The 72,089-nt window shown below is 37.2% G+C and overlaps 1 pseudogene; it reads left to right on the top strand.

Annotated features, from left to right (window-relative positions):
- Positions 1-48,103: 48,103 nt before the first annotated feature.
- Positions 48,104-48,419, top strand: LOC101338399 (large ribosomal subunit protein P2 pseudogene; annotated as a pseudogene).
- The last annotated feature ends 23,670 nt before the right edge of the window (positions 48,420-72,089 follow it).

Raw genomic sequence — 72,089 nt, 5'->3', positions numbered from 1 at the left:
TTCTTTATTTTCTACCACTTAAAAATGTAAAACACAATCATTTTAGCTCACAAGTCTTACAAAAATAAGTGACAAGTTGGACTTTGATCACAGGCTGTAGTTTACCAACTCCTGTAATAGAACATGTGTTACCTGATTTTGTGATCAATTTTTACCTCCTTATAATTTCAACTTCATAAGTCATATTTTTGTATCTTTCCAAACATTTTGGGATAACTTTCAGAAATATTTGGGTGGTACTCAAGCATTGTGAATAAGAGTATGTGCTCAGAGTCAGGCTGAGTTCAGAGGCTGACTCTGCCGTTAATTAGCTGTGTGATCTAGGGCAAGTTAGTTAACATCTCTATATATCTTCAGCTTATTTTTTTATTTATTTGTTTGTTTGTTTATATTTATTTTTGGCTGCATTGGGTCTTCATTGCTGCATGCAGGCTTTCTCTAGTTGTGGTGAGCAGGGGCTACTCTTTGTTGTGGTGCATGGGCTCCTCATTGTGGTGGCTTCTCTTGTTGCGGAGCACAGGATCTATGTGCCTGGGCTCCAGTAGTTTTCGTATGTGGGCTCAGTAGTTGTGTGCCACCAGAGAAGTCTCCTGTTTTCAGTTCTTTCATTGGTTAAAAGTGGATAATAATAGCACCCATCTTATAGGATCATTGTGAAGTTTAGATGTAATAATATTGTAAAGGCCCTGGAATATTGACTAAGCACAGATAATTATAAGTTGCTAGTACTGATACTAAACAGTCTACATTTCTTTACTTACCAACTTTTTCCCCAGTATTCTTATTTCTTCACTAACTCTAGTTCATTCTTCCCAGAAGCATCTGTTTCATAGTATATGAACAGGTAGCAGGCCACAGAAAGTGCTTCATGATTAAGTCAGATTGGGAACTTCTAGACTAAATAATGTTAAATCATACCCCTCTCTGTGCTTTTGGGTTTTGGGGAAACATGTCAGATTTTTTCAGAGTTACCTAAACATTGTTTATTTTAACTCAACAAGAGGGGTATCTCAAAAGATAGTTTGGAAAATACTGTCTCAATGGTTCATGGGCAAATCTCTTCACTTCATGTGTTACAGTTCTCACTGGCACACCTCTCCTTGGCATGTCTTCTTGTTTCCTGTTTCCTGAAACTTGCATCTCTTTCCCTGGGCTCTGTTAGAGCATATCCTCTTGGTTCTTCTCATGTCCAACATTGTTCCTCAACTTCTTTTGCTGAGTTTTCTACCTCTGCCCACTCTTCAAGGTCTTATCCTGCCCATCTTCTCCTCAATAGTTTCATTCACTCTCAGAATTTTAACCTGTACTTAAGACTCACACATATGTATCTCTAGCCCATAACTTTCTCCTGATCCTAAACCACGTATCTAGCTGCCTGTTGAAAGATACTCATGCACTCAAAGTTGAACTCACTATCTTTCTTTTTTTCTTTTTTTTTTTTTTTTTTGCGGCACACGGGCCTCTCACTGTTGTGGCCCCTCCCATTGCAGAGCACAGGCTCTGGACGTGCAGGCCCAGGGGCCATGGCTCATGGGCCTAGCCACTCCGTGACATGTGGGATCTTCCTAGACTGGGGCACAAACCCGTATCCCCTGCATCGGCAGGTGGACTGTCAACCACTGAGCTGCCAGGGAAGCCCTGAACTCACTATCTTTGATGAAGGACCTGATAGTGTATCTCTATTAATAGCATTACAACCATGAAGCAGAACTCTGATAGTAATCTCTTGACTGTTCCTTCCAACTCAACCTCCACATCTCATCAAATGTCATTCCTGCCCATTCTGTCTTTTTAACTGCTTTCTTTGCTTTTCCCTCTTCTTCCTCTCTTTGTACCTCCTGCCTTTTCACCTGTTTCTCACCTCTGGTTTCATAGCCCTAATATCTATCTTTTATTATATTGGTCAGTTGATCTTTATGAATGCAAATCTGATCTTGTTGCCTCTCAATAGCTACAGATTGGTTATTTGCCAAGCTACTCAGCATGGTACAAAAGGTCCTTATTTATTTCACTGCCAACCTATCACTACAAGTTGATAACTCAACACAACCCTCCACATACCCTATATGGTTTCTATAATGCACAATCATTCTGTCTCATTTTTTAGAATGACCACCTAACCTGTCCCCAAAACAGGTTCTCAGTTTGTGTTCTCTCAGAAAAGAATTCTTGTTGTAAGAAAACATTATAAAAGTTTTTGAAATGGAAAAAAATGAAAAGACCACTAAATACCTTGTCTAGCACACCCACCCAGGTTATCTCCACCTTTCATTGTCTTTGAGCTTTAATTTGTAGGAAACTGTTAACCATGCAAGCGATTCTTGTCCACACACATATAGATTGTGTGCAGTGGAATACAGTTGATTTTTGTCCTGTAGATATTGATCAGTTCTGCCAGTTTTGCATCTATGTGTAAATTTATATTACAGCATTCCTATCATCTACATATAGTAATTTAAATTCTCTTTTGAATAAGGTTGTCATATTTAACAAACCAAAATAACAAGATGCCTAGTTATATTGAAATTTCAAATAAACAATTATTTTTGGCATAAGTATAGTCCCATACAATATTTGGCATATATTTATGCTAACATATTATAAGCTGTTTATATGAAATTCAAATTTTACTGAGCATCCTGATTTTACCTGGGAATTCTACATTTGATTCAGTTGTGACTTCTCACCAGTTCCCTCATTTCCATCATTAATTTATAAATTAAATAGAATCTTTGTTATGTTTTCACTTTACAGTTGCATGAGAATCTTTGTTTTACTTAAAACAAAATTATCCCACAACAGTGTGCAAGTGGTTTATTTGAAAAGTAGGGAAATAGGGAAGTGACAGGAAAGGAAAGTCAGCTAATAAATGTACATTATAAATCCAGTTCACTACTGTGGGTAAGGTCTTTACTCTGCTTGGGGAAACCCCAATCAGGATGGTACAATTTCCTCAGAATGATCTCACCCATGGGTATTGGAGCTGTGGTATTTATCCACCAGCTCCTGTATGTGACACGTCATCCCAGACCCTTGTCTATGATTGAGGACAAGCACGAGGGAGTGGTTAACTGCCAGCATGTCCCACCTGCCATGAGTATGGCCAAAGTTCCAGCTCTAATGCCATTTGAGCCAGTAGGCACTGATGTTGTAAAGACAAAAATATTTATGTAGTCAGGCTATCAGCAGCTTCAGCTATGTTGGCCCCATGCCTCGAGATAATCACAAATGCCACTTTCTCTAAGACATCTTTGCTTAGTTCCCAAGAGTGATTAACAGTCCTTGCCTTAGTGAACTACTTATGCTTCGTAAAGATTTCTCTAATAGAAGCTTTGATAGATATTGCACTTATTTTTCTCAACATATATGTCTCCTCCAAATAGATTATAAACTTCTAGAGTATAGAGATTAAGTCTTATTGGTATTTATAACCCTCAATTCCTGGTAGATAATTAGAAAGTTTTATTGAATGAATGATTAAGTATGTGAGTGAATGAATTTGCAGCAATTTGGGGTAAGAGGAAATTGGAGAAGGCTTCAAGAAAGAATTATATCTAAGCAGTGTCTTGAAGGATAATAAAGAGTCTACCAAGGTAAAGAAGTCACTTCAGTCAAGGAAGTCATTATAAGCAAATGAATGAAGAGAGAGGATTTATATTCACAAAGATGTTTGTTCTTTTCAGTAACAACCATTTATATTTTCCTATATATGTTGGGTGCTTTTCTGTTCTTGTTCCTAAAGCATTTTAAAAGTCCAACCTTCAGGAAGGTCTTTTAAAAGAATGACAAAGCTATACTGTGAAAATCTTTACCACAGCTTCTGGCAGAGTAAATATAGCCCAAAAGCACCAATAAGTGTTTCATCTGAAGTAATTCAGTATTGAAAGGTACTAACACTGCTGTCATTTCCCTCCAAAGAGGTCATCATTGCATTGCATCTTCTATGCAATTAAAATTTTCACACCACCCTCAAGCTTGGTGTATATACAAACTAAATAATTAAAGTCACTCTCTTTTGAGTTCCTTACCCACCAGGAGAGTCTCAAAAATCTCTCTCTTTTATCCTGGTATAACATTAGCGTTCCCAACATATAAAATGGCAGGTTTTGTCAACTTAATAATGAAAGCATGAATACCTCTGTCACTCATTCCTGGGGTTCACCAATTTTTTTACTTTAAAAGCTGGGAGATAAAAAATAGAAAGAGCTGTGCAGGCTGGCCAACGGAGAAATACATGAATCTGTGAGCAATCTGAATAAGCATGACTAAGGTGACTGATAAGGTGATTAAGATCACTGAAAACAAACACTTTGGCATCAATCAGGAAATGTTAATTGGGGAATTTAAGATTTATGAAATATCTCTAATTACACAGAGTAAAGGAAAGCCAATGCCTACTCTATGAAGTGATGGAAAATGTGAGAGACATTCCGGGCTTTACCAGGAAGCATACTAGGTCCTTTGTTAATCAGATTTGACTATTGGGAGAAGACAGGAAGCCAAGTGTCTGTATGGCTGAAGCTTATGAACAAAAACACAATCAACAAATGGTCTTTGATGGGTTAATTGTTAATTTAATAAACTTAATATAGGAATCTGGCAAACTCAGTCCTGACTGGGGGAAGCGTTCATGTCTAATGGAGAGGAATTGTGTGTTTGTATATGAGCATTCATGTGTTCGTTGACTGTGGTCAAGTTCCAATGCAAAAACACATTGTGAATCTGGTAGATTCATTTATTTTGCAGCTGGTCTCCAACCAGTAGACATTGTTCAGCCCACAAATCTAAGAGATGGGAATTACAAGTGTTCATGGTAGGATATTTTAGGGGTTTGGCAAGATGTTTTTATTAGAGTAAACTTGACCTGGTATATCTGATCCATTTTCTCCCCTTGTTATTCTCTGTGAACTTCAGTTTGCTTATCTATAAAATGGAAATTTTAATAGATTATAATACTTTAGAGGATTATTTGAGTAGTAAATCAATCCCTGTATGAAAATCCCTTAGCAAAGTGTCTGGATAATTATAAGTGCTCAACACTGTATTTTTGTTTTCTTTCTGCTTCTCTAAATCCCAGAAAATTGAGACAGATGAAAAATAATTTTGATTTGGTCAAAAAGGTGAATTTTGTAACCTATGGTTGTCTGAAGTTTTCTGTAAGAGCATACTATAATAGGTCTCTAACCTTTAACAGCAGGATTAATTTTATACTTGATCTATATAGAGAGGTTGGAAACACCAAATGCATTGCCTTCTCTAACCAGAATTAGATTAGGAACTGGAGCTGAGATTGCTGGAAAAAGTGGTGTCTTGGAAGGTCAAGGATCCCTAGATTACTAGTCTCTTTATATAAAAGATGAACACATACGAGTAAAATGGTACTGGAGTGTAACCAATTGAGAAAAAAATATTTCCTTGCTTCACTTGTCTCACTTAGCAGAAAAAGCTGGACTTAAATGTAAGTATATTTCAATGATTTTTACCTATGTTTTGATAAACAGACTCAAAATAAAATACTCTCAAAATGATATTTCAAGAAAATCTACTCAGAGATTCTTGTTGAAATAGAATTGTGAGTTTTGAGATAAAAAAAATTCGGCTCCAAATTGTGGAGGATACCTTGTCAAGGATCTGAAAGATGGTTCGTAAGTGACCTAGATCAAAGAAATGATCAACATCACTGGCACTGGGACAACAGCATCAGCATTTCAGAAGACACTACTCAACCCACATTCTTTCTATTTCTGGACCTTTCTTCATTCCCACAGAGTTCCGCTAAGGTGAGCTTCTTTATTTTCGGTCATCCACTGACTAAACAAATCAATTTCCTGGATGAGATGGTGTGCTTTACAGATAGCGATGTTGTTCTGGGAAAGTTGACGTGCTTACCAGTATCTTAAAAATAAAATGTACTACCAAAAGTGCCTAAATCTTTTTCTTAGCACTCTTTTGCCTAATAGTATCTTTATCTCACTTCTGTAGTCAAAATTATTCATTAAATTTGATTGACTTTGTAATTCTGTTTACAGTTAAATTGTGCTTTCATTTCATTCTGTAGTTAGTTAAGAGATATTGGAAAAGGAATTTATACCTGGTTCCTTGTGCATATATGCTTAAAGAACATTATAAGAAAATAGTATAAATCTGAATGAAAGAATCTAGCAGATGTTTTTCCTTTAATAGGGGTTCACGCATTACTAAAGTTTGAGATATTCTTGAGCTGTACAGGAGACCAAAGCTTTGTTGTGGAGACATGGGTTCAGACCTTAGCTCTACCATTTACTCGCTCAATGATCTTAGTTGAATTCTCTTTCTGAGTCACAGTTTCCTCATCAATAAAACATGAATGATAATAATAATACCTGCTTCAAAGGATTTCTGTGGAAAATAAAATTTACCCTATATAAAATGATTGGTTCATAGTAAGCACAGAATAAAAATAAACCCCATTCTTATTCCTTCCTTTTATTGTTTTATTCTCAACAGGCAAGATAATAACAAGTAAAACTTATTCAAGGAATAAAGGGTTTCCAAAAGAAAAGGAGTCTTTTCTTCTTAAAAGAAATTTCTAACAGAGCTTCTATTTAATTGGCATTTTACCAGTTGATAACTGATTGAATCACACCAGTAACCAAAATAATAGAAATAAACTGACCATTCAAATATAAGTTTAATTAATAGTAATAAGATGAAAAGTAGCTATCATTTTTGAGCACTTACTATGAGTAGGCACATTATTAAGAATTGTAAGATCTTATCTATAATCCTCACAAAGTAAATATTATTACTTTCAAATTAGAGAAGGAGATAAAGATTAGTAAATGGTCTATTATTCCTTCAAAAATTATTTGATCAGAAATTATCCAGTCTCAGCTACAATATGAAAAGAGCTTGAAATTTATCATTCCCTTCCTTATAACAAGGAAAAGCTGAACAAACTGAAAGTTTTATGAATTTCCTTGGAGTCATTAGAGAACAGAAGTCAAAGAGCAAATCTCCATCCCCAAATCTGGAGGCAGGCAAACATCACAAAGAATCACAGAGGAAATCGATACCTGGAGCAGAAGTCCCTGGAACCATAAACTGGTAGGAATACTCTAATGGTCATTTTAATGACTTGCTCTAGTCTAAGTATGAACTAACTTGAAGAGAAGAAACTTCTGGAGACCACAATTTTAGTGGAGCCCCATATTTTCATAGGTTTTACCACCAAGAAACCCACCAGATTGTCATTGTTAAGAGCCAAGAAATATCCCCAAAAGGCTCTGGCAGAGAGAAGGAAAACATAAGCATTGAGAAATACTACTACAGAGAATCGTCATAACAAAGGTCTACTCTCCAGGGAAAAAGACTACCAGAACCTTATCCCACTAAGGGGAAGGGCATTTACTCCTGACCAATCCCCTCTAGGCTTCTTGTCTCAAAGTGGGGAAGGGGAGCTAAGAAACACTTGTGAAGGTCACAACTCAGGGATACAGACTCACTAAAACATTAATATTTAATCATAATATTATAGAATACTTCTCCTCTCCCACTCCTTAGCACCACACAAATGCCTCTAATATCATAACAGTGAATTACAGCCAAAAAAAAGTTGCAAGATGCAAACTCTATCTGAGGAGGAGCTCTATGGGAAGCCAAAAGTTAAGAGGACAGATGAAAAACAAAAACACTAGAGGAATTTGAAACCTCTGGCACCTACAGCTGCACCAAACATTAAACATAGTCCAAATTTTAGACAGATTAACAAGACCTCACATGAAAAGCTATTTACCTCAATTCTTATTGTTCAATAAAATATGTCTGGCTTTCAACAAAAAATTACAAGGCATACTAAAAGACAAGAAATATTACAACCTGAAGAAACAAAGCAAGAATAAATACCAGACAAAAATGACACAGATTTTGAAATCATGAGATAGAAAATCTTAAATAACTGTAATTGTTAAAATAAGGATTCTAATGGAAAAAGTAGACAACATGACAGAATTGGTGGGTAATGTAAACAGAGAGATAGAGGCTCTAAAAAATAATCAAAAGAAAATGATAGAAATAAAGAACACTGTAACAGAAATGAAGAATGCCTTTCATGGGCCCTCAATAGACTGGATATGACCAAGAAAAGAATCAGTGAACTTAATGTAGGTTAGTGGAAACTTCCTAAACTGAAATGCAAAAGTAACAATGAATGGGAAAACTTTTTTAAAGGATTGTGGGACAATTTAAAACTTTGAAATACCAGAAATGAAACACTTTAAAATATCAGAAGGAAATACCACACTGTGAAAAATAGGAGAGAAAAGAAATATTTGAATTAATAAGCACCAGGGATATTCCAAAATTAATGACAGACACCAAACCACATGTCCAGAAGGGTTTGAGAACATTGTACAGAATAAATACCAAAAAATCTACACCTAGGCATATCATATTCAAATTGAAAAAAGAAAAAATCAAAGACAAAGAAAAAAATATCTTGAAAAGATCCAGAGATGGGGGAAAGACCACAACAATAGAGGAATGAGGACGAGAATTTCAGTGGACTTATCATGCAAGTAACAAGAGAGTTGAGTAAAATATTTTAAGTGCTGAAAGAATAAAATCACCATTCTAGAATTTTATATTCAGTGAAATTATCCTTCAAAAATGAAGAATAAATAATGGATAAATAATTAATTTCTCAAACAAACAAAAACTGAAGGAATTCACTACCAGCAAATGGACCCTGCAAGTTGTGTAAAAATAAGTTCTTCATGGAGAAGGAAAATTATATAGGTTGGAACACAGATCTACACAAAAAAGGTCAGAAAAGAATAAATGAGGATAAATTAATTTTTAAAAAATTTCTTATACTTAAGTGACCTAAAAGATAACTGTTTAAAGTAATAATAGTAACAATGTACTGGGTAATTTAGCATATGGATACGTGAAATGAGTGACAACTATGTATTAAGGAACTGGAGGGAGGAATTGAGAATTCCCTGCAGGCACCTGCACTACTTGTGAAATAGCGGAATGAAAGTGGATTTAGATAAATTGTAAAAGTATATTTCAAACTCCAGGGCAACCACTAAAATAGTTTTTTGAAAGAACTATAATTGACATGTGAAGAGAGGAGATAAAATAGAATCATAAAACCCTCAACTAAAACTAGAAAAGACAGAAAAAGTGTAGGGGAGAAACAAAAATCAAATGCAGCATTTAAGAAACAAACATTTAAGAAACAGTCACAAACATGCTAACTGTCAGTGCAACTACATCAATATTCATTTTATTTTATTTACTTATTTTTTTAATTTTATTTTTACTTTTTGGTTGCATTAGGTCTTTGTAGCTGTGCTCAGGTTTCTCTAGTTGCAGAGAGTGAGGGTTACTCTTCATTGCAGTGTGCAGCCTTCTAATTGGCTTCTGTTCTTGTGGAACACAGGCTTTAGGCATGTGGGCTTCAGTAGTTGTGGCATGGGCTCTAGGGTGCACAGCCTCAGTAGTTGTAGCCTACGAGCTCCAGAGTGCAGGCTCAGTAGTTGTGGCGCAAGGGCTTAGTTGCTCTGTGGCATGTGGGATCTTCCCAGACCAGGGATCAAACCCTTGTCCCCTGCATAGGCAAATTCTTAACCACTGCACCACCAGGGAAGTCCCCTCAATAATCATTTTAAATATGGATGCTCCAAGTGCACCAATTAAAAGAAATTGTCAGAGTAGATAAACATGATTCAGTCACCTCAGGTAGATACAACCTTCTTATTCCAAATGAGTGCATTGAAAGGAAATATCAGTTTTAATGGGTTGGATTTTCATTGTAAAAATATACTTTAGGTAGAGACATTACTTTCATAAACTTGGAGTACATTTACTTATAACATGTGAGACTAGAGGTGGAAGCATTTAAGGCAGATGAAATAGAATATGCCAAGACTGGATGTTAAAGGTGAGCTTGACTTGTTGGAAAATCTAAAGGAGTCCAGCAGGTGAGAGGATTGAGTTTCTGGGGAGGTGGAGTTGAGAGAGGGAACTGGAGAACTAAGCAAAATCACAGATATCACAGATAAGGCCTGACCTTGTGAGAAACCAAATGACCTTCATACCAAGGTCAGTAAGAAGCCACTGCCAGGTTAGAAGGAAGACAGGAAGTTGATCTGCCTCTTAACAAAGTCGATTCTTTTGTAGGTTGGATGAAATGGGCAACAGAAGTAAGGACATTCACTCAGGACAAGGCATGATGATGGCTGGAACTGGGGTGGAGATATCAAAATATTTGACCTTGTGACTGATGTGATGTGGGGGTGAATCAAGACAAATGGAGCATAAAAGACCCTGGGTGAGTATGTGTCCCATTTACTGGTACAGAAGTAAGTTTAAGTTTCATCTAGTGTTAGGAATTACAAGAAATAAACAAGAAAGAATGGGAGAAGGAACACAAGAGTTGTCTTATAATTCATCAAGGTAGGAGTAATGACACAAGTACTATTTATTTTTAAAATACTATGTATATGTGTAAATCACTTTATATTCATTAAAATAATACATAAATTATATAGTTGGTAAACAAATAGAAAATAAATACCTAGATATACCTACAGCATCCAGAGTCTCAAAATAATAGCTTCACCTTAAGTGCAAAAGAATAAAGCAATTTTACTAACCCAAAATCTTCATGCATATATGGTAATTTTGCTTTATTATTAACTACTCTTTTTAAAAGTAGTAGTTTTATAATTACAATATGAACAACTGATAAACACTTTAACGTAGGTGAAATGGTAACTAGTCATTTATATATCTTTCAACCCACTTCACTTTACAAAAATGTATACTGTCAAATTTTAACTATGACATGCAGCTTTAACAACCCACATGGATTTTAATCAGATTTGTTATGAAATGACAGCTACAGAATATGTAGTATGAGAGAAATGCTAGTATTCTAAGATTAGAGAGAATTGATTTAATCAGGAAATAATTGAATTTCAGGGAAAGGGTTGTATTAATCACTGAAATTAGAAAATGTTTTAAACCATGTCCCAGATACGTGGAACAAGGAAACCTTCTAAAAATTAAAATTAATTAATAAGATTAAACCAAACAAGATGGATTTTCTGGTGTTCAAATCTATTTCAAATGACAAAATAAGGCAGGTGAGAAGACAACGGCAATTTTGTCTCATTGGTTAGCCAAAGTTAATTAACAAGTCAACTCACTTATTCTGAACCATGTGAGATGCCTAAAGGAATGTGACACAGGACTTACAGAAACTCTGTTATCACCACAAAAGTGACTGGGATTAATTAAAATGTGATTAATATGCCAAAGTTTATTGTATAATATTTTCAAATATCATAAGCCCTCTTATTCTAGAATAGATGCAGCCCATCAAAATTGACTCTCAAATGCATTCTACTGCCCCACTTCCTTCCAAAATCAGAGCTATGTTCTTTTAGGAGAAAAAAAAGGAGAAGGAAAAGAAAAGATGAGAAGAAAGAGAAAAAAGATAAGACAAAGAAGAAGAGGAGGATAAGAAAGAGAAATAAAGAAATGAGGAGGAAGAAGAGAAAGAGGAGAAGTAAAAGAAAAAGGGAAAGAGTAACAGGAGGAGAAGAAATAATGGAAAGGAGGGGAGGAAAAAAAGAAGGAAGGAGACATGAGGAAGGAAACAAGAGGAGGAAGTAATGACTCAGAGACTGAGGAACTCTACTGCAAGTAGGTGGTGTTACTGGACACTGAAGCTTCATGTGCTGGTATCTCCAGGTTCTCCATCAATTCAGAGCAATTTCTGGATGCCATTCCCTTCCTTTCACAACATAATCTTCTTCTGACATCCCTCACCATTTAAAACCTTCTTTCTTAACACGGAAAACGTGCCTCTCCACCACCATGTCCCAGCTCTGTGCTCCTTTCTCTTTTTTTCCAGATTTACTTCTACTAGAATAAGGCCTTAATATGCCTCCAGCTAATGGACATGGTTAGCCTCATGGCTAACACATGAGGAGACTACACATCTCCATCTGTTTGTGTAGGTGAGTGAGATTTGTTCTGTATTTTCAAAACATTATTGGTAGAATTTACTTAGAGGGAACAAAGTATAGACATATCTGATTCTAGAGAATTGGGAACTTTTAAAAACGATCTTCTAGAATGTTTTCAAAATGTGATTTTTATGCTAAACTGGGCTCATTTTTTTTTTTTAATCTGAAAAGAAACTTGATCCTTCTCAGTCTTCTCTCTACTGCTGAGATGGACAGTGAACTAATCATCCTCCACTGCTCAGGAATCTAAGCCAGTACAGACATCAGCACATGCTTATTGACTACTTTTTGTGTCAAATGCTGTGGTGAGCATTGTAATAAAGATAAGGCAGCTTCTAGCCTCAAGACTGTAATCCAGCGTGGTAAGTCCTGGAATAATCCCCCCCCCCCCCCCCCAAGATATGGAAGTGCTTCCACAAAGAAGAAAACATTTGAGAGGAGTCTTGGGGGTTATATTGAACTTAGCCAAGGAGAAAGAAAGGTCAGGTTATTGTAGCAGACACGCCTAACGATATGAAGGTATAAAAGAGCATACACATTTCTAGAAGTCCACATAAAAGTCCACATTGCTGGCTGCTTAAAAAAATTAGATTTGGATACACTGAAGCATGATGTAAATATGGAGCTGGGTAGTGATTGTACCTGGCCAAAAAGCAGAGTCTTTGGTTTGGTGGAAAGGCCCACACTAGCCACTTTGCTTGCCTGTACTAAGACACTTCTCTCATTTATAATACCCAGGTAGCCCGTAGTCATTTGACTTTCTCAATCCTGACTTAACATGGTGAGTCTAAACTCTTCAGTATGGGCTTCTTGCCCTCTCCCCTCATTGACCATGCTCTCTTGTATTAGGCTTGGAGCCCCAGCTGACACCACTTACCAACAGAGTGCCAGGTATCCTACTCTGAGTGCATTCCCCCTACAGTCACTCAGACACTTCTCTCTCCTTCCCATACCTTCATCCACTGGGGATGCTGCCTGCTCTTCTCCAATATCTCATATATACACTTTTTAAGACTCACATCAAAGATTTATTTCTTCCATGAGGACACTCAGATTAATTTTTATATCGGCTTTATCTGAATTACTTTACAAAAGAAGGTTGCTGAGGGAGTTTATGACATTTTACTAAAATTATAGGGTTAGTGAGAAACGAAGCCAGGATTTGAATCCATGAAGTCTGATTACAAAAGTCAAACTCTGTCAATCCTATGACAAACTAGAACATGTAAACAGTCACATCCATACTTTTTTTTTTTTTTTTTTTTGTGGCACGTGGGCCTCTCACTGTTGTAGCCTCTCCCATTGTGGAGCACAGGCTCCGGACGCACAGGCTCAGCGGTCATGGCTCACGGGCCTAGCTGCTCCATGACATGTGGGATCTTCCCGGACCAAGGCACGAACCCACGTCCCCTGTATCGGCAGGCAGACTCTCAACCACTGCACCACCAGGGAAGCCCAACATCCATACTTTTTAAAATTTATTTTATTGAAGTATAATTGATTTCCAATGTTGTGTTAATTTCTGGTGTACAGCAAAGTGATTCAGTTATACATATACATACATTCTTTTTCATATTCTTTTCCATTATGGTTTATCACAGGATAGAATACAGTTCTCTGCTATACAGTAGGACCTTATTGTTTAGCCATCCTATATATAATAGTTTGCATCTGCTAATCCCAAACTCCCAGTCCATCCCTCCTGGCACATCCACATTTTAAATGCAGTCTGAATTCTTCTCTGTTTTTGTTTGTTTTCCTTGTTTGCGTTTGCATTTAAATATTTATATATATTTATATATTCCTCCTTAAATTGACTTTAAATTCCTTAAATTTCAAGAACTGAATATACTACTTTGTATATATTACTTAGATTTGGATTTAAACAATTAACATTGTTTTAGTGTCTACTCTGATCTAAGCATCCAGTGAATTTTTTGTGTGTTTATTGATCAATATGTAAGACCCTGAGATAACATGTATTACTATATTTACTTTTCAGATTTGGTCACTGACATCTAAATCACTAGAGAGTAGAAGACTGAATTTGATTGCAGGGGTTCTGGCATCAAGCTCCAACTCTTTCCTCTACAAAACCTACTGCTTGGCATCATACTAGATAAAGAGAGGACATTTGTTAGATAAATGAATAGTTAAAAGAATTCAGTGACAATGTCATAAAAGTCACTCAAGTAGAGATATGTATTTTAATAATACAAACTTCTTCCAAATCAGTCAATTACATGGATATCATCCTGAGGAGAATGCAAAACTGCAGAATATTTTGAGAAGGAAATTAAATGATGGCTTTTGAAAGATCGAATAGTGGAGGTGTGCAGGGCAGCATGATATGGGAATAGGTTAGGGAAAAAATGCATAGTTAGGAGACAGTTGTAACTCAGATATGATGTGTTAAAGAATCCCTTTGCTACTGGGTCAGGATTTAAAAGGGTTTGCTCCTTCCCACATAGCACTAATGCTCTAAATTGGAATTGAGGGGCTGGCTATTTGCACATTCAGCTCTCCCTCCTCATTTTCTTCCACCCCTACTCATGTATTCCCCTGTGGAATTTGCCTACATTTTTTTCTATCCCCCATTTGATATGGTGGGATGCAGGGATGGAATTGAAATAGACTATATCTTGTTAATCTTTGAAAACTTCAAGACCACGTTCTCCACACTGTTTCCAAATAAGGTTCAGATTTATTAGAATTAACCAAGTAAAACAGGTGTCCTTTGTAGAACTTCTCAAAGCTTTACTTTCTTAATATGTCTTATGAATTCCCAGGAGAAGGATACAGTTTACAGCTTTTCCCAAACTTTTAGAAACACAGATTCTGCTCCCTCCTCTCACCTCCAAGGAGTATTTATTTCTAGGGATCAATTTCTCTGAGTACAACTGAGATAAGATTGTTCAAAGATTTAACATTTTTTAATTGTGATAGTGTCACAATTGAAGAAGTTGCCCCTAAATGTTCATTAAATGAAAGAGTGCCTCTGTAAAGGTCAATCACACTTTACATTTTAATTATGTTGTTTTACAATTTCCCTGGCATTTTAGTACTGCTACTTAGTTTGTGATATTTTTCTCTGTTTACCCACTTGTATTTACAGTGCTTGATCTTGCACTCTTAGCGTTAATATTATGCATCATAAATCCTCCTCATTTAACAGTTTAATTGCCTCTACGTTCGTTGACCCCTATCAATATGGAACAAAGAAGACATTTATTTTCTCATATTGGCTGGTGTGACTCTGAGTTTTGACACACAAAAGGTCAGTGGCTTACATGACTAAGGTTTATTTCTTGCTTATGTTACCTGCACTAACTGCCCGGTGCAGGTTGTCTATGACTTATTCCATGTTATCTTCATTCTGGGACCGAGGCTAAGAAGCAATATGGAAGATGTCAGTCTTCAGATAAAAAAGAAAAGAGAACATGGTGAAATTTTATGGTGCTCTTAAAGCTTATGTCCTGATGTGGCAGACAGCTCTTCCCTCACACTTCTTTGGGCTAAGTAAGCCAATGGCTAAATCCCATATCAGTGGAAGAGGCAAGTATACTCCTTTCACAGGATGGGAGCAGCAAACATTTTTAACATAATAATGTCCATCCACTACACTGGTTTTTTCCTTGTCAGTCTAGTTCAGATCTTATAAACAGGTAGCAGATTAATTTGTCAGATCATTCTGGCTTAGACATTTAACAAGTACATAAAAAATGCAATTATTACAATTTTATCTTTTTCATTTCATGTTCTAGTAGACAAATTCAATCTTCAGATTCACTCATCTATGAATTGCCTATTAAATAAAATTCTGGACAACTTGCTCATTCTTCTGGAATGTGAATAGCCCAACATCTCTTTCTCTAGCTAAGGATATAATGAATTTAGAGAATCATACATATTGCTATTAAGTAGTGATACCTACCACATTCTGAATCCATTCCCTGATTGCCAAACTCCATTGATGTTGATTCAAGATACAAAAAAAATTTAAATAAAATAAGACAATACAAAATATTGTCTTTGTAAAAGTAAGTTAATCACAAGTCTTAAAGTGAACAGTTTACAATTTATGCCTGTGTACTGTGCAACACAATAAGGATTATGTGTTCCATAAAAAGTCAGATAAACTGTGTTGTAAGTTTTATTTTATCACAGCAGTAAACTCTGTTCATATATTCACTTGCTGCTCAGGAATCATGAATCATCTGCTCACAACCTAGAATAATAACAAGATGTTGATACACAGAACATAGTTAATAAAGTTGTTCAATTTTACCTTGAACAAACCACAATCCCACTGACAATCATAAACCTTCACCATCTTGTTCAATTAAATAAAAGTTACAGCATTTTCTCTGCAAACACAGACTGTATCTTGCATGGTAAATGGTTTAATATACAAAGTCAATAGGAAAATATATAGAAGCAAATAAATACACTCAAAACTCAAGTTGGTGATTTTCATACAGATCTTATTTGGTCTGATCAAAGTAGAACATGTATCTGTTACATATTAGATATTATCTAGGGCCACTGTGTTGCCCAATTCCAGAGATACCATTTGCCTTGCATTTTTTAATGACCGCCACATCTGGGTGGTACATAGAGTACAATGCAAATTGGTAGTACAACAGTGTACCCTGATCTATGGTTTCGCTTCCAGAAATGAAACAATTCATAGTTTTAAACTCATCATTCTGAGTAACATGTTGAAATCTTGAGCCTTCCCACTCTGTCCTGCCCGGGACATAAATCAACGCTGTGTCCAGCACATCCCTCCTTTTAGTCACTTCATAGCTATCTCAGTCATCAGATCGACTGTCCATGTACCAGTGCTTGTTTCCAAGTAACCCTTATTTTACTGAATAATGGCCCCAAAGCTTACGTGTAGTCATGCTGGCAAAGAGAATCCATATGCCAAAGAGAATCCAAAAAGTGCTGCCTTTAAGTGAAAAGGTGTAAGTTCTCAACTTAATAAGGAAAGAAAAAATCATATAGTGAGGTTGCCAAGATCTACAGTAAGAACGAATCTTCTGACTGTGAAGTTGTGAAGAAGGAAAAGAAATCCATGCTAGTCTTGCTGTCAACTTCAAACTAGGTTTGGTAATTGCCTAGTTAAGATGGGAAAGGTATGAAATTTGTACAATATTTTGAGAGAGAGAAAGAAACCACATTCACATAACTTTTATTATGGTACATTGTTATAATTGTTCTATTTTATTATTAGTTATTGTTGTTAATCTCTTACTGTGCCTAAAGTAGATTAAACTTTATAATAAATATATATGTATAGGAAAAATAGTATATGTAGAGTTCAGGACTATCAGCAGTTTCAGGCATCCACTGGAGGTCTTGGAAAACATTCTCCACAGATAAGGGGGGACCACTATATTGAATCCTATTCTCTCATTTAATAGATTTGGAAACTCAGACCCAGGAATAGGAAGTTCTCTGCCCTGACAGATTCTTAAGCCTGGCTTTGACACAGAAAGAGTAGGTCCCATGAGTAACTGGTGTTGACAAGTCCTTCATGCCGTTGCTCCTGGAATTTTACATTGATATCTCACACTTATGTTCAAATCTTAATCCACCTAGAATCCAATTGCTTTAAACTGTCCCCCATCATTTATTTATGCAACATTCTCAAGATAAAGAAGAGAGCAGTTTTTGGTAGGGCAAGAAGTGAGATATCCCAAGTTTTGGTAGAATGTACGAGAGGTAATGTGTGAGAACATGAAGGGAGGTGGTAGTGGGAAGAGTTTGAACAGGAATCTGATGATACCAAACACAAATTAAATTCATGCAATATAGGCTAAAATCAAGGCCACTCCTAATCTCACTTCCTACACTTCTTATTGGAGTATTAAAATCTATTCCTATAAGTATTTGGCTTCTTCTTATGGATTGTGAAACCTGAAATACCTGTTCTGAGCCAAATTTGTCTGTTCTGATAATTATTTAGCTATTTAGTAGTATTGTATAGACACAAATAATGGTAGCACCAATTTGACAAAGAATGTGGATATCCAGAATCATGACAAATTTAATGCAAAATAAGACTGGAAAATATGAGTTAGAGAAAAAAGAACTGGATCAGAAAGACAAAATATAAACAGATATTATGAACTAGACACTTTAATATTTACATTTTTTTCTCTTGTTGTTGTTGTTCTCAACAACAACAAAAACTCCCCAATTTTTAGCTATGCATATTGTACACAAATAAAGAACACATTTCTCAATTTCTTTTGCAACTAGGTGCCGTCATGTGACTAAATTCTGCCAATGAAATGTAAGTGGAAGCGTTGTGTTACAGCTTCTTAAAAGTGTCCTCAATAGATAGCTAGTGTGTGTTCTTTGGATCTTTTTTTCATTACCCTTTTTTCCACCTGCCGGCTGGAATGCAGGTGTGTTGGTTAGAGCCTGACAATGTGTTATCACATGGTAACTATGTCAGAGCAGTGAATTGAAACTGACATGAATCTAACATCTTTGTGGAGCCATATAACATCCCTAGATCTTCCATTTCAAACCATTTTTCCATATGATAAAAATAAATTTTCATCTCATCTGAGTTACATAATTTGAGGTTTCTGTTGTCTGAAACTAAACTTATTCCCAAATTATATTCCTTCAATTTAAAAATGCAAAACTTGAGAATGAAACAAGAAAGGAAAATGTCCATTCAATCGCAAAATCAGTGGTAGAGACAGTATTTATAATAAGGCCATTTATAACTGCAAGATCTGTATTATTTCTCTAGAATATAAAATCTTCTGGTTAGCACTAGGGATGGTTAGAAATAGAAGATAACCCGCAGGCAAAGAACAAAGGACAGATTAACTAGAGTCCTTGAGGTCTGAAGCAATCATTCAAGTCTTACTCAATACCAACAAATCACAGAAAAATTTCTGCTGTGGATAATCAATAAATAAAGGAGTCAAAATTGTTTCCTGGATTTTATCCTTGGTTGACTAAGTAAATGGTGGTGGTATTTGTGTAAATGGAACAAGATAGATAATAAACTCATTAATCTAGTTTCAGTGCATGAGCCCTCTCAGTTCCTTCAGTCTTTTTCCATGAGATCTCAAACTAACCCAACAGAATATAATTTACTTTTATTATAAAATCTGAATATATTATTAATAAGCCACTCATATTATTTTTATCAAATGTTGACTTGTATCAAAGTACAAATGTATTATCTTTCTAAATGTACTGTAATCTTCTAAAATATTTTCATATCTTTACATCCCACAAAATATAAAATGAACACCAAATAACAGTTGAATAGTGAACACAGAATGGGTGAAAATATTTGCAAACTATCTATCTGATAAGGGCTTCATATCCAAATATTTAAGAACTCATACAACTCAATAACAAAAAAAAAAAAAAACAAATAATCTGATTAAAAAGTGGCAAGAAGACCTGGATAGACCTTTATCCAAAGAAGACATATGAATGGCCAACCGGTATAGGAAAGGGTACTCAACATTAGTAACTAATCATCAAGGAAATTCAAATCAAAACCAAAATAAGATGTCATCTTACAAATGGTCAAATGGCTATTATTTAAAAAAACAACAAAACAAACAAACAAAAAATTACAAGTGTTTGAAAGGATGTTGAGAAAAGGTAACCTTTGTGCATTATTGGTGGGAATGTAAATTGGCACAGCTCCTAGAAAAACAGCATAGAGGTTCCTCAAAAATGAAAAATAGAACTACCATATGATCTAGCAATAGCACTTGTAGGTATATAACCAAAGGAGATAAAATCAGGATCTCAAAAAGATATCTGCACCCCCATGTTCATAGCAGCATTATTCACAATACCCAAGACATGGAAACAACCTAAGTATCAACTGATGAATGAATGGATATAGAAAATGTGACATATATACAAAAAAAAAAAAATACAATCCTACCATCTACAGCAATATGAATGGCCCTTGAAGGCATTATGCTAAGTGAAATAAGTCAGACAAAAAAAAAAAAAAAGACAAATACTGCATGATCTCACTTATATGTGAAATCTAAAAAATGCTAACTAATAGAAATAGAGAATGAGATGTAGGTTGCCATGGGCTAGGAGCTGGGAGAAATGGGAAATGTTGGCCAAAGGGTGCAAACTTCCAATGATAAGATGAATAAGCTCTTGAGAGCTAACCTACAAATGATGACTATAGTTAACAATGCTATATTACATACTTGAAAGTTGCTAAGAGAGTAGATATTAAATGCTCTCACCATAAAATGGGGGATGGGGGTAAAAAATGCTTAAATGTACTCAGTACTTCTGTCATTTCCAATCCATTGTTAATTTAGAGCTAGAGTGGAATTTTTAAAGAAAAAATACCACAATGTTTCTCCCCATGTTAATCCCCTTCTTTAGCTTCCGTTTACATTTAAAATATAATCCAAACTCCTTTAGTGGCCAGTGATGCACTGCATAATCTGAATCTTGCTTCTTCACTATTTTCTCTTTTCTGCTTGTTCACTATATTCCAGCCACTTTGATCTCCCTTGCATTCCTTAAAGATAACAAGACTTTTCTTGCCTTTAGACCATTGCACTTTCTGTCTCCTCTGCTGGAAATGTTCTTCACTTCTTTCTGGTACCTTCTCTGTTGACAAGGCACCTCCCCAATGAGAGCTTACCTAACCACTACATATAAATTAGCCTTTCTCTATTCCCCATCCAGTTACTACCTATGGCATAACTTGTTTTCTTTTTAACATTTTCCACAATATGTGTCTATTCAACTTGTTTATTGTCTTCTTCCTTCCACTAAAAATGCTCCGTGATGGCAGGAAAATTGCTTTTTACACCATCATGTCCCTGGAACTTACAAAATAGTGGCACATAGATGTGCTCAAAAAATATTTGATAAATAAAAAATAAAGGCATGGAAATTTCCACTTTATCCTAAAAACAAGTAAAAAGCTGCACAGACTGAAAAATCAACAATCTGTATGGATCCTGGGATCTATGAAAGACACAGAGCAAACTGCTGTCCCTGTAATTGAAGACACAGACAAGTATCAATAAACATAGGGAGTCACAATTTACAAAGCAGAGACTTATGAGCAGAAACTGCTGGGGTACATGTGTTAGAGTAGGAAAACCTGAACTATGATTGACAAGTTCCTGAAGGACAATTATGGACAAGTCCAAGAGTTTTAAATTCCATGGGGACTCAGTCACCAAGAGGCCCCCACAATATTGTGAGATTTACCTCCAGGAGCTTGACCAGAATTCCATAATAAATATCAGAGAAAACAATCATCTTGTACTTCTAGTAGGGACAGGGGAAAAGGAACCATCTTGAAATACCACAAAGGACTCCATTCTTCTTAACAAGATCTGCCCTAAAGAGAAAATGGTTAACCAGAGCCTAACCTTACGGGGTATTATCAAAGCCTAACTGACCTAGGGGAAGAGAAATACTCAATTCCAGTCAGCTGTAGTCTTCTACATGGCAGAAGGAAAATACACAACTTCAGCCCTCTCTAGACTTCCAAGTGGGATGAAGAAAATATGCAACTCCAGCCCATCCTAGCCATTCTATCTCACCTAAAGGAGAAGAGAAAACTAAGAGACACTTGTGAAGTTTACAGTCCAGAGGCATTGACTTGATAAAAACTGAGATCAAATCATAGGACAGCAAAATGCTTTCCCTCCTCACACACCTCACCACCACATTACCAAAAGCCTATTTACAGCAGTCCTTTTATCTAGTATATTGCCCAGCTATAAAGAAAAAAAAAATATATATATATATATAAGGCATACTAAAAGGCAAAAAACACAATTTAAAGAGACATAGCAAGCGTCAGAGCTTAACATGGCAGGGATATTGGAATTATAAGACCAGAAATTTATTATTTATTTATTTATTTATTTATTTATTTATTTATTTTTGCGGTATGTGGGTCTCTCACTGCTGTGGCCTCTCCTGTTGTGGAGCACAGGCTCCAGACGCGCAGGCTCAGCGCCATGGCTCATGGGACCAGCCACTCTGCGGCATGTGGGATCTTCCCGGACTGGGGCACGAACCCATGTCCCCAGCAGCAGCAGGCAGACTCTCAACCACTGTGCCACCAGGGAAGCCCAAGACCAGAAATTTAAAACAATTATGATTAATGTGCTAAGAGCTCTAATGGATAAAGTAGACAGCATGTTAAAACAGACAGTCAATGTAAGCAGAGAGATGGAAATCTTAAGAAAGAAAGGAAAAAAAAATTCTGGAGATCAAAAACACTGTAATAGAAATGAAGAATGCCTTGATGGGCTTATTAGTAGACTGGACATGACTGAGGAAAGAATCTCTGAGCTTGAGGATATATAAGTATAAATTTCAAAACCAGAAAAGTAAAGAAAACAAAGACTGATAAAGCAGAACAGAATATCTAAGGACCACAGGACAACGACAAGGGATGTAACACATGTGTAATGAAAATACCAGAAGGAAAAGACAGAGAGAAAGGAACAGAAAAAAATTTATAAGACAATAATGACTGAGAATTTCATTCATTAGTGGGGAGTCACACAAAATTATCAAGTTAATATCAGACATGAAGCCACAGGCCAGGAAGCTTGGAGAATTCCAAGCAGAATAGATGCAAAAAAACTACACCTAGGCATATAATTTTCAAATTGCAGAAAACAAAGGTAAAGAAAAAATCCCAAAAGAAGCCAGAGAGGAAAAAAACCTTACCCACAGGGGATCAAAGATAAGAATTACTTCTGACTTATGCTCAGAAATCATGCAAACAACTAGAGAGTGAAGCGAAACATTTAAATATTGAGAGAGAAAAAAACCCACCAACTTAGAATGCTGTACCCTGTGAAATTATCTCTCAAAAATGAAGGAGAAATAAAGACTTTATCAGACAAACAAAAATTAATAAAATATGTTGCCAGTAGACCTGCCTTACAAGAAATGCTAAAAGAAGTTCTTTAGAAAGCAAATAAATCAGAAATTGAATGTTCTCTCTCATCACTCCTTTTCAACATCATACTGAAAGTTCTAGCCAATGTAATATAAGAAAAGAAAAGGAAATAAAGGGTATATGGATAGAGAAGAAAGAAAGAAGACTGTCTTTACTCACAGATGACACAAACATCTATATAGAAAATCCATAAGAACTGACCAAAAAACTGCTGAAATTAATAAGCAGTTATAGCAATTTTCCAGGATATGGGGTTAATATACAAGTCAATCACTTTACTATGACCAGCAATGAACAAGTGGAATTTAAATTTTAAAAAATATATCATTCGCTCTTTGTTTCCTGGTGCGTGAGGAGAGGGGTTTAAGAACGCTGCTTAAAGGAACTCCAGAGACGGGCGCGAGCCGCGGCTAAAAGCGCGAACCCCAGAGACGGGCGCGAGCCGCGGCTGAAAGCGCGGACCCCAGAGACGGGCGCGAGCCGCGGCTGAAAGCGCGGACCCCAGAGACGGGCGCGAGCCGCGGCTGAAAGCGCGGACCCCAGAGACGGGCGCGAGCCGCGGCTGAGGGCGCGGACCCCAGAGACGGGCGCGAGCCGCGGCTGAGGGCGCTGACTCCAGAGACGGGCGCGAGCCGCGGCTGGAGGCGCGGACCCCAAGGCGGGCGGGAGACGTTGGGGCTGCTGCTGCCGCCACCAAGGGGCCTGTGTGCGAGCGCAGGTCGCTCTCCACTCCCCTCTTCCGCGGAGCCTGTGCAGCCCGCCACTGCCGGGTTCCCGGGATCCGGGGACGACTTCCCCGGGAGAGCGCACGGCGGGCCTCGGGCTGATGCAGAGTCACGCTGGACTTTGCCGCCGCAGGCCCGCCCCGCATTCCGTGCCCCTCCCTCCCCGCCGCCGGCCTCCGTACGCCAGAACCCCCGAATCAGCGGCTCCTTTAACCCCGTCCTGTCTGAGCAAAAAACAGACGCCCTCCAGCGACCTACACGCAGAGGCAGGGCCAAATCCAAAGCTGAGCCCCTGTGAGCTGTGAGAACAAAGAAGAGAAAGGGAAATCTCTCCCAGCAGCCTCAGAAGCAGCGGATTAAAGCTCCACAATCAACTTGATGTACCCTGCATCTGTGGAATACATGAATAGACAGCCAATCATCCCAAATTAAGGAGGTGGACTTTGGGAGCAAGATCTATGATTTTTCTCCCTATTCCTCTTTTTGTGAATGTGTATGTGTATGCTTCTGTGTGAGATCTTGTCTGTATAGTCTTGCTTCCACCATTTGTCCTAGGTTCTATCCGTCCATGGTTTTTTCTTAAAAATTTTTTTTTCTTAATAATCAATTTTAATTTTAAGAACGTTATTATACTTTACCTTCGTCCTTTCTTTCTTTCTTTCTTTCCTTCCTTCCTTCCCTCCTTTAGACAACGAATCATCCCAAATTGAGGAGGTGGTCTCTGACAGCAAGATTTATGATTTTTCCCCCTTTACCTCTTTTTGTGAGGGTGTATGTGTACGCTTCTGTGTAAGACTTTGTCTGTATAGCTTTGCTTCCAACATTTGTCCTAAGGTTCTATCCGTCCCTTTTTTTTTTTTTTTTTCTAATTAAGAATTTTTTAATTCAATAACTTTATTATACTATATTTTATTTTTACTGTATCTTCTTTCTGTTTTCCCTTCTTTCCCTCCTTCCTTCCTTCCTCCCTCCCTCCTTTCGTTCCTTCTTGCCTTCTTTCCTTCCTTGCTTCTTTCTTTCTTCCTTCCTTCCTTCCTTCCTTCCCTCCTTCCTTCCCTCCTTTAGACAACGAATCATCCCAAATTGAGGAGGTGGTCTCTGACAGCAAGATTTATGATTTTTCCCCCTTTACCTCTTTTTGTGAGGGTGTATGTGTACGCTTCTGTGTAAGACTTTGTCTGTACAGCTTTGCTTCCAACATTTGTCCTAAGGTTCTATCCGTCCTTTTTTTTTTTCTAATTAAGAATTTTTTAATTCAATAACTTTATTATACTTTATTTTATTTTTACTGTATCTTCTTTCTTTTTGTTTTTCCTTCTTTCCCTCCTTCCTTCCTCCCTCCCTCCCTCCCTCCTTTCGTTCCTTCTTGCCTTCTTTCCTTCTTTGCTTCTTTCTTTCTTTCTTCCTTCCTTCCTTCCTTCCTTCCCTCCTTCCTTCCCTCCTTTCCTTCTTTCTTTCCTCATACGTCTACTAATTCCCTCTACTTTTTCTCCCTTTTATTCTGAGCCGTGTGGATGAAAGGCTCTTGGTGCTCCAGCCAGGAGGCAGGGCTCTGCCTCTGAGGTAGGAGAGCCAACTTCAAGACACTGGTTCACAAGAGACCTCCCAGCTCCAGATAATATCAAACGGCGAAAATCTCCCGGGGACCTCCATCTTAACACCAGCACCCAGCTTCACTCAGCGACCAGCAAGCCGCAGTGCTGGACAGCCTGTGCCAAACAACTGGCAAAACAGGAGCACGGCCCCACCCATTAGCGGAGAGGCTGCCTAAAATCATAGTAAGGCCACGGACACCCCAAAGCACACCACCAGACGTGGACCTGCCCACTAGAGAGACAAGATCCAGCCACTTCCACCACAACACGGGCACTGGTCCCCTCCACCGGGAAGCCTACACAACCCACTGAACCAACCTTGGCCACTGGAGACAGACATCAAAAACAGGAGGAACTACGAACCTGCAGCCTGCAAAAGGGAGACCCCAAACACAGTAAGATAAGCAAAATGAGAAAACAGAAAAACACACAGCAGATAAAGGAGCAAGATAAAAATGCACCAGACCTAACAAATGAAGAGGAAATAGGCAGTCTACCTGAAAAAGAATTCAGAATAATGATAGTAAGGTTGATCCGAAATCTTGGAGATAGAATGGACAATAGAATGGACAAAATGCAAGAATCAGTTAACAAGGACCTAGAAGAACTAAAGATGAAACAAGCAACGATGAACAACACAATAAATGAAATTAAAAATACTCTAGATGGGATCAATAGCAGAATAACTGAGGCAGAAGAACGGATAAGTGACCTGGAAGATAAAATAGTGGAAATAACTACTGCAGAGCAGAATAAAGAAAAAAGAATGAAAAGAACTGAGGACAGTCTCAGAGACCTCTGGGACAACATTAAACGCACCAACATTCGAATTATAGGGGTTCCAGAAGAAGAAGAGAAAAAGAAAGGGACTGAGAAAATATTTGAAGAGATTATAGTTGAAAACTTCCCTAATATGGGAAAGGAAATAGTTAATCAAGTCCAGGAAGCACAGAGAGTCCCATACAGGATAAATACAAGGAGAAATATGCCAAGACACATATTAATCAAACTGTCAAAAATTAAATACAAAGAAAGCATATTAAAAGCAGCAAGGGAAAAACAACAAATAACACATAAGGGAATCCCCATAAGGTTAACAGCTGATCTTTCAGCAGAAACCCTACAAGCCAGAAGGGAGTGGCAGGACATACTGAAAGTGATGAAGGAGAAAAACCTGCAACCAAGACTACTCTACCCAGCAAGGATCTCATTCAGATTTGATGGAGAAATTAAAACCTTTACAGACAAGCAAAAGCTGAGAGAGTTCAGCACCACCAAACCAGCTTTACAACAAATGCTAAAGGATCTTCTCTAGGCAAGAAACACAAGAGAAGGAAAAGACCTATAATAACGAACCCAAAACAATATAGAAAATGGGAATAGGAACATACATATCGATAATTACCTTAAATGTAAATGGACTAAATGCTCCCACCAAAAGACACAGATTAGCTGAATGGATACAAAAACAAGACCCTTACATATGCTGTCTACAAGAGACCCACTTCAGACCTAGAGACACATACAGACTAAAAGTAAGGGGATGGAAAAAGATATTCCATGCAAATGGAAACCAAAAGAAAGCTGGAGTAGCAATTCTCATATCAGACAAAATAGACTTTAAAATAAGGACTATTAAAAGAGACAAAGAAGGACACTACATAATGATCAAGGGATCGATCCAAGAAGAAGATATAACAATTGTAAATATTTATGCACCCAACATAGGAGCACCTCAATACATAAGGCAAATACTAACAGCCATAAAAGGGGAAATTGACAGTAACACATTCATAGTAGGGGACTTAAACACCCCACTTTCACCCATGGACAGATCATCCAAAATGAAAATAAATAAGGAAACACAAGCTTTAAATGATACATTAAACAAGATGGACTTAATTGATATTTATAGGACACTCCATCCAAAAAAAACAGAATACACATTTTTCTCAAGTGCTCATGGAACATTCTCCAGGATAGATCATATCTTGGGTCACAAATCAAGCCTTGGCAAATTTAAGAAAATTGAAATGGTATCAAGTATCTTTTCTGACCACAACGCCATGAGACTAGATATCAATTACAGGAAAAGATCTGTAAAAAATACAAACACATGGAGGCTAAACAATACACTACTTAATAATGAAGTGATCACTGAAGAAATCAAAGAGGAAATCAAAAAATACCTAGAAATAAATGACAATGGAGACACAACGGCCCAAAACCTGTGGGATGCAGCAAAAGCAGTTCTAAGGGGGAAGTTTACAGCAATACAAGCCCACCTTAAGAAGCAGGAAACATCTCGAATAAACAACCTAACCTTGCACCTCAAGCAATTAGAGAAAGAAGAACAAAAAACCCAAAGCTAGCAGAAGGAAAGAAATCATAAAAATCAGATCAGAAATAAATGAAAAAGAAATGAAGGAAACAATAGCAAAGATCAATGAAACTAAAAGCTGGTTCTTTGAGAAGATAAACAAAATAGATAAACCACTAGCCAGACTTATCAAGAAAAAAAGGGAGAAGACTCAAATCAATAGAATTAGAAATGAAAAAGGAGAGATAACAACTGACACTGCAGAAATAAAAGAGATCATGAGAGATTACTACAAGCAACTCTATGCCAATAAAATGGACAATCTGGAAGAAATGGACAAATTCTTAGAAATGCACAACCTGCCAAGACTGAATCAGGAAGAAATAGAAAATATGAACAGACCAATCACAAGCACTGAAATTGAAACTGTGATTAAAAATCTTCCAACAAAGAAAAGCCCAGGACCAGATGGCTTCACAGGCGAATTCTATCAAACATTTAGAGAAGAGCTAACACCTATCCTTCACAAACTCTTCCAAAATATAGCAGAGGGAGGAACACTCCCAAACTCATTCTACGAGGCCACCATCACCTTGATACCAAAACCAGGCAAGGATGTCACAAAGAAAGAAAACTACAGACCAATATCACTGATGAACATAGATGTAAAAATCCTCAACAAAATACTAGCAAACAGAATCCAATAGCACATTAAAAGGATCATACACCATGATCAAGTGGGGTTTGTTCCAGGAATGCAAGGATTCTTCAATATACGCAAATCTATCAATGTGATAAACCATATTAACAAACTGAAGGAGAAAAACCATATGATCATCTCAATAGATGCAGAGAAAGCTTTTGACAAAATTCAACACTCATTTATGATAAAAACCCTGCAGAAAGTAGGCATAGAGGGAACTTTCCTCAACATAATAAAGGCCATATACGACAAGCCCACAGCAAACATCATCCTCAATGGTGAAAAACTGAAAGCATTTCCACTAAGATCAGGAACAAGACAAGGGTGCCCACTCTCACCACTCTTATTCAACATAGTTTTGGAAGTTTTAGCCACAGCAATCAGAGAAGAGAAGGAAATAAAAGGAATCCAAATCGGAAAAGAAGAAGTAAAGCTGTCACTGTTTGCAGATGACATGATCCTATACATAGAGAATCCTAAAGATGCTACCAGAAAACTACTAGAGCTAATCAATGAATTTGGTAAAGTAGCAGGATACAAAATTAATGCACAGAAATCTCTGGCATTCCTATATACTAATGATGAAAAATCTGAAAGTGAAATCAAGAAAACACTCCCATTTACCATTGCAACAAAAAGAATAAAATATCTAGGAATAAACCTACCTAAGGAGACAAAAGACCTGTATGCAGAAAACTATAAGACACTGATGAAAGAAATTAAAGATGATACAAATAGATGGAGACATATACCATGTTCTTGGATTGGAAGAATCAACATTGTGAAAATGACTCTACTACCCAAAGCAATCTATAGATTCAATGCAATCCCTATCAAACTACCACTGGCATTTTTCACAGAACTAGAACAAAAAATTTCGCAATTTGTATGGAAACACAAAAGACCCCGAATAGCCAAAGCAATCTTGAGAACAAAAAAAGGAACTGGAGGAATCAGGCTCCCTGACTTCAGACTATACTACAAAGCTACAGTTATCAAGACAGTATGGTACTGGCACAAAAACAGAAAGATAGATCAATGGAACAGGATAGAAAGCCCAGAGATAAACCCATGCACATATGGACACCTTATCTTTGATAAAGGTGGCAGGAATGTACAGTGGAAAAAGGACAGCCTCTTCAATAAATGGTGCTGGGAAAACTGGACAGGTACATGTAAAAGAATGAAATTAGAACACTCCCTAACACCATACACAAAAATAAGCTCAAAATGGATTAAAGACCTAAATATAAGGCCAGAAACTATCAAACTATTAGAGGAAAACATAGGCAGAACACTCTATGACATAAATCACAGCAAGATTCTTTCTGACCCACCTCCTAAAGAAATGGAAATAAAAACAAAAATAAACAAATGGGACCTAATGAAACTTCAAAGCTTTTGCACAGCAAAGGAAACCATAAACAAGACCAAAAGACAGCCCTCAGAATGGGAGAAAATATTTGCAAACGAAGCAACTGACAAAGGATTAATCTCCAAAATTTACAAGCAGCTCATGCAGCTCAACAACAAAAAAACAAACAACCCAATCCAAAAATGGGCAGAAGACCTAAATAGACATTTCTCCAAAGAAGATATACAGACTGCCAACAAACACATGAAAGAATGCTCAACATCATTAATCATTAGAGAAATGCAAATCAAAACTACAATGAGATATCATCTCACACCAGTCAGAATGGCCATCATCAATAAATCTAGAAACAATAAATGCTGGAGAGGGTGTGGAGAAAAGGGAACCCTCTTGCACTGCTGGTGGGAATGTGAATTGGTTCAGCCACTATGGAGAACAGTATGGAGGTTCCTTAAAAAACTACAAATAGAACTACCATATGACCCAGCAATCCCACTACTGGGCATATACCCTGAGAAAACCGAAATTCAAAAAGAGTCATGTACCAAAATGTTCATCGCAGCTCTATTTACAATAGCCCGGAGATGGAAACAACCTAAGTGCCCATCATCGGATGAATGGATAAAGAAGATGTGGCACATATATACAATGGAATATTACTCAGCCATAAAAAGAAACGAAATTGAGCTATTTGTAATGAGGTGGATAGACCTAGAGTCTGTCATACACAGTGAAGTAAGTCAGAAAGAAAAAGACAAATACAGTATGCTAACACATATATATGGAATTTAAGAAAAAAAAATGTCATGAAGAACCTAGGGGTAAGGCAGGAATAAAGACGCAGACCTCCTAGAGAACGGACTTGAGGTTATGGGGAGGGGGAAGGGTGAGCTGTGACGGGGCGAGAGAGAGTCATGGACATATACACACTAACAAACGTAGTAAGGTAGATAGCTAGTGGGAAGCAGCCGCATGGCACAGGGATATTGGCTCGGTGCTCTGTGACAGCCTGGAGGGGTGGGATAGGGAGGGTGGGAGGGAGGGAGACGCAAGAGGGAAGAGATATGGGAACATATGTATATGTATAACTGATTCACTTTGTTATAAAGCAGAAACTAACACACCATTGTAAAGTAATTATACCCCAATAAAGATGTTAAAAAAAAAAAATAAAAATAAAGGCTATAGCTTCTCACCAAAAAAAAAAAAAAAAAAAAAATATATCATTCACCCAAAAAATGAAATACCTAGGTAAAAACCTAACAAAACATATACAAAAGCTATGTGAAGTAAACTAAAAAAACACTGATAATTGAAATCAAAAATGAACTAAATAACTAGGGAGATATTCCATATTCATGGATAGGAACACAATATTTCAAGATGTCAGTTCTCTTCAGCTTGATCTATAGATTCAATACAGTCCCAACCAAAATCACAGCTAATTATTTTACAGATATCAACAAACTGATTCTGAAGTTTATATGGAAAGTCAAAGACCCAGAATAGCCAACACAATATTAAAGGAGTAAAACAAAGCTGAAGGACTGATGCTACCCAACTTCAAAACTTAGTATAAAGCTATAATAATCAACACAATGTGGTATTGATAGCAGAATAGATAAATGGGGCAGTGGAACAGGATAGAGAGACCAGGAATAGACTCACATAAATATAGTCAACTAATCTTTGACAAAGGGGCAAGGGCAATGCAATGGAGCAAAGATTTCTTTTCAGCAAATGGTGCTAGAACAATTGAATATCCACATGCAAAAAAAAAAAAATCTAGACACAGACTTTATATCCATCCCAAAGATTAACTCAAAATAGATTACAGACCTCAATGTAAAATGCAAAGCTATCAAAATCCTAGAAGATAACACAGGAGAAGACCTAGATGACCTTGGGTATGTCAATGACTTTTCAGATTGGACACCAAAGGTATGATCCATGAAAGAAATAATTGATAAGCTAGAGTTAATTAAAATTAAAAGCTTCTGCTCTGCAAAATACAATGTCAAGAGAATGAGAAGATAAGTCACAGGCTGGGAGAAAATATTTGCAAAAGACATATCTGATAAAGGAATGTTATCTAAAATATAAAAAAGGACTCAACACTCAATAATAAGAAAACAAACAACTTAATTAAAAAATAGGCCAAAGACCTGAACAGATACCTCACCTTAGACAATATACAGATGGTAAATAAGCATATGAAAAGATGCTCCACAACATATGTCATCAGGGAAATGCAAATTAAAACAACAGTGACATACTACTACACACCTATTAGAATGATCAAAATCCAGAACATTGACAACACCAACTGATGGTGAGGTGGAGCAATAGGAACTCTCATTCACTGCTGGTGGGAATGCTAAATGGTACAGCCACTTTGGAAAACAGTCTGGTAGTTTTATAAAACCTAACACACTCTTACCTTATGATCTAGCAATCGCACTCCTTGATATTTACCCAAAGGATTTGAAAATAAGTACACACAAAAACCTGAACAAGGATGCTTATACCCGTTTTATTCATAATTGTCAACACTTGAATGCAACCAAAATGTCTTTCTGTAAGTGAATGGATAAACTGTGGTACATCCAAGCAAAGGACTATTATTCAGTGTTAGAAAAAAATGAGCTATAAAGCCGTAAAAAGACACGGAGCAACCTTAAATGCCTATTGCTAAGTTAAAGAAACCAATCTGAGAAGGCTACACACTGTATAATTCCAACTATATAATATTCTGGAAAAGACAAAACTATAGAGACAATAAAAAGATAAGTGATTGCTTTGGTTGGGCAGGGGAGGGGGCGGGGGGCAATAAAGTTGAATAGATGAACCACAGAGAAACTTTTGGGTAGTAAAATAATAGAATGTGTAACCTCAAGCATGAACTCTAATGTAAACTATGGACTTTGGGTGATGATGATATGTCCATGTAGGTTCATCAATTGTAACAAATGTACTATTCTGGTGGTGGATGTTGATAATGGGGGAGGTTATGCATGTGTGGAATCAAGGAAATCTCTCTACTGTCCTAATTTTACTGTGAATCTAAAATGGCTCTAAAAACATAAAGTCTAAAAAAATAAAGTGATGAAATAGTTGTGAAGTGTGAGGAGTAATAAAGTTTCAAAACCATTCCTCAGTTTCTGGCTTGTTCCTTGACAGGTGATGGTGTCAATTACTGAGAAAGGGAGCACTAAAATAAGACCAGCTTTAGGTGCAAGATTATGAGTTTTGAACATGTTGACTTAGAGATGCCTTTGAGACTTTCATGGAGATATAAAATGGGTAATTGGATTTATTGATCTGGAATGCAGAGAACAGAACTGGACCGGAGATAGGAATGTATCCAACTGTCACCAACTGGCATGCAATCAGGAATTGAAGACACGGACTGTAGGCCCAAAGATAAGCTTGCACATGTTCTGGCAGTGCTTTCTTGTGACTCTCAAGCTATTTCACCTGCATGTCTTCTCTTTAAACTTCATTGTCTGCACAACTTCTATTTCCCCAAGGTATCTGGCACCGTGCATTGCCTTATGCCTACTGTCAGTTTCAATGAAATCTTGCCAGATAGATATCCTTGAAAGAATACTTTTTTATGCAGCTTTATTCAGTAAACCTCACCAATAGAAAAATAATCCTTCTTTTCCCGTTATCATTTGGTATTTTTGTTTCCCTTATCTCAATTTAATTTCTTATGGTGAAGTCCACATATAAGGAACTGGCCTCCTTAACTTGGGTCACCTTTCTGATTGTTTTTGTTTTGTTTTGTTTTAAGCTATGCTGCCTATAGCTTTGGGTGCTAGATGGGTATACAAAGCAATATGAAGTCAGCCCTCGGGACTCAAATGCCTGGTATATTCAGTCAGAGAAAACCATTTCAGGGAAGGAATTAGTTCAACTAACCGCTTGACTGCTCTGACAAAACTGGCCAGTTGTCTGACCTTCTTTAGAAGCTGCGAAGGAATTTTCTTCCCTCTATGACTCTGGCAGAGATGCTGTTTCTGATTTCTCCACATCAAAGGGGAGCAGCAAACTCCTGGTGCTCAAGTGACTCAACATTTTGTTTCATTAAACAGAGGCAAGGAAAACCAGTAGGTATCCATTCGTGGATTGTGTGGAAAGAATCTTGTTTCAAGATTAAGTGAAAATTCAATTGTTGAACCTTGAGAGTATCTTTTGATTTTTCATAAAGTATACTTTGAAGTTAGTCTTCTGGTCATATATTGAAAAATTCAGTAAATATGTTTCATCTGTTGATGAATCATTACCCTTTTCTGAAAGTCTGCTATTCTAGCTGTTGCTTTCTGCTGGTGCTTTCCAAACTGTGGACCCTAGGATTTTCAAGCAGACTTTCAGATTGCCACAGGGGAGAAAATGATGCTAATGAGGCAAGACTTAGACTTGCATAGCACTTTACTTTTTTTCACTTTTCATTATTTCTGTTGATTCTTAAAATAATCCTGTGGTGAGGACAAGGGTTAATATCTCCATTTTTTTTTAATGAAGAAATAAAGATTCAGAGATGTTAAGCAACTTTCCTACCACTACAGCTAATTAAGGATGGAGTCAGGCCTTTAATGCAAGTCTTATTTCCTTGTCTCTAAAGCCAGTGCTCGTTTTGCTGTACTACACCATTCCCACTCAAAAATAAACTCTTAAGATCAAAAGTCACATATATACACCATGCCATCTACTTGCAGGGTCTGTGTGTGCATTTGTGAATGTATTGAAAAGACTTATGAAATATTTAAAATGTGTTTCCCAATGATTGAAAACACATACCCACCAGACTATACAAATTATTAAATCCACCTAATACCTTTATTTTCATGCACTTTACAAACTGGAACATGCTTACATAATTAGACCAGGAGATATTATCAAATGCATTCCAAAAATGCATATTAGACAAAATTCAAGTAATGTGTCCAAGGTCATTTAGCTAGCTTGTGGTAGAGCTTGAATTTATCCAGGCTTGTCATTGTCTTCAGGGATGCACAGTTTCAGGTGTTTTATGCAAATAAGGGAAAGAAGTGCAGATTTTCAGAGCAGGATTAATTAACAGAGGACATTTAAGAACAGTGAGTATGTGTGTGTACCAGAGTCTGCTCTGTAAGTCACTCTGGGTGAGACTGGCTTGTCAGGAATTCTTTTCAGCTCTTGGGTAAGTAAACCTCCTTGTGTGAAATCTAAGGATCACCCACCTTACACAAAATCTCCCTTAGAGCAAATTGGGCTTTAGGAAAGCCTTAGGGCATTTGTTCAGAAGGACACCAGGAAGACAGTGGAAAGTCTTTTTAAAAAGAGATGAGTCAAAACCAGCAGAAGAGGGAGACATGGTAACTTTGAAATAAAACATTTTAGAAATAATAGGAAAAAGTAGGTCAGAACCTGCCAGAGCCAGAGCCTGTCTGTCAGCAGTCTTCATTTTCTTCTGTGTCCCTCTACAAATCCTGATGGCCTCGGGCCACAGCTAAGGATTAGCTGGAACCTTCAAGTCAAATGCAACCACATTTCTGACTGAGGCAAGAGTCTGCCGAAGTGATACCCAAGGACCTTGGGCCCATCCAACAGCTGTATATTTGTACTTTTGATGTCCCATCTTGTTCAGTCCTCTGTAGTTTGCAATTCCATGTACATAATTCTAGACTAAGGGGTCAGTGAACTACCACCAGCCACCACCTGTTTTTATACCACAAGTGAGTTCAGAGTGATTTTGATATTTTTAAATGCCTAAAACAAAACATAAACAAAAGAAGGATAAATAAAATTCAAATTTCAGTGCCTATAAAATTTTATTGGAACACAGCTTTGCCCATTCACTTACAGTTTTCTATACCTGCTTTTTTGCCACCATGACAGAGTTGAGTAGGGCTGACAGAGATATTTAATGCCCCCAAACCTAAAATATCAATATTTACCATCCAGCCTATTATGAAGTCTGCCAGCTTCTGCTTTAGACTTACTGCTTCCTATGAACCTCTCACTTTGTAAGTCCCCTACCTGGCCTACCTGCTCTGAACTTGCTGGAACCTCTTGCCTCATTTGTCAGGCTTTTTTTAAAGACGTCTTTGCCTTGACACCTCATCTTGTGTCCACAACAAGTGAAACCCTGCGTCACAGCACAATACTATTAAAAATAAATCTGTAAGTCCTATTCAATTAGCATTCGATTTGTTAAATTAAAAAAAAATATCACTTTCTGCCTCATGGCTTTTCTTAGCTTAATGAACACATTGGCAGCTAATGAAGACATGAGTGGTACTATTACATGGTATGGGGTTTGTGTTTGCCACGTTTGTGACAATTGTTTACCACCAAGCTCAGGGAGATGGAGCATTCCTTTGGAGGGTAGTCCAGCAGTAGAGCAGCCAGTTATGAGAGCTAAAATACAAGGAAAAGAGAAACACCTTTCAAATCTGTCTTCTTGATGTTATGAAAAGACAATTTTCTATGGAGAACCAAAGGATAAAATAATAAAGATAATTATTTTGGGCAACTTACTGTGTTCCAGCTAATATGCTTAAAATTTCATTGCCATTGTCACACGTAATCACTGAAATTTCTCCATGAAGTAGGTATCATGCTTATTTTACAGGTGTGAAAGCAAGGCAAGGTAGGGCCACACAGATAGCAAATGGCAAAGCTCGGACTAGGACTCATGTCTCCCTGACATCAGAGCTGTGGCAGTAACCACTACATTGCATTGCCTCCTCAACTCCATTTAAGGATCTGGTTAAGTAGAAATATGTTCTGAAAATCCTAATAAAACAGGGCTAAGTTTGTATGTGTTATGGGGGATGGTGTGGTAAAAAGGAACAATGGGTAGAGTAGGAGCTTGTGTTCTAGGCTCTATAAAAGGAAAATGTTACTGATATTATCCACTACACGGTGAAATTCAGTACAAAATTAGCTGGTAGGGGGTCTCATTCAAAGGTGGATTATCCTCCAAGTGTCTGAAGGAGCTTAGGCCTATCAGCTGCTCTGCAAAGGCAGTAAAGTTCCAGTGCATTCAGTCACAGCCCATGGGATAGGTACAATGGGAAGGCATGTCAGGGTCCTAGTGATCATGTAGTCCAGTCCATTCCTTTTACAGATTTGGAGATTGAAGCCCAAAATGGGAAGTTGAATGTCCTGGTGTCATACAGCTGTTAGTGGCAAGTGCCAGATTGAGTGGCAATCTCCATTACACTATGAACCATGACAAGGTGGCAGGAGAGTGGACTTTGTTTTGTTGTTGTTGTGGTGGTGGGTGTTTTTTTTTTTTTTTTTTTTTTTTTTTGCGGTCCATGGGCTTCTCACTGTTGTGGTCTCTCCCGTTGAGGAGCACAGGCTCCGGACACGCAGGCTCAGCGGCCATGGCTCACGGGCCCAGCCGCTCCGCGGCATGTGGGATCTTCCCGGACCTGGGCACGAACCCGCGTCCTCTGCATCGGCAGACGGACTCTCAATCACTGTGCCACCAGGGAAGCCCCAGGAGAGTGGACTTTAGATGCAGACTGACCAGTGTGAGCAAGCCCTGTGGAGCTGGCCCAACAGCTGGTGGTCAGCAGATCGCCTCCTTTTGACACCCTCCACATATCCAGGAGTGCAGCGATCTAGTCCCTTCTAATTGATACCTTAACTCGAGTTCATTCATCATCTTCCACTAAAGATTACCACTGGCAAAGGGCTTTATACTCTACAAAGCACCTTCACTACAGCAGTTGTTATCTAACAAAGGAGGAAATCTGAGGGGAGAGAAATGGATGGCCTGGATCTGGGTCACCCGACATGGCAATGCCCTTCCTCTACCTGGAAATGACTCCCAACAAAGAAAAGGAATGCTATCGTGGGTTCTCTGGTTCCTGCAGAGAAGCATGCTCCTTTCTTCCTGGGGTTTTTTTTTTTTTTTTTTTTGGCTGTGATGGATCTTTGTTGCTGCCCGCAGGCTTTCTCTAGTTGTGGCAAGTGGGAGCTAGTCTTCGTTGCAGTGCACGGACTTCTCATTGCGGTGGCTTCTCTTGTTGTGGAGCACCGGCTCTAGGCACAGAGGCTTCAGAAGTTGTAGCACGTGGGCTCAGCAGTTTTGGCACACAGGCCCTAGAGCACGGGCTCAGCAGTTGTGGTGCAAGGGCTTAGTTGCTCCGCAGCATGTGGGATCTTCCCGGACCAGGGCTCGAACCTGCGTCCCCTGAATTGGCAGGCGGATTCCTAACCACTGCACCACCAGGGAAGCCCTTCCTGGGGGATTTTGCCATAAATAAAGTTTTTGTGCCACAGTGCCAGAGTTGAGTAGATGTGATGGATAAGTATAATATCCAGCAACCTAAAATATTTATTATCCAGATCATTACAGACAAAATCTTTCATGAGCTTAAAACCTATTCATGGGTCAGATATTACCTCTAAGTTTTTATGAGCAAAACTTCTCCCAGTTTCCCAAATCAAGTTGAAATGGGTTCTGTTGTACTTTCATTAGCAAAGTTCTTTAGAACATAAAGTTCTTACTATATTTATCCATTTAACAAACATGATTGCACTCCTAAAATGTCCAAAAACTATTACCTGGATTGTGAGAAATCCTCACAAGAACCCTGTGAGATGAGCATTGCTATCTCCATGCTGCACATAAGTCAACTGAGGCTCTTTAATGATGAGATAACTTACCAAGGGTCACAGTAAGTAAGCGGCAAAGAATTTAAATAGTTTGCCCAACATTTTGCTGCTTCTTTCTCTTCTGATGTATCATCAAACCTTCATGGCAATCCAGTGAAATTATTGGTCAGGAAGAATGATTCCCATTTTACCAAAGAGGGAACTAAAGCACAGACAGCCAAAACCTCTTGCTCAAGTCACATACTAAACTTGATGAGTCAGGATTTGGATTTGGGTTTTCTGATTAAATTCTGGAGCTCCTTCTGGTGTTTTATCAAATGCCCCAAAAACACCTCCATATATACTAATTTTAACAAATAGTATTTCTTTAGGAAATGATTGCTATAGATACAGAGATATGTTTCTGAAATCCTGTTATCTTTTGCATCTAAATTATGTACATATTGTTTATGATTGGGGTGGAGATAAACGGGAAGATTTCTGCCATGGGCAGCATAACAACTATCCCAATTGGAGTTCTTCAAATTTGAGGTTTCTCTGGAGATTTAATCTTCATTCTGGGCTCATAAAAAGCATTCTGGCTGTTCATGTAATAATTTCAATACCTTTGTAATGATATTTCTCTTTCATTTCCCTGCAAATGGGGATACATTGCTCAATCAGACCATTTTCATTTACCTTGTGATTCGTGTGTGGGAAAATCGTACCCAATTTGAAAGCAGCACAGTATTTCCTTGGGACTTCTCACTGAGAGGATTAGATAGTGCATCACACTTGATGGCAAATGAAACACAGAGGGATTCACTGATGCACCAAATCCCACTCTGGGAGGTCTGTTTCAGTGGAAGACCGAAAACAAGCCATTATTTTGTCACTTGGAACAAAAGCCCTGATTAAAAATTAAAATCCATTCCGTACTGATAAATACACCACTGCCTAATTACTCACAAGATTTATATTTGTGGTCTTAATTCCCTCAAAATGATTATTTTTTTAACTTCCTATAAATCAGAACACAATGAGCTTGACAGTGTCAAGCTTCAATAAACATTTGTTTACCCCTTTTATTAGATAGATCAGTTCCTGACCGATAATGTTTTAAAATACTTAAATACTTCATGAGAAGAGAAAGATGTCCCTTCCATTAAATGGTTTTCAATGTAGGAAGAAGTGTATATTTAGCGTATTTAGAGACACCTAATTATGGCTAATTTAAAATTTCTTTTCTGCCAACTGGATCTTCACATTTGCCATCACCCAAATTTCCTCAACATTCACATACAAACACACACAACCATAATACAAAGCAACAAAAATACTAAAATAAATAAAACAAAGAAAAATAAAATAATAGCTTCTGGTAACTTCAAGGATTTTTTGAAGGCTGGGATAGAAGGGGAATTGGGAGCCATGATTAAAGGGAGCTCATAAAAATAAATGGAGGAAAGAGAGAAGTCAGCAAAACTGGTGTGGTAGGCAGCTCCAAGGACACATCCCTCCACAGAAATATTTTAAAATCAAGCAAAAACTGCCAGAAGCAAGCTTGTCATAACTCTAGAAAACATTCAAAGGTTTACAACAACTAAGTGAATACTGAATCAAGAAAAAGGCAATTTGAAACTGGTATTTTTTATTTACACTTGCTCCACCTGCCACCCCTCCATAGCCCCTGGCTCAGTGGTCATCCTGAAGATATCAGTCCACATGCCCAGAGAAGGATTTGGGGCCCTGATTCTGGAAAGGGAAGAACAAACCTTGTTTGCAAAGAATTGTCTGCTTTAACCTGCTTTGGGGTTAAATGAAAATTTGATGCAAAAGATTTCAAAAGCACTACAAATGATAGAAGGGGGAAACAGTTTTTAACTTATTCTATGGGGCCAGAATTATCCTGATACTAAAGCCAGACAAAGACACTACAAGAAAAGAGAATTAAAAACCAATTTTATTAATGAATATAGATGCAAAAATCCTGAAGAAATTACCAGCAAACTGAATCCAGCAACATGTTTACAAAGTTACACACCATGACTAAGTGGGCTTTATCCCAGGAATATGTGTATAACATTAAAAAAAAAATCAATAAATGTAATATCCCACATTAATAAAACAAAGGGAAAAGACACATAATAATCTCAATTGACACAGAAAAACTTTTAACAAAATCTAATAACACACTTTCATGATAAAAATACTCAGAAAACTAGGAATAGGAAGGAATTTTCTAAACATAATAAAGGGCATTTAAGAAAAAACTACAGTTAACATCATACTCAGTCATGAAAAATTGAAAGCATTTCCCCCAAGATGAGTAAAAAAATAAGATTGTCTGCTGACACAATTACTATTTAATGTTGTGTAGAAAATTCAAGCCAGAGTAATTAGGTAAGAAAAAGAAATAAAATACATCCAAATTGAAAGGAATAAGTAAAACTATTTCTATTAGCAAATGACATCTTATATTAGGAAAATTCCAAAGAATCTAAAAAACAAAAACAAAAAACCATTAGAGTTAATAAAAGAATTCAGCAAAGTTGGTGCATACTAGGTCAACACACCAAAATTGGTTTGGTACATTAGCAATGAACAACCCAAAATGAAACTAAGAAAACTATTCCATTTACATTAGCATCAAAGAGAATAAAATATGAATATATTTAACCAAGGAGGTTCAAAGGCTTTTACATTGAAAAGTCCTAAACGTTACTGAAAGAAATTAAAGAATATATAAATAAATGGAAAGGTATCCCAGATTCATGAATTAGAAGACTTAATATTGTTACATTGGCAATACTGCTCAAGATGATCTACAGATTCAAGGCAATCCCTATAAAAATTCCAATGTTCTTTTATGCAGAACTGGAAAATCTTATCCTCAAATTCATATGGAATTACAAGGGGACATAAATAAATAAAAACAATATTGAAAAAGAAGAACAAAGTTGGAGGACTCACACTTCTCTACTTCGAAACTTATTAGAAAGCTACTGTAATCAAAATAGTGTGGTACTGGAAAAAGAATAGACATATAGACCAATAGAGTAGAAGTGAGATTTCAGAAATAAACTTATTTATCTATGGCCAATTGGTTTTCAACAAGGGTGGGCCAAGAACATTCAATGAGGAGGTAATAATTTCTTCAACAGATGCGACTGGGACAGCTGGAAATTCACATGCAAAATAATGAAGTTGAAACAGTACCTCAAGCCATGTACAAAAATCAACTCAAGATGGATCAAAGATCTAAATACAAAAGTTAAAACTATCAAACTTTTAGAAGAAAACCTAGGGGTAAATTTTCATGACCTAGGACTTGGCAATGGCATCTTAGATAAGACACCAAAAGCACAAGCAGCAAAAGAAGTAAGAAATAAATTAGCCTTCATCAAAATTAAAAACTTTTGTTTTTAATGAAAGTTATCAAGAAAATGAAAAGACAACCTACAGAATGAGAGAAAATATTTGTGAATCATATACCTAGAAGAGTCTAGTATCCAGAATACATAAAGAACTCTTATAACTCAACAACCAAAAACAAACTACCCAATTCTTTAAACGGACAAAGAACTTGAATAGACATGTCTCCAAACAACATATACAAATGGCCAACAAGTACATGAAAAGATGTTCAACATCATTAGCCATTAGGAAAAAGCAAATCAAAACCACAAAGCGATGATACTTCTTATGCCCACTAGCATGGCTATTTTTAAAAAGAGAAAGGAAAAAAATGTGTTGTTTAGAATGTGGAGAAATTGGAACCCTCATACATTGCTGGTGGGAATGGAAAATGGATCAGCCACTATGGATAACAATTTGTTTGACTCCTTAAAAAGGTAAACATAGACTGAGCAATTCCACTCCTAAAGAATTGAAAACAGATACACAAATGCATGTACATATATATTCATAGCAGCACTTCTTAATAGTAGCCAAAAAATTGGAATAACACAAATTTCCATCAACAGATGAATGGATAAGCATGTTATATACATACAATGGAACATAACTCAAATAAAAAAAAAGCAATACATTATTGATACATACTATAATATGATGAATCTCAAGAAATATTTTGCTAAGAGAAAGAAGCCAGAAACATAAAAGTTCACATATTATATGATTCCATTTATATGAAACATTCAGGATAGGTAAATTCATACAGACAAAAACCAAACTAATGGTTTTGTTCTGAGGAGGTTCGGGGGAGAGGAGAGCATTGGGAAGTAACTGCTTAATGAATAGGGGGTTCCTTTTTGGGATGATGAAAATGTTTCGGAATTAGATAGCACAATATTATGAATGTAAAATGCCAGTGAATTGTTCATTTTAAAATGGTGAATTTTATAGTATTTGAATTTTACCTCAATTGTTAAAGAATAAAAAGTATTAAAAATAAATAGAGGCGATGATACAAGGTTTAGAGGTGATAATGGGAAGTGTAGCAGGAAAGAAGAAAGGGAGGTGAAGTCTGGGATAGAATGTGGTACATATTTGAAAGGGAGAAAAGAACATGAAACATGTGAGAAAAGAGAATCCTGGCTTCCTTCCATTCTGCCCCCTACAAACTATTTCATATACTGCTGTCAGATTTACCTTTTTAAAACAAGTATCTGAGCATCCTGATACCATCCCCACAAGTTTCCAGTTTAGAAGCTTTCATTGCACCTACCCCCCAACTCTTATTGCCTCCATGGCAGCTTCTCCAGTCCATCTTGGTCTACATTTTCTTCTCTGACTCTTGAAGCTTGCCCTCCCCACTCCACTCCCCAAGCAGCACGTGCTCCCACATTTTTTCCACTTCCTGAGCCCCACAGGATTTCTCACAACTCTGTGTCATTACTCATGCTGTTAACCCTTTTGGATAAATCTTACCTCCCCTCAGGACTTAGCTCAGCTGCCATTTTTTATGACTTTGTTCCCAGAATATCTAAGCTGAAAGCAGCTTATGGTAGTAGAAAGAACACAGACTTTGAAAACAGCCAAATCTAGGCTCCAAAAGTTGATATATATCAATCACATAATTTTGGGCCCTTTATTTAACTTCTGTGAGCCTCAATATCTTAGTCCATTCAGGCCACTATAACAAAAATACCACAGAGTGGGTGGCTTCAACAACAAACATTTATTTCTCACAGTTCTGAAGTTTGGAAAGTCAAAGATCAAGGGGCTGGCAGATTCAGTGTCTGATGGAAACCCAATTCCTGGTTCACAGATGTCTGTCTTCTCGCTTTGTCCTCACATGCTGGAAGGAGCAAGAGAGTTTTCTGTGGTCTCTTAGATGGTAAGGTCACTAAATCCCACTATGAGGACTTAATCCTCAACAACTAATTAGCCTGAAAAGTCTCCACCTCCAAATACCATCACTTTTGGGGGTTAGGATTCCAGCATATGAATTTTTGAGGGGGCACAAACATTCAGTCCATAACACCCAGTTTCCTCATCTATGAAATGGAATTAATATCACATTGGATTTTTGTGAAGATAAAATTAAAAATCTAGGCAGAGGTCTCTTTACCTGGAAGATATTAAATACATACTTTTCTACTCACCTTCCCAATGGTCCATGAAAAGTACCTGCTATTGTAATGGACAAATAATACTCCCTTGAATGTGTATGGTGTCTTAATATTTCAAAGCACATTACTTATAATCTCTCATTTGATCTGGAGAAGAATTATTGGTATCCATTAGGATAATGTGAGTTTAAGAGGACAAAATTTAGAGTCCAAGTGACTTTAACGATAAATAAATGTATAATGTTTATTTACTGAAGTTCCAGAAATGGAGTAAAGTCCACACAGGGCCTGATCAGTGACCCAATAATCTGGGTTCTTTCCAAACTCTCATCTTCTCTCCTTACTATTGACTCTATCATGTGGCTGACTCTCCTCAGAGTCACAAGATGCCCACCAGTGACAAATGGAAATACAGCAGGAAGATTTTCTTTATTGAACATAATACTCTCTCTTGAACATAATACCCTCTATTGAACATAATACCTTCCACCTGCCTGGACCAAATTAAGAGGTGTTCACATTAGACCAATAACACCTGCCAGAAGGACACCACACACTGATAGGTTACACCCATCATCTGAAGCAGAATGGGCTTGGGGGAGCCAGTCTTAGTATCCACCATGGAAAGTATGCAGTTTCTGCTCCAGAAAGAAAATGACATGCCCTAAATCACACAGATCATTAGTGTCCAACCTAGGATGGAAGCTTATCCCTGACTTCTATTCTCACCACATAGAAGCTTAGATACCATATGGGTTATTTTGTTTTAGGTTTCCAAGTTACAGATAGCTTCAACTCAAAATGTCCTAAAAAGGAGAGTGTTTATTGTATCACACATAAAGGAGTGCAGAAAGAAATAAGCTATTCGAGCCATGAAAATACATGGAAGAACCTTAAATGCATATTGCCAAATGAAAGAAGCCAATCTAAAAAGGCTACATCCTGTATGATTCCAACTATATGACATTCTGGAGAAAGAAAAATTATGGAGACAGTGAAAAGGTCAGTGTTGCCAGGGTTTAGGGAGGAGAGTGGAATGAATAGGTGGAACACAAAGAATTTTTAGGGCAGTGAAAATACTTTGTATGACACTGTAATGGTGGATATAGATCATAATACATTTGTTAAAACCCATAGAATGTACAACATCAAGAGTAAACCCTAATATAAAGTTTAGACTTTAGGTGATAGTAATGTGTCAACATAGGGTCATGGGCTGTAATAAATGTACCACTCTAGTGTGGAGTGTTGATAGTGGAGAAAGCTGTTGCGAGAGGGAAGAGGGGCCAGGTGGGAAATCTCTGTACTTTCTGCTCCATTTTTCTGTGAACCTAAAGGTCTCTAAAGCATTGTGTGTGTGTGTGTGTGGGTGTGTGTGTGTGTGGGTGTGTGTGTGTGTGAAGGAAAGGCTCTAGATTTTATTGATTTAGAGACTCAGCAGCATCATCAAGGACATCAAGAAACAAAATGTGTTTCTTTCTGTCTCTTCATTCTACCTTCTTCAACAGTTCAGTTTCACCTCCAGGCTCAATACTCACAGAGCAAGGTGGTTGCTGGAATTCAAAACATTACATACAGGGGCTTCCCTGGTGGCGCAGTGGTTGAGAGTCCGCCTGTTGATGCAGGGGACATGGGTTCGTGCCCCGGTCTGGGAAGATCCCACATGCTGCAGAGCGGCTGGGCCTGTAAGCCATGGCCGCTGAGCCTCCATGTCCGGAGCCTGTGCTCCGCAACAGGAGAGGCCCAAAACATTACATACACCCAAGACAATAGCCAAAGGAGAGAGAGCATAATGTTCTCTGGAATCTCCTGCTCAAGAGCAGAAACTCTTAAGAAGACCTCTCCTTTTGGTTACTGGCCAGAACTGGATTACAAGCCCATCCTAAACAAATCACAGAGTAAGAGACTAAAACCACCAAGTTTTAATCAGAATTGACCCAGAGTCATGTGGATACCTGAACTTAAATCATGGTTCTATTTGGGAAAATAAAAAGAATTGGGGAATAAATAGTCAAAGGAAACCAACAATTTCGGCTACAGAGAATACTCCTAGAAAAGGTTACTTTCTAGTGGGTATTTCTGCTCTTATCCCTTTTCCTTCCCCCTGTTGGCCATAGGCAAAAGCCCAGATGAAGTAGGTCCTGCGGTTGACTGAGGTAGTGAGCTAACCAAAACTTCAGAGGACCTGAACGCGGAGCCAAAGAGGATTATTTTTGTTGTTGTTTATATACCTGAATAAGCAACAGACCAAGCCACTTTCATAAACCTTTTGGAGTAAGCAATTTTGAAAAGTGACCCATTTTCTTTAAAACTTAGTGGTGTATTAGACAAAGATACAACTTGCATCATCAAAGACTTAGCCAGGGTTTTTGCGGTCTGCTCACAGCACTGTGATATCTGACACTCTTCAGCTGATAAGAATCCCATCAGAAATTTTAACCATACTTTTCTTTTTGGTCCTTGTAGCCCCACACCTTTAATGACTCCCTAGATTTGGAGGATAGAATCCAATCTTCAGAGTTCAGTTCCTCCTTCTCAAGAAGAACTGCTCATTCCTATGTCAAGGAGAGTACAAAGCCACATGACAGCTAAGACCCATCTTCCTAGATCAATCGCTCTCAATTTGACCACTCATCAGAAACATCTGCACAGATCTAGCAAAAATATGCCAGAGTCCATATCTCTAAAATTCTAATTCAGTAGAACAGAGGTTTACTAATTCAGTAAACCACAGGATTGAGGCAATAAGTTATATTTTCACTTATTGAAGCAAACATGGCTATTGTATGGAGGACAGTACAAAAATGCATATATATATATATATATATATATTTTTTTTTTTTTTTTTTTTTTTTTTTTTTTTTTGCGGTACGCGGGCCTCTCACTGCTGTGGCCTCTCCCGTTGCGGAGCACAGGCTCCGGACGTGAAGGCTCAGCGACCATGTCTCACAGGCCCAGCTGCTCCACGGCATGTGGGATCCTCCTGGACCAGGGCACAAACCTGCGTCCCCTGCATTGGCAGGCGGACTCTCAATCACTGCACCACCACAGAAGCCCAAAAATGCATATATTTTTAAAGTAAAAGTATGATTATTACAAAAATGTGTGTTGAATTTTCTATCAGAATTTTCTATAGCTACTTCAGGCTATTACTTTGAAGATATTCACTACCTCTTACTGGCCATTAGAAGATATTTAAGAAAAAGTTTGAAATACTTCCCAGGTTAGGAATAATGCTCCTCGTCAGAAACATGGCAGGTGGAAGAGAGTTTTATGATGACTGTATGCAAAATTCATTACGCAGTCAGTGCTTAATAAGCCTGAACTTTCAGTCTTAAGATGGTACAGATGTTTTTTATGGTTTAATAAAAATCCCTTCTTGAAGTTTACATTATCAAGTTGCAATATTACACTCTTCTGTCTTCTTGACCTTTCTGCAGCTGGTTCACTGTTTGTCCTTAAAACTCCTCACTCCACTTATCCTGAATAAGTAGGGATGCTGTGTCGTAATCCACAATCAATCCACATAAATAAAACAATTCAGCACAGATGTGACCTGAATATACATTTAGAGTCTGCTAATTGTGCAAAGCGGTGGCACAAGGTTTCAAGGTCAAGCAAACCAGCAATGAAATTGCTCTGTGGAAAAACACAGAGGGGTCAATGCTGCTGTTTATTATTAAAATTGTTCTTTTGCAAAGTTGTAGAGAGTTCTCCACTCTGCAGACATTTCATAACCCATACCAACTGCTTTTTCCTCAGGTAGCAATGAGAGTAGGTTTAAAAAGAAAGGCTTAATTGCTACAAAACCACAAAAAGGTAAATTCAGTCTAGTCTAAACCCTCCTAGAGACAGAGAAATAGAAAGAACACAGACTTTGAATTTGAGTGAAGTTTGAAATCTGGTTTAACTCCTTATTAGGGTAGATTCTTGAGCACTTTAACTTAAACTATAATGCCTCTTCTTTGTGATATGGGTCAAAAACTAGTATTTTATTCTGATTTACAATAAGAAGCAGAATTAGCACAGCCTGCTGGCTCCTTCTCCTAAGATCAATGGTACGTGGGGGAACTATTGAAACTTAGAAACCTGAGGAATAAAAGAGACAACTGTGGGAAGCACTTGGAGAGAGGGAGAGCTGTTTGAAATATTGCGTAGATAGGATGAGGTCCAGCCAGTGGGATCAGGAAGGCTAAATTAGGAAAAGCCCCTTTCCATCCCTGGCGCCGCCGAGGTCGCATGCGTGAGGCTCCTCTGCCGCCGCCAAGATGCGCTACGTTGCCTCCTACCTGCTGGCCGCTCTTGGGGGCAATACCTCCCCCAGTGCCAAGGACATCCAGAAGATCCTGGACAGCGTGGGCATCGAGGCAGACGACGACCGGCTCAACAAGGTCATCAGTGAGCTGAACGGCAAGAACATTGAGGACGTCATTGCCCAGGGTATCCACAAGCTGGTCAGCATGCCCGCTGGCGGGGCTGTGGTCGTTTCTGCTGCCCCAGGAGCTGCAGCTCTTGCTGCGGGTTCTGCCCCAGCAGCAGCAGAGGAGGAGAAGAAGGAGGAAGGAGTCAGATGACGACATGGGATTTGGCTCGTTTGACTAGAGTCTTGCTCCCCTGCAAATAAAACCCTTTTAATGTAAAACAAAACGAAAAAAAAAGAAGAAAAAAAATAGGAAAAGCCCTTTGAGTCCAGCTGTTGCCTTGAGACCATCAATGCCCACTCCTTAAAACTCAGCATGGCTGCACAGAAGCTCTCAGAGAGGAGCAGTGAAAAGTAGCCCAGGTATTCAGTCCCCTGCCCCTTCCTTCTCAAACCTCAGTGGGGAAAGTCTCCTCTCCAACATAGGGGTGAGGAGAAGCAGCCGAGAATAAAATACTCACTGAAGAGCTGTTCAGTGTAGAGGAAGAGTGATGACCTGTGCTTTTCTGTAGTTCTTCACATGAGAGCTCTCCCTCTTCTCCTTTGAACTCACCTGGGTTGGCACAAAAAAGCGTTCTGATGTTCATCCCTTTATCTTAACAAGGACCTTGACAACAAAGAAGTACAACCACTTCAGAAGAAAACAGTGATGTAAGCTCCAGAGATCAGCTGTACAACACAGTGCCTACAATTAATAGTAAGGCATTCTGCGCCCCAATATTCATTAACTGTAGATCTCATGTTAAGTATTCTTACCAAAAAAGGGGGTGGGGTGGGGATACAAGGAAGCTTTTGGAGGTGATGGATAGGTTTATTCCCTTGATTGTGGTGGTGGTACTGTGAGTGTATTCATCTGTCCAAACCCACCAAATTGTATAAATTAATTATGTGCAGTTTTGTGTATATCAGTTATACCTCAATAAAGCTGAAAAAACAAAAGAAACAATGAACTATATAATAGATACCATCACAGGCAGAGATATTAAACAAAACAGACCCACACACCTATGGTCAGCTAATGTATGACAAAGGAGGCAAGGATATGCAGTGGAGAAAAGACAGCCTCTTCAATAAGTGATGCTGGGAAAACTGGACAGCTACATGTAAAAGAATGAAATTAGAACATTCCCTAACACCATACACGAAAATAAACTCAAAATGGATTAAAGATCTAAATGTAAGCCCGGACACTATAAAACTCTTAGGGGAAAGCATAGGAAGAACACTCTTTGACATAAATCACCACAAGATCTTTTTTGACCCACCTCTAGAGAAATGAAAATAAAACAAAATAAAAATAACAGAACAAGAAATTTTATAGTAAATATAATATCTATAGGGGCTTCCCTGGTGGTGCAGTGGTTGAGAGTCCACCTACCGATGCAGGGGACGTGGGTCCGTGCCCCGGTCCGGGAGGATCCCACATGCCGTGGAGCGGCTGGGCCCGTGAGCCATGGCCACTGAGCCTGCGCGTCTGGAGCCTGTGCTCCACAACGGGAGAGGCCACAACAGTGAGAGGCCTGCGTAAAAAAAAAAATATATATATATATATAATATCTATAATATTGATATGAAACATTTAAAAAAATAATTTAAGATATCTAGTTAGAAATATTGGGTATGGAAAGACAATTTTCAAAATGAACCAACACTGCACAGCAAAAAATTAACTTTACCCAAAGAGATATTGGTCTTTGGGAAATAACCTGTAAATGCATGGAATTCCCCAAATGATGGCAGTGTCTTTGTTATTCCTGATGGTCCCCTTGAAACTGAAAGTTTATGCTAATAAGATGACTCAGGGTGGGGGCTGCCGAGAGCAGAAAGACCAACCTTGCAATTAGAGGGTTGGTTGTTGGTGGGTGGGGGGTGCGGCGGCTGGAGATTGAGTTCAGTTGTATGGGCAATAACTCAATCAATAATGGTTATGTAATGAAGCCTCAATAAATACTTTGGACACTGACACTGGGCTGAGCTTCCTAGGCTGGGAGTACTCTGCGTATGGCCACATACCAAAGTCAAAAGGGTAATGAGCCCTAAGGACACAGAAGTTTTACATTTCAGAGCCTCCTAGTCCCAGATTCCACCCTCTGCATCTCTTCCTTTGTCCAGTTCTGATTTGTTATATTTTTGCTATGATATAACTATAATCATAACTACAACACTTTCCTGAGTTTTGTAAGTCATTCTAGCAAATTATTGAATCTGGGGAAGTCCTTGGTGACCCTTGAATTTATAACTAGGTAGTGTGAAGTGAGGGTATCCCTGGGGACGCATAAACTTGCAGCTAGTGTCAGAAATCCTGGGCTGACTTGGCAGTCTGGAGGACTATGCCCTTAATCTTGCAGTTGGACTACCTATGAGTAAATACACTGGTAAAGAAAAAAAGTGAATACAGCAAAAGAACAAATTACCGGGTGGTAACATCGTGTTAAAGAGTTATTCCAGAAAAAAAGGAGGAAAGGCAAAAAACTGATAAAAATTTTAAGTGCCAGTGTCTGAATAATAGGAATCACAGAAGGAAAAAGCATCCAATAGAAGAAAATATTTGGAGGAATAATTGAGTTAAATTTCCCAGAATAACAGGATGGAAGGAAGGAAACATCTGACTGGAAAACTCTATAGAATGTCAAAAGAGACATGAAAAGTCATTTTATAGGAAAATTTAAGAAAATAAAAGATAAATAGAAGATTCTAAAATCTCCAGAAAAACAAAAAAAGAGAACGTCATATTCGAAGGGAAAGATCATATTGACCTCAGTCTTCTTAACTGCAACACTGGAGTTGAGAAATCAATAAAGGAATATTTTTAAAGAATTAAAGGTAAATAATTTTGTTTGTTTTGTTGAAGTATAGTTGATTTACAATATTTCAGGTATACATCAAAGTGACATATATATATATATATATTCTCTTTTTCAGATTCTTTTCCATTATAGGTTATTACAAGACACTGAATATAATTCCCTGTGCTATATAGTAGGTCCTTGTTGGCTATCTATTTTATATATAGTAGTGTATATCTGTTAATCCCAATTCCCAATTTATCCCTCTCTACTAAATGCAAATAATTTTGAATCTAGAATTTTATAGCTTGCCAAATTGCTGTTCAAATGAGAGAATATATATATTTATTTATGTTTGTGTTGTGTGTTTGTGTGTGTGTTAACAGGGTAGATAAACCTCTTAAAGACTTCAGAAGATTTGACACATAGTTACTTCATTGGAAACATTTTGGAGGAAATGTTAAAAGAGGAGAAACAAAGAAGATGATGTAAGAGAAATCTCTATATATTACATATTACTAATATAGAGAGAATAATTGTTTGTATTTCTCAAAAAAATTAAAATACCAAAAAAGTATTTACATAATAATACATAATTAAAATTCTGTATTATATTAATAGTCTAGAATTTGAGAAAAGGGGAAATAAATAGCACGCAAAAATTTGTGTCTGAGGGCAAAGACATGTACATCAATTCTTACAAAAACAGTAATTATAAGAAACAAACAAAAGGTAGGGCAATTGAACGATAAATAAAGATAATAGAAATAATTCCAAATATTATATTAAGAATTTCAATAAATAGAAGAAGAATAAACTCACCAAGTAAAAGACAGAGATTAGCAGGTTTGTTTATTTTTTAATCTGTACGGAAGAAACACACTTAAACCAAAAAAAATTTAAAAGGTTGAAATTAAAAGGATGCAAAAAGAGATAACCAAGTTCTAAAGAAAAAACAAATGCTAGTACAGCTACTTTAATATTAGACAAAATGGGCTTTAAATTAAAAAATCTTTACTAGGAATAGAGAAGTTTCTTATTGCTGAAGTTTCCATTCACCATAATGGAAGATATAAAATTTTAAACATATGTACAACTAAAAAAGTGGTTTCATGTATATTATAAAATAAAATGATAGAGTAACATTTATAAATAGATAAATCCATCATCAGAGTGGGAAATTTCAATGTGACTTTCTCACTTATTAATAGATCAATCAGATAGCACATAAATAAGCATATATATGATCTAAACACAATTATGATACTTGACTTCTACATAGATATATGTGTAATGCTGAACTTAAACACTTGAGAAAAAAATCTGCTTGTCAAGGATATATGTATATGTATAACTGATTCACTTGCTGTACACCTGAAACTAATACAACATTATAAATCAACTATACTTCAATAAAAATTAAAAATAAATAAATAAATATTTTTTTAAATTAAAAAAATAATATAGAGCAAGCCTCCATAAATTTCAAAGAATAGGTATAGGGGTTTCCCTGGTGGCGCAGTGGTTGAGAATCTGCCCGTCAATGCAGGGGACACGGGTTTGAGCCCTGGTCTGGGAAGATCCCACATGCCGCGGAGCAACTAGGCCCATGAGCCACAACTGCTGAGCCTGTGTATCTGGAGCCTGTGCTCCGCAACAACAGAGGCTCCGATAGTGAGAGGCCCGCGCAGCACAATGAAGAGTGGCCCCCACTAGCCGCAACTAGAGAAAGCCCTCGCACAGAAACGAAGACCCAACACAGCCAAAAATAAATAAATAAATTTATATATATAAAAAAAAGAATAGGTATAAAACAGACTATTTCTTGATCATACTGCAAATTAGTTAAAAATTACAAAAAATAAAATTTCCACACATTTTAAAATCCAAACAAAAATGTATCTAAATAACTCATGAGAAGATATAATTATCTAGAACTGCTTAATAATGACACACTATGTATCAAAACTTGTGGACTACACCTAAATTGTTATAGTTGACACATTGTAAATTGAGGAAATTTTGTAGCATTATGTACTTGTATAAGAAAATAATACAATCTAAACATTAATAAGTTAAGGGTCCAACTTAAGAAGTTAAAATAAACAACAAAATAAACCCAAAGAAATTAGAAGGAAAGAGATAATATAAGACCAGAAATTGATGAAGTTTTGAGATCAATAAAGCTAAAAATTAGACCTTTGAAAATGCTAAGAAAATAGACTAAATTCTGGCAATATTAATCGAGAGAAAAAGAAGAAAAGAAAAAATAAAAACATTTTGAATGGCCAGTCCAAAAAAACTACACACTATATGTTTCCATTTATATGGCATTTTGGAAAAGGCAAAACTATAAGGACAGTAAAAATGTCAGTGGTTGCCAGGGATTCAAGCAAAGGTGGAGAGAGGGTTGAATAAGTGGAGTACAGGGGATTTTTAGGGAATGAAAGTATTTTGTGTGATATTGTAATGATGGATATATGACATTCTACATTTGTTAAAACCCATAAAATTATACAAAACAAAGAGTGATCTCTAATATATATTATGGACTATTAAAAATATATCATTCACAACAGTATCAAGGAACACCAAATGTCTGGTAACAAACATCAAAATGTCCTGAAATTCTTATATATGCAAAAGAAAAATCACAAATGTATATTAGGAGATGTAAGAATGAACATGACGGTATTTTTCATAATAGCAAAAATCATTAATAGGAGTATAATTAAGTAATTTTTTTGCAATAGATTATTACACGATAGTAAAATTGTATGAATTACAGCTACACAAACAAAAGAATTAATCTTAATAAGATAGTATTGAGCAAACAAAAGTAAATGCCAAAAGAATACAGTAAGTCTCCTATGTACAAACCAGGTCTGTTCTGAGAGCATTCGTAAATCCAATTTGTTCATAAGTCCAACAAAGTTAAACTAGGTACCCAACCAGCACAATCGGCTATATACTGCTGCTTTGATGCTTGCTTCGGGACATCCTGGGCTTGAAATAAAGATACTGTACTACTGTACTCTATATAGAACTGTACAGTAAAGTACACAAAAGCACAACCACTTGTAGAGGATGCACACACGTGACAATGTATGCCAAACACGTGAACTAACTTATGTGATTGGACATGCGAAGGCATCTTTGAAAGTTCACAACTTGAAGGTTCGTATGTAGGGGACTTACTGTGTAGACCAATGTTTTCATTTCTCTTCAGAGGATTCTTACTAATAAAATTATTGAGCTATATGATCAGTTTATTTTTAACTTTGAAACATTTTTCCAAAGTGTCTGAACCATTTTAAAGTCCCACCATTGATTTATGAGGTTCCTGTTTTTCCACATCTTCACCAAACTTGGTATTACCTTTTTGTTTATAGTCATCCTAGCGGGTATGAAGTAGTATCTAATTGTGGTTGTAATTCTCATTTCTCTAATAACTACTGCTTTTGATCATATTTACCATATGTTTATTAGTCTTTTGTGTATCTACTTTCCTGAAATGTCTTTTCAAGTCTTTTGATCAAATTTTAATTGAATTGTTTGTTTGCCTATTATTGACTTTAAAGAGTTCTTGTATTCTGGATACAAGTCTTTTATTACATTTTTTATTTGAAAACATTTTACATTTGTCTTTCCCTTTTTGAAATGATTTTTATTTAATTACAGCATTTTTTTTATTTTAGCGAATTCCAATGTACCGATTTTTTTCTTTTACAGCTGTGCTTTTGGTGCCATAGCTAAGAACCCTTTGCCTAACCCAAAGTCACAAAGATTTTATCTATGTTTTCTTCTGGAAGTTTATAGTTTTAGCTCTTACGTTTAGGTCTATGGTCCATTTTGAGTTAATATTTGTGTATGGTGTGAGATAAGGGTCTCAGTTCATTTGTAGGGAGGGTGCGCACACGCACGCACATGTATTTGTATTTGCTTAACCATTTGTTAAGCAGATTTAGATATAGATTTAGTTTTAGTTTTAGCATAGAGGTTCCCTCAGATGAGAGGAACCAGAGGAAAGAAAAAATGTTACACAGGAGATGTCAGTTGCCATCAAAGTCCTAGTTTCATTGTTTGATGGTAGGTTCATGAGCATTTATAATATTATACAAAACAAATAAGCAAAGGAGACTTCATTTACCAACAATGAGAGTATATCAAGAACTAGAGATTTTATCAAATCCAATTATTTGTTTCTGAAGTCCAATAAAAATAATAAAATGGGGATAAAAATGCCTAATTGGTACTGTTGCTTTACAAATCAGAGAAACATACATATAAAGTGGTTGACACATGGTAGATGCTCAACCCACAGAAGCTCTCGTGGTTATTATGAGTTTATTAATATGAGTGTTGAAGGAGAAAATAGACTAATTTCAGAATAAAGGGCCACAAAATAATTTGCTGGACTTAGGTTAGCCTCAGAAAGAGGGCTTATTAATGGTCCCTCATCGATAAAACTGTCTGTTTATCCCTGAAAATCCCACATATACTTGTGTATATTATTGACCTGACACTATCCAAAATCCTGAAAGAAAAAATTAGGCTTTTCATCTCTGCTCTGGTGAAATATTGGTTTAAAATATAACAAAAGCCTTATCAAAGTGATTCAGGAAAATGTGCCATTATAATCAAAAGACTTCCCTTCCTCAAACTCACGAAAGCAGCCTCTGTCAGCCATATGCATTCTGTCTCCTGAAGGATGCTTCAGCCACATCAGTTTCGCCAATGAATCCAAACACCAAAAAGGACATAAAAGTCTTCCTGTCTTTCAATATCTCTCCAGGAAAATAAAATCATATTTATATATTCAAACACAGGTAGCTGTATAGTAGAGTCGAGCATAATATAGTGTAGGATATATGGCAAGAAAAATCCACAAAACAATTTAGATTCCAAAGCTCCTTCCATTCTGAGCCTAGCAACTGAAAAGAAAATTGAAACAGGCTGAACATTCTGCTGTGACAAGCCAAAACCACAGTGAAAATGCTGAAAGTCACAGAGATGATTTAGTTCCTGATATGAGCAAAAACCCAAATTACCTGCCCACTAATACTAATGAGACACACTGAGATACTCTCAGACACTTAGATTCTTTACTCATTAATAAGAGTTAGAGAATAAGTGAACTTAGAGAAACAGTGGGAATAAAAACATGCTTTGTGCCTAACACCAGGAAAGAAAATAACTCAGAAGAGTAACACCCCAAAACAAAAGGATTTAAAAAAATAAACATCAAGAATAGCCTCATTGATCCTATACTCCAAAGAGGCTATATTGGTGAGGGCATGGCAGAAACAATTCTCTCCAATCCCTACAACCAGTCATGTTTTTTGTTGGTTGCTTGCTTGGTTGGTTTCTTTGTTTTCTCCCTCTCCCACCACGTGGCCTTTTTGTAAACTTTTACTTTAAACCTTCTCCCTCTTATGTGTTTCCTATATTAATGAAAACAAAAGCCCAGGTACCTAAGCCAGAAACCCAGGAGTCCTACTACATTCTCCTTCAGCCCTGCCCAAGCATCTCATCAATCATGAAATTCTGCTGATTCTATCACCTTACATACTGTTCATTCATCATCCCTACTGCTTTTTCAGGCATCTTCACTACTTGCCTGAATTACTGCGACTGTCTTCTGGGCTCCCTGCCAGTTGCTTTACCCCCTTTTATTCCCTTCTCCAAAAGCAGGCAGTGAACTTGCTGAAATGCACATCAGAACTTCAGTGACTCCACAATGATAAAATGATAACATTTAAATGCCACAGCATACCATTCAAGACCCACTATAGTCAGCCTCTGCTGAATGCCCCAACCTCGCCTCTTTCCATATCCCTCCTCATACTTTTCATTTCAGTCTGTCTAAGCCAGCACTGCCCAATAGAAATATAATGTAAGCCACACTTTAAAAGTAAAAAAGAGACAGGTAAAGTGAGTTTTAATAAAATACTCTATTTAACCCAATAGCTGGCATTCTTAATTCCAGATAAAGAAGATGTGGTATATGTATGTGTGTGTATATATATATATATATATATATATATATATATATATATACACAATGGAATACCATTCAGCCATGAGAAAGAAGAAAATCCTGCCATTTGTGACAACATGGATGGACCTTGGGGGCATTATGCTAAATGAGATAAGTCACATAGAGAAAGACAAATACTTTATGATCTCACTGAAACATGGAATCTAAAAAAGCCAGACTCGTAAAAACAAAAAAGTAGAATGGTGGTTTCCAGGAGCTTGGGGGGGGTGGGTAGGGGAATTACGGAGATATTGTTTAAAGGTAGACATTTGCAACTAGTAGTTAAATAAGTCCCGGAGATCTAATGCACAGCATATGATTACAGACAATAACACTGCATTATAAACTCCAAAGCTGACAAAAGATATATCCTAATTGTTCCCACTACGAAAAAGAAATGGTAATTATATGATGTGACAGAGGTGTTAGATAACACTGCAGTGGTAATCGTATTGCAATATATACATATATCAAATCAACACATTTTACACCTTAAACTTTCACAATGTTATATGCCAATTATATCTCAATTCAAAAAGTCATCATTCAAACGTGAGGCATTAGCCACATTTCAAGTGCTCAATAACCACATACAGGTAGTAGCTACCATACCAGACAGTGCAGGTCTAAGACACTTGCATTTTCTCCGGTCTTCCCCATGCTTACTTTTTTCTGGAATTTTCCATAAACTGCTACCTCTGGAATTCCCTCCATCCCCCTTCACAGCCTAACCCATTGTGGTCACTGTTCCTCTACTGTGCCCTTCCTGACTTACCTCCTCCAAACTGTGTGTCTTTTACATGCACTCCCCAAATACCCTGAGCTTTCCTCAGCCAGGAGTAGATAGGTTTGTTTTGTTTTGTTTTAACTTGTGGCACACATATCTTAAGATATGCAGCAATTGGCACAACACTTGACACATAGTAAGTGACATGGACACTCATGGTTGTCTGCCTGGTCACGACTCCTGTCTTACCCAGGTATCTACTCAACCTCATATGGCCCATGTAACTCAGAGGATGCGGAGCCCATTTCAGCTCTTGGGGTGGATTCTAAGGTCAAATCGATCAGCATGTGATACTATACTGGGGATTTTTATTGGTCCAGAATGAGAGTGTGACCTAAGTTGATAGACTCAGGCTGAAGGGAAGAAACTCATCCCAGAGTTAAGGCAAAGTCTTTTGCTTTTATCCCACAATACATGATCAAGAAAGTGTGCTGCCCCTATTGGAGCTGGCTAGTCCCCTTATGAGGATCCCTGCAACAGAGCAAAAATAAGAAAAGAAAGCAGGGCCATTAAGTAACCCAGCTTTGAAGTCTGCAGTGTGTCTGAATTTCAGCATTTATGAGATAATAAATTTCCTGATTTTTAAAGCCAGTTTGAATTAATCTTTTATTACCTGCAGCCAAAATATACAACTGATCCTGTTAACTTATGTTAAATAAATGTTAATTATATGACAGACATTGTTCCAGACATTTTACGGATGATATCCCCTTTCCAACAACCCACATATGCTTGATATTTTTGATGTCTTTTAAATTTTACTTCTATGTCTTATTGAAAATTATTTTCAGAGATAAGTTCTTCCTCTGACTAATTAGGGCATTTTCCCCCTTTTATTACCTCTAAGGCAGGAAGCCTCCTCAGTATCTGTTCACTGGGATTGCAGATTACTGCAGTGCAGGGACTGTGGGGTGTCCCCATTCTTATCTTCTGCCTGTGTTTACTGCTGTTAGACCGTCCCTGTTCCACATTTGTATACAAGTTTGGGGCAGTAGAACATTTATCTCTTTATTCTCTATACCATCAAGCCAAAAGGAGGGCCAAAAAAATGTGACAGAATGGACTGCACATTATCCAGTGACACGGGACCTTGACTAGATGTGATTTGTGGTTGTATTCCTTAGGGAAAAAATGGGAATAGGGAGTGTTCTATGTGTGGGAAAATACTGAGAGGGACATTTAGTGAGCTGTGGCAGAGACAAAGCTAAGTATTCACAGAATCCCCTTTCACTCGCCTCTCCCTCATTTGCAGTTAGGTTGGGAGGCATGTGACTTAAGTCTGACCAAAGGAATGTGACTGTATGTAGTATCAATATAAGCCACTTCAGCTCTGGTCCTTGTAACAATCTCGTGTGATAATCCACATTCTTCCAAGAAGGTCTGTGCTAAAAATGGTGGCATTTGTGACATAGAAGTTGTAAGAATCCCCAGTGTACTGCTTGGAGAGGAGTCCAATCCCCATCAGATTGAAATATGAACCAGAAAGGAGGTCATCTTATTTTAAGCCACTGAGATTTTAAGCTGTTTCCTTAAAGCAGCTAGCATTACTTATGATGACTAAAATAGTACTCAGTAAATGATTGCTGAACCAGTGAATTGGGTTAGGATAGGATATCATTTACTTAATGGAATGCCCACAGCAACTTCCGCCAAAACAAAAAATAGAAAATAAAATAAAATTCAGAACTGCACTCTCCATGAGAGCATCTAGAGCATCTGTATCTGAATCATTCACTACTAAGTGCTTAGCTCTCAGCACTTGCCTGGCACAAAGTATGTGCTTAATAGACATTTATTTCCACTTTTCCTAAAAAGGGAGCTATGAGCTTAGTAAATGCTTAGAGGTTCACAGACTCCTCTTTAAGCCCTATTTTATGTAGTGATACATGCTTTGTAGAATTATAGTTGATTTTCTTTTTGCCCTTATACTTTCCTTTGTTTTACAAAATATATCCATTAGTCATCATTGCAATCAGGAAAAGATAAGTGCTAATTTTAAGAAGTTATAAATAAATGTTGGACATTTAGATAAGCAAAAACATGGTATTAAATTAAGATTTTAAATGTTTTCTTTTTTTTTTTTTTAAGAAGATGTTGGGGGTAGGAGTTTTAATTAATTTATTTATTTTTGCTGTGTTGGGTCTTCGTTTCTGTGTGAGGGCTTTCTCTAGTTGTGGCAAGTGGGGGCCACTCTTCATTGCGGTGCGCAGGCCTCCCACTATCACGGCCTCTCCCGTTGCGGAGCACAGGCTCCAGACGTTCAGGCTCAGCAGTTGTGGCTCACGGGCCCAGCCGCTCCGCGGCATGTGGGATCTTCCCAGACCAGGGCTCGAACCCATGTCCCCTGCATTAGCAGGCAGATTCTCAACCACTGCACCACCAGGGAAGCCTTAAATTAAGATTTTAAGTAACAAAACAGACACTAGAGAAACCAAGAAATACATTCAGAAGCATTAGCTGTATCTATGGTCATTATGAAAGGATTCTGCCAGGAAGCAATTCAAGCAAATGGCAATATAAGACACAGTTACAAGCAAAATCAGCCTCAAGTTTCTATTCTCTGTCTTACTTTGTAATAAAAATAAAATGCTCTGGGCTATTTAAGTTTCTGGAAAATTAGTTCCTATCACGTGGAAGCAGAACACATGATTTAACACAATGATCCTTAGGGTACTAAAGTAAAATACACTGTGCTTTTTGACCAAAAACAGGAATTAAGGAAGGTTACAGTGTCTATTTTGAGGTTTGGAAAGGTAATTGGGAAATGATAAACAAGAGGAGCTAGGAACCCGGCAGGGATGAGGGAATCTGGTAGATTAGACTTCACTCATGCTTTGATTTAGCATCTTGTTCAATGACTCAGCATCTTATTCCCTAAGGAGTATTTATCTTTAAGTTTTGTGAAAATTGCACATAGGAATTAATTAATTTAATGCTTCAGTGTCCTACCTAATCAGATTATAAATCACTGTCTCAGACGGTATCTTTTATAATCATGACATCCCTAAGAGCTAAATTTGTAGATTAGGTTATTGATTAAACGTGGGGAGGGTGAAAGTCATAAAATCATCGGGATTGACTGTCAGAGTCTGGCATGAACAATTGAGTGGCTAATGGTGCCATTTATTGTGGCAGTCCACACATTCTAATGTGTATAGAAATCACCTGGAGAGTTTTTAACTATTTCAATTCCCTGGCCCACTTCCTAAAATTCTGGCTCAGTAGATTTATAGAGAGGAGCCCAAGAATTTGAATATTTTTAAAAGCACCCCTGGATGATTCTGGTGCAGGTGGGTAGAGGGCTACCTTTTGGGGTATTTATAAATAGGAGAAGGAGAAATATATTTGGGGAAAAGGTCCTAAGTTTTAGGGGCAGAGAAGAATGTTCTTCTGATGTGAATCTGAGTAAGTTGTTTCCCATATGCCCTCTAATCTAACCCTGGAGAAGAATGAACATTGAGAAGTACACAACTAGGATACTGAAGGATCCCCAAACCATTACAACAGAGATTGTTCTAGGAATCCAGGAACTGTGTAGGCTCAGGCAAAGAAGCTTACCCCCACAAGGCTGTATTTCCAAGCCCTGAGAAGGGAGGTGGTAGTTGGATTAAAGATAAGAAAATAAGGCAAGTGACCTGAGGTTGTGTTTGCACTGTCAATATCCATTCACAATCCAGACATTTTAACATTTGCTCTACGTGCTTTATAGTATTTTCTGTTCATTAAACTTCTAGTATGATTTCATGCTTACAAAGAATGACAAACAGTATCATGGGAGAGAAAGGAGAAGAGGGACACACAGAAGTGAAAATACAGGGTGGGAAATAGACCTACAAAGATTGCCCAGCACATAAGACAGGCAGCTTAGAAGAAGTCTGATCTGGAACTTGCAGCAGAGACAACAGAACTGAGCTCAGATTAACCTAGAACCTCAGACAGAGGAGAGTCGCTCCAGTGGAAATCAGCCATAGCAAAAGAAAGAGCCATGTTGTTATGCCATTATCACTGGTTTTAAGAGTTCTGGGAAAAGGTTTATCCTTTCATTTCAACATTTGAAGATGGTATCCTCAAAAGAACCATAAAATACCATTTTTGAACACCCTTTTTTATGCAAAGCACTCTTTAATTTCCCAGTAAGTATGATTTTGGCAATATTCTCAATTAAAGGGAGTGCTAGAAATGTACTGAAGCCATACAAATAATGGTGATCTGCCTCTCTTTGGGGAAATTTTTCTTTCTGAGAAAAATAATGAGCAAATTATGAGGTGCTATTAATAGCCACCAGGGAGAATAAGTTTGGAATAAAATTCAAAGAATATACCTGTAATGTCTTCATACTCAGTAACGTCTTACCAATTTTTCTTTTAATGGCTCAATACAATTCCATTGTTTTTGGCACTAAGAGGCTTCATTAGCATATTTCTACTTTCATTTAATTCTAAAACCAAAAAGATAGGGTTGAATAGTATCCAAGGGGGGGAAAAAAAAACATTTAGTGTATTCAGGCTTACCAGCACCTTGGTGCATAATTCTGTCCATGCTTAATATATCTTGTCTAAATTCCATTTTCCAAGCTGTACATTTCAGTTGTTCTCCCCCATATTATTCAGGTTAGGTAATGGATGATGCCCCTTTTAGAAGTGGCCAAAAGAACATGTACAGTATTTTTTTAAGTGCATACCAAATGACAGACTCAATTATAAAAATAAATGGTTAGAATTTTCACTTACCCTTGAAGGATCAGGAAATTGCTCTTTTAATGCATTTAAATGGAAGAAAAATACTCCGATTCATTACAGAGTGGGTTGCTATGTAATTTGCTTACAGTGTTTTTGGCATTCACACATACATTTCATTATTTAGTACATGATACTTTTTATGAAGATGTGTAAACTCTCTGGGTATGGATCCATTTTGAAAATCTAGTTTCTCTAAAACAAAGAAATGCTTGAGGGCAGAAAGCTGTAGAAAAGAAACTGACTCCAGAGACAGGACCTGTGGTGTCCACATGCATTTGGATTTTCAAGGCAGAAGGCAACAGGGCACCAAACTGTGCATACTCTGAGGAGCTGCTGGGTTTAAATTGTGACACTAGAGGCTTCAAGTGGAAAGAAAATGGACTTAATGTAAGAAGCCCACTGGAGACCCCAGTTAGGAAAACAAGGGCTGGCTACAGAAGATTATGGCTGTGACTCTGGACCTGAATGGTCAATGTTGACATTCTATCCTCACCCTTTGCCAAGGGGTGCTAAGCTGGAGTCTTCTGAATTACACAGTTGATAATGCTTTACTGCTCACCCTTAGATAAGCAATGTGTCAAGCACCATTATAATCTTGTTTAATTCACACATTTAATTAAGATGTTACAGTTGAGATAAGACACAGAGTGCCTATTTCTTTGGATCAAGCCACCTAGCTAGGAAAGGGAAGAGATAAGATTTGAACTCAGGTCTGATTGATAGTGAGCATGGGATCTCTATGCAGAGCTCCCTGGCATGGGTTACTCCTATTCATCAAAAGTGTAAACCCAGAGCAAGGTTTGTATTATTTACAGAATTTTCTAATAGCACTTTCTCTGCACTTCAGATTGGCTACAACACAACAATCATACTTGTTGATTTGTATTTCGTTATCCATTTTATTAATTCTAATCCATGCTTATGGGATTCAGTTTAGACAATGTATAAAGTTATTTCTGGGAACCGGGGAAACATGAATATCTGTGTCTCCCATCCTTTGTGATCTTTAAAAATGCCACAAGAGTAATCTGCTCAAAAATAAAACCTCTTTATTTAATTATTTATGCTCTTGCTTTGCTCAACTTCCTCTTCAAAGATGGTCATACCATTGCCACTAATAATCATATAAATTATCATATACACTTATTTAAAACACGTGGTATGCATCAGATAATCAGTCATCTATCCTCACTATAGCACTGTGTAACAATCTTACTGGAACTCAGTGAGCATTCCTTCTCTCAAGTGGATCAACCAATTTAAGTGGGGATCTCTGCTTCAAACCATGGGTCCAAGTTTGATTCCTCACTGTGGGTTAGGCTCTGGTCTCCCACATATGTCTTCATTCTGGGTGCCAGCTCGAAGGGTCATCAGCAAATCACAGGAAGCTCCTCTGATGGTAATGGCAGAGGCACAAGAGGGCAAGTAGAATCATGCAAGTACATTTCCAGCCTCCACTTGTGTCATATCTTCTGCCAATTCAGGGTAGAAGTCCATACTCAAGTCAAAGGGAGGAGACCCACCTCTAGAAGGATAAACTGCAAATTCATGCAACAAACATAGAGAGAAAGAGAAGAAATTGAGATCAATAATGCAATCTACCAGAAAGCAACTATGTGAAGTTATTTCACATGCTAATTCTAACAGTCTGGCAAAGTTGGAATTAACTTTCCAATTCTCCCTAAAAGGAAATGAGATAGAGATAAGGTTTAAAATGTTCAATATGACAGTTATTAAATGGCAAGTGTGACATACAAATTTCAGGCTGCCTAATTCCAAAGCCCTTTTGTTCTTCTAGAATCATGACATCTCTCAAAATAAGAAAAAAAATGCAAATATTTCTATTGAACTTCACATTTTATGGAACACTTTCACATCCATTTTCTTATTGATGCTAATGTCTGGGACAAATTTGGACCTTTTCAGGAACTCTTCTTCACCCCTCTTTAATTATCTAGCTCCTGCTAATTACATTATTAAGTCAGTCACTTAGCTCACTCCAAAATTAACTACGCATGCCACCCAGTTTTTGTCACTTTTCACTGAATTGATCCTTAAGTGTAACACACAAATTTGCTTCTAGAAAAATCAAATTACTGGCTGGTACTGTTTAACTATTCAAATTTAAGTTGGTTTAGAGTTTTGCTTTAATATACATTGAAGACCTACGAAGTGTCAGCCACATCACACTATCTTAATTTGGCTGATAATAGCACAATAAAGCGTTTGCTATGAACTCCAATTTACAAATAAGGAAATGAGGTCTCCACAAGACAAAAGTAACACAATCAAGTTCACATTGGAATTCTCACCTGGGTCCACTGTCTGACAACAACCAGCTAAGATAATTAATGGACTAGTAATATACATCCCTTTTACCTGTAAATCTCATAAATTCCTCCAGCGCCACCCCAGACTCTATCATGCTCAGATGTTACCACAGTACTTCTATAGATACAGATGTGTTCTTTCAGAAAGACATTTCCTGGCAAGATGCATTGTAACAGAATGAATGTGGAGGGAAAGGAAGAGAGACTAAATTAATTCAAGAGATGATAATAGTTAGGAACAACAAAAATTATCCAAATAAGAATAATTGAGAGATAGACAAGATGAAAAGGCAGAGAGCTATGTACCAGATGAAGGAACAAGATAAAACACAGAAAAGCAACTAAATGAAGTAGAGATAAGCAACCTTCCAGAAAAAGAATTCAGAATAATGATAGTGAAGATGATCCAGGACCTCAGAAAAAGAATGGAGACAAAGATCGAGAAGATGCAAGATATGTTTAACAAAGACCTAGAAGAATTAAAGAACAAACAAACAGAGATGAACAATACAATAACTGAAATGAAAACTACACTAGAAGGAATCAATAGGAGAATAACTGAGTCAGAAGAACAGATAAGTGACCAGGAAGACAGAATGGAGGAATTCACTGCTGAAGAACAGAATAAAGAAAAAAGAATGAAAAGAAATGAAGACAGCCTAAGAGACCTCTGGGACAACATTAAAAACAGCAACATTTGCATTATAAGTGTCCCAGAAGGAGAAGAGAGAGAGAAAGAACCTGAGAAAATATTTGAAGAGATTATAGTCAAAAATTTCCCTAACATGGGAAAGGAAATGGCCACCCAGGTCCAGGAGGTGCAGTGAGTCCCATACAGGATAAACCCAAGGAGAAACACGCTGAGACACATAGTAACCAAATTGACAAAAAAATAAGACACAGAAAAATTATTGAAAGCAGCAAGGGAAAAAATGACAAATAAAATACAAGGGAACTCCCAAAAGGTTAATAGCTGCTTTCTCAGCAGACACTCTACAAGCCAGAAGGGAGTGGCATGATATATTTAGAGTGATGAAAGAGAAGAACCTACAACCAAGATTACTCTACCCAGCAAGGATCTCATTCAGATTCGATGGAAAAATCAAAAGCTTTACAGACAAGCAAAAGCGAAGAGAATTCAGCACCACCAAACCAGCTCTACAACAAATGCTAAAGGAACTTCTCTAAGTGGGAAACACAAGAGAAGAAAAGGACCTACAAAAACAAACCCCAAACAATTAAGAAAATGGTCATAGGAACATACATATTGATAATTACCTTAAACGTGAATGGATTAAATGTTTCAACCAAAAGACAGAGGCTTGCTGAATGGATACAAAAACAAGACCCATATATATACTGTCTATAAGAGACCCATTTCAGACCTAGGGACACATACAGACTGAAAGTGAAGGGACAGAAAAAGATATTCCATGCAAATGGAAGTCAAAAGAAAGCTGAAGTAGCAATACTCATATCAGATAAAATTGACTTTAAAATAAAGAATGTTACAAGAGACAAGGAAGGACACTACATAATGATCAAGGGATCAATTGAACAAGAAGATATAAAAATTAAAAATATATATGCACCCAACATAGGAACACCTCAATAAATAAGGCAACTGTTAACAGCTATAAAAGAGGAAATCAACAGTAACACAAAAATAGTGGGGGACTTTAACACCTCATTTACGCCAATGGACAGATCATCGAAAATGAAAATAAAAAAGGAAACAGAACCTTTAAATGACACAATAGACCAGATAGATTTCATTGATATTTATAGGACATTCCATCCAAAAACAGCAGATTACACTTTCTTCTCAAGTGCACATGGAACATTCTCCAGGAAAGATCACATCTTGGGTCACAAATCAAGCCTCAGTAAATTTAAGAAAATTTAAATCATATCAAATATCTATTCTGACCACAACACTATGATTAGAAATAAATTACAGGGAAAAAAACGTAAAAAACACAAACACAAGGAGGCTGAACAATACATTTCTGAAAAATCAAGAGATCACTGAAGAAATCACAGAGGAAATCAAAAAATACCTAGAGACAAATGACAATGAAAACACGATGATCCAAAACCGATGGGATGCAGCAAAAGCAGTTTTAAGAGGGAAGTTTATAGCTATACAAGCTTACATCAAAAAACAAGAAAAATCTCAAATAAACAATCTAAACTTACACCTATAGGATCTAGAGAAAGAACAAACAAAACACAATGTTAGTAGAAGGAAAGAAATCATAAAGATCAGAGCAGAAATAAATGAAATAGAAACAAAGAAAACAATAGCAAAGATCAATAAAACTGAAATCTGGTTCTTTGAGAAGATAAAGAAAATTGATAAACCACTAGCCAGACTCATCAAGAAAAAGAGGGAGAGGACTCAAATCAATAAAATTAGAAATGAAAAAGAAGTTACAACAGTCACCGCAGAAATACAAAGCATCCTAAGAGACTACTACAAGCAACTCTATGCCAATAAAATGGACAACCCGGAAGAAATGGATAAATTCTTAGAATGGTATAACCTTCCAAGACGGAACAAGGAAGAAACAGAAAATATGAACAGACCAATCACAAGTAATGAAATTGAAACTGTGATTAAAAATCTTCCAACAGACAAAAGTCCAGGACAGATGGTTTCACAGGTGAATTCTATCAAACATTTAGAGAAGAGCTAACACCCCTCCTTCTTAAACTCTTCCAAAAAATTGCAGAGGAAGGAACACTCCCAAACTCATTCTATGATATCACCATCACCCTGATACCAAAACCAGACAGATACTAAAAAAAAAGAAAATTACAGACCAATATCACTGATGAATATAGATGCAAAAATCCTCAACAAAATACTAGCAAACAGAATCCAATAACACATTAGAAGGATCATACACCATCATCAAGAGGGATTTATCCCAGGGATGCAAGGATTCCTCAATATAGGCAAATCAATCAATCTGATACACCATATTAACAAATTGATGAATAAAAACTATATGATCATCTCAATAGATGCAGAAAAAACTTTTAAGAAAATTCAACACCCATTTATGATTAAAACTCTCCAGAAAGTGGGCATAGAGGGAACCTACCTCAACATAATAAAGGCCATACATGACAAACCCACAGCAAACATCATTCTCAATGGTGAAAAACTGAAATCATTTTTTCTAAGATCAGGAACAAGACAAGGATGTCCACTCTCACCACTATTATTCAAAATAGTGTTGGAAGTCCTAGCCATGGCAATCAGAGAAGAAAAAGAAATAAAAGGAATACAAATTGGAAAAGACGAAGTAAAACTGTCACTGTTTGCAGATGACATGATACTATACAGAGAGAATCCTAAAGACACCACCAGAAAACTGCTAGAGTTAATCAATGAATTTGGTAGAGTTGCAGGATAAAAAATTAATGCACAGAAATCTCTTGCATTCCTATACACTAACGGTGAAAATCTGCAAGAGAAATTAAGGAAACACTCCCACTTACCATTGCAACAAATAAAGTAAAATACCTAGGAATAAACCTACCTAGGGAGACAAAAGACCTGTATGCAGAAAATTATAAGACACTGATGAAAGAAATTAAAGATGATACCATACCAACAGATGGAGAGATATACCATGTTCTTGGATTGGAAGAATCAATATTGTGAAAATGACTATACTACGCAAAGCAATCTACAGATTCAATGCAATCCCTATCAAATTACCAATGGCATGTTTTACTGACCTAGTATAAAAAAATCTTAAAATTTATATGTAGACAAAAACAACCCCAAATAGCCAAAGCAATCTTGAGGGAAAAAATAATGGAGCAGGAGGAATCAGACTCCCTGACTTCAGACTATACTACAAAGCTACAGTAATCAAGACAATATGATACTGGCACAAAAACAGAAACATGGGTCAATGGAAGAAGATAGAAAGCCCAGAGATAAACCCACACACCTGTGCTCAACTAATGTATGACAAAGGAGGCAAGAATATACAATGGAGAAAAGACAGTCTCTTCAATAAGTGGTCCTGGGAAAACTGGACAGCTACATATAAAAGAATGAAATTAGAACACTCCCTAAGACAATACACAAAAATAAACTCAAAATGGATTCGAGACCTAAATGTAAGACCGGACACTATAAATCTCTTAGAGGAAAACATAGGAAGAACACACTTTGACATAAATCACAGCAAGATCTTTTTTGACCCACCTCTAGAAAAATGGAAATTAAAACAAAAATAAACAAACAGGACTTAATGAAACTTAAAAGCTCTTGCACAGCAAAGGAAAGTATAAACAAGATGAAAAGAAAACCCTCAGAATGGGAGAAAATATTTACAAATGAATCAACGGACAAAGGAGTAATCTCCAAAATATATAAACAGCTCATGCAGCTCAGTATTAAAGAAACAACCCAATCCATAAATGAGCAGAAGACCTATATAGACATTTTTCCGAAGAAGACATACAGATGGCCAAGAAGCACATGAAAAGCTGCTCAACATCACTAATTATTAGAGAAATGCAAGTCAAAACTACAATGAGGTATCTCCTCACACCAGTTAGAATGGGCATCATCAGAAAATCTACAAACAACAAATGCTGGAGAGGGTGTGGAGAAAAGGGAACCCTCTTGCACTGTTGGTGGGAAGTTAAATAGATACAGCCACTATGGAAAACAGTATGGAGGTTCCTAAAGAAACTAAAAATAAAATTACCATATGATTCAGCAATCCCACTACTGGGCATATACCCAGAGATAATAATAATTCAAAAAGACACATGCACCCCAATGTTCATTGCAGCACTATTTACAATAGCCAGCTCATGGAAGCAAGCTAAATGCCCATCAACAGACAAATGGATAAAGAAGTTGTGGTACATATATACAATGGAATATTACTCAGCCATAACAAGGAACGAAATTGGATCATTTGTTGAGACATGGATGGCTCTAGAGACTGCCATACAGAGTGAAGTAAGTCAGAAAGAGAAAAACAAATACCATATATTAACACATGTATGTGGAACCTAGAAAAATGGTACAGATGAACCTGTTTGCAGGGAAGAAGTTGAGACACAGATGTAGAGAACAAACATATGGACACCAAGGGGGGAAAGCCACGGGGGGTGGGGGTGCGGATGATGGTGTGATGAATTGGGCGATTGGTATTGACATGTATACACTCATGTGTATAAAATTGATGACTAATAAGAACCTGCTGTATAAAAAAATGAATAAAATAAAATTCAAAAATTAAAAAAAAGGAAACAAAAAACAACTAATACTTAACTTTCTTGGGTTCTTTGTATGGAAATATGTTAATATAAATGATTCAGACATTACATGAAATTCCTAAAAATCTTATATGTTCTGGTATAATGTTATGAATCATAATTCTAGTTATTATTTTTAAATGTATATCTCAGAAATAACTAAATTTCCTTGTCAAATGCATTTTTATGAACTTTCATCAAATCTTTAACTGTGGTCATTTTTTTTTTTCTTTTTGTGGTATGCAGGCCTCTCACTGTTGTGGCCTCTCCTGTTGTGGAGCACAGGCTCCGGACGTGCAGACTCAGTGACCATGGCTCATGGGCCTAGCTGCTCCACAACATGTTGGATCTTCCCAGACCAGGGCAAGAACCCGTGTCCCCTGCATCAGCAGGCGGACTCTCAACCACTGCACCACCAGGGAAGCCCTAACTGTGGTCATTTTTAAGTCTTTTGTCATTTACAGACAGTTCTGGGTGTACTCTGATGGTTTTGCAAAAATGTTCCTATAAAAGGGTTTCATCTTCAAGGAATTCATGGAAAAGACTCTGACAAGCACAGGTTTCTTGTAACTGACTCTGCTGCTAAACTGAATGAATAAGCATTTTCAGAACTCTAATGGAAAACCGATGAATTCATAAAAGTGCTAACAAAAGAACAAGATGAAAAAAATTAATTACATGGGACTGAGTGAACTGATGAGGATGATTATAATTTTTGTGACTTTCTGTTTGAATAAAAAAAAAAGAATAATTGAGATCTTAGGATTGAAAAGCCATCAAATGGAATAAGAAATATTCAGAAATATGCTGGAAAATATTTTTCTCTGAAATAAAGAAACATCTGAACCTCCAGATTGAAAGATCATGTGTTAAAAAAAATAAATAAACTATTATGGAATAATTGACACTAATACACTTCTTAGTTAGGCTGTTTAATTTCAAATATATAAAAATAGGACAGTGCCTGACAAAATAAAAATTAAAATATGACTAACATTAATGCAGAGGTGGTGGGAGAAAAAGTAGGGAGACGTGAGAGTATCATTTTCCTTTTCTGTCATAGCAGGGAGTCTATATTATATAAAATTGAAATCCATAATAAAAAAAAAGCACAATGATTCTAAACTCTTAATATTCCACCTAATGTTTTTGTCTTCACCTTAGAGGGAAGTTTTATTAGAGGTGACTATTTCCCATGATGAAGAAATGTTTATCTAAAATCCAATACTTTAGTTTCATTTCACTTTCTTGTCTTTTGATAAATTCAAATAAAATTAAATTTAAAAATTATAATCAAAATATCATGTCCAATATTTATACAATGATTGTCATCTTTCTGGATATAGGCACAGAGAGATGTCAATATAACTTTCCCCTATTTTTTGTTTCTTGCGATAAGCGGGCCTCTCACTGTTGTGGCCTCTCCCATTGTGGAGCAACAGGCTCCGGACACGCAGGCTCAGAGGCAATGGCTCACGGGCCCAGCCGCTCTACAGCATGTGGGATCTTCCCGGACCGGGGTACAAACCCGTGTCCCCTGCATCGGCAGGTGGACTCTCAACCACTGCACCACCAGGGAAGCTCTTTCCCTTAATATTAACCTTAGTTTCTTTCTGGTTAATGAAATGTGTGCTAATATATATATATATATATTTACTTTTCATACTTTTTTCTGTTTATTTTTTTATTATTTAAAATATTTTCACTATAAAAAGATCATTTTTATAAAAACCAAATAGAATTATTATTTTTAAAGAATTGTGTGTACAGACATTCAAAGGGTCATTTGCCAATTTCCTAACAAAACATTTCTTTATAACCGTGTAGTTTATTTGATTTAGCAA

This window comes from Tursiops truncatus, chromosome 14, assembly GCF_011762595.2.
Source record: "Tursiops truncatus isolate mTurTru1 chromosome 14, mTurTru1.mat.Y, whole genome shotgun sequence".
Taxonomy (NCBI): Eukaryota; Metazoa; Chordata; class Mammalia; order Artiodactyla; family Delphinidae; genus Tursiops; species Tursiops truncatus.
This window is presented reverse-complemented; position numbering and strand designations above follow the sequence as displayed.